Raw genomic sequence first — 72,089 nt, forward strand, 5'->3', positions numbered from 1 at the left:
AGAGAATTGTGCGCCTCGTTCATAATGACTTTCCTTAGATCACCTTTAGGAACCACAATCCGGTCCTCAAAGAATAAAGTGTCTCTGTCATCAATGCGATAGCACTTGTATTTGGAAAGACCCTTGTCGATACCACGTTTCACCTTCTTCACCGTGGTATCCAGGAGTTGTGCCTCATGAATTTGATCTTCCAAAGTAGGAGAGACTATGAGTTTGGCGAGAAAGGCTTGAGGAACAACTTAGAGATTCAGCTTGCGGAAAGCTTCACAAAGGTCCGGTTGGAATGGCTTGAGAATTAAGCTGTTGCAATAAGCCTTCCTGCTCAAAGCATCTGCAATGAAATTGGCCTTGCCTGGAGTATATTCAATACTCGGATTGTACTCTTGAATCATTTCGACCCATCGAGTCTGCCTGAGGTTGAGGTTTGGCTGAGTGAAGATGTACTTGAGACTCTTGTGATCGGTGAATATGTCCACTTTTCTTCCCAACAAGAGATGTCTCCATGTTATTAATGCATAGACAACTGCCGCCAACTCAAGATCGTGAGTGGGGTAGTTCTTTTCGTTGGGCTTCAACTGACGAGAGGTATAGGCCACAACTTTCTTCTCTTGCATTAACACAGCACCGAGACCTTGAAGAGAAGCATCACAAAAAACTTCGAATGGCTTGGATTCGTCAGGAGGAGTTAAGACAGGAGCTGTGACGAGTTTCTCTTTGAGAGTGTTGAAAGCAACGTCACACTCAGGAGTCCAGACATACTTCACATGCTTCTGGAGGAGGTTGGAAAGAGGCTTTGCAATCCTAGAGAAATTCTCAACGAATCTTCGGCAATAGCTTGCAAGACCAAGGAAACTGCGAAGCTGCTTGACATTCTGAGGAGGTTCCCAATTCACAATTGCAGACACCTTCTCGGGATTAACAGCGATGCCCTTGGCAGAGATGATATGACCAAGGTACAGAACTTCATCAAGCCAAAACTCACATTTGGAAAACTTCGCATAGAATTGATACTCTCTGAGCTTGTCGAGCACCAATCGCAAATGTTTGGCATGATCCTTCTTATTCTTGGAGAAGACCAAGATATCATCGAGATACACTAGGACGAATTCATTGGTATACGGGTTGAAGATGAAATTCATCATTCGAGAGAATGTTGGAGGAGCATTGACAAGGCCGAAAGACATGACAGTATATTCATAAGAACCAAAGCTTGTTCTGAATGCTGTCTTGGGAATATCTTCTTCACGAATGCGAATCTGATGATAACCCATTCGAAGGTCAAGCTTGGAGAAGACTTTAGCACCTTTAAGTTGCTCGAATAGCTCATTGATGTTGGGAAGTGGATACTTGTTCTTGATTGTCTTCTTTTTCAATGGACAGTAGTCGACACAAAGTCGGTCTGTGACATCCTTCTTCTGGACAAAAAGAACACCACAACCCCATGGAGATGAACTCGGTCTGATCAAACCCAGACACTCTTGTTCATCGAGCTGTTTCTTCAATTCTTTCAGCTCCTTGGGTCCAAGCTTGTAAGGACGCTTGCAAACGGGTTCCGTGTCGGGCTCAAGATCGATAACGAACTCAACTGGCCGGTGAGGAGGCATACCCGGAAGCTCTTCTGGAAAGACATCTTGATACTCACAAACAACTGGAATTTGAGAAATAGCATCCAACTCGCCCTTCTCATTGAGAGAAAACAACCGAATGGTTTCATCACGAGCGACATAGATGATAACATCCTCAGAAGAGTGTGTCAATTGAATTTCCCTGGCAGCACAATCAAGTTGAGCCTTGTGCTTAGAAAGCCAGTCCATCCCGAGAATTAGATCAATATCCGAGTCACCAAGGACAATTGGCTTAGACAGAAATTTATAGTCCCCCATCTTGATGGAAACATCTGGAACCATGTAGCTTGCGTTCATGCATTTGCCCGGGGAGACAACTGCTAACGTTCTAGGCAATTCTTGGAAATGCAACTCATGCTTAGATGCAAATGGTCTTGAGATGAAACTAAGCGATGCACCAGTGTCAAAAAGAACTTTTGCAGGAAAATCATTAACTGAGAGATTACCCATTATCACATCAGTAGATTCCTCCGCTTGAGCTGCGTTCATCATGTTGACCTTTGCAAACTTGGGATTATGCTTGACCACTGCATTGCTGGAAGATCTCACAGGAGGAGGAGGCGGAAGGCGCCTTTGGTTGAAGCACTTGTTAGCATAGTGACCTTTCTACTGACACTTGTTGCAAGTCACCTCTGAGAGTGGACGATGATAAGGAGCATTCGACTTTGGAGCTTGATTATGAGACTTGTTCTAATAGCCAGGGTTGGGTGGGTGGGAAGATCCATGGCCACCTTTGTTCTTCTGCTGGAAAGGCTGACGAAACGGAGGAGGAGGAGGCAACCAGAACTTCTGTTGCTTAGCAGCCACTAGTGAGGAAGAAGAAGACTGAACTGCGTCCCTGACTCTCTTCTTAGAAGCCTCACACTTGAGCTGAGCAGCCTCTTGCTTCAGAGCCATGTTGTAGAAATCATCATACTTGGTCGGCTCAAAGAGCACGAGAGGTAATTGCAGATCTTCTCTGAGGCCACCTCTGAATTGATAGATCATGCTCTTTTCACCAGGAACGTCTTGCTTAGCGAAGCGAGCGAGTTTCTGGAACTGGGTATTGTATTGATACACGGACATGCTGCCTTGCTTGATATTGCGGAACTCCTCACGCTTGCTCTCAACAACACTTTGTGGAATGTGGTGAGCTTTGAAGTCTCGGCGGAAATCATCCCAGGTAATCACAAGACCTCCTCTGGAATCTTTGTATTGTTGATACCACTCGGCAGCTTGATCCTTGAGTTGAAAAGAAGCGAACTTGACAAAGTCCTCAGGCCTGACATTGCTACATTCAAAATGCTTGTTGATGTCCACGAGCCAATCATCGGCGTCTGTGGCCTCGGCACAGTAGCTGAAAGACTTCGGCTGATTTGCGAGGAACTGGTTGAGGGTAGCGAAGTGAGGCTGATTGTTGCCTTGGCCTTGATTTCCTTGGTTGCCTTGCCCTTGGGTGCGCTCTTGCAAGAGTTGCAAAATCATCTGAGCATTGGCGTTGGTGGCTGCCATGATAGCTTGCCATGCTTCCGGAGGCGGAGGTGGTGGCGGAGGGTTCGCCTGACTCCCCTCATTGCGTTCCGGATTCTGACGCGTTGGCGGAGCCATCCTGAAGAGGGTGACATCCGTTAGCATCTTGATAGACAGATAGGCAAATTGAATCAACGGACAGAAATTGCAACATATAGTCTTCACCATAAACATTCGAACAAGGATGAACGAATGAATTCCATAGTAAATCATCACACTTCCAATAAGGTGAGAAGCCACTTGATAAAGGGTTGATGAATAAAATAACAAGGTACATCCGGGGTGTTACATCTTGCTCAGCGAGATCCCATTTAGGCGGGGCGACCTGGTAGCCACTTGGCCCCAGCCAATGGTGCCACTTCTTTTTCGCAGCGTTAATCTTGTTTATTCTCGACCGTTCATGAGCTGCTTCCGATTCCTTGAACTTCACGAAAGCGTCCCAGAGATCACTTGCCTTCTCCAGTGCTCCCCTGAATTCTGGAGTCTGCTTTCCTGCTTGGAGGTACCCGGCCCATATTTTTTTTCTTGTGGTTGTTGAATGCTATCGCCATCTTCTTAAGAGCACTCTTCTTGACTTTCTCCTGTTCTGCATCTGTCAAATGATCTGGTAGGGTGAAACATGACATGAGCGATTCCCAAAGCAGATCTTTTGCTCTTTCATCGACAAAAGTAACTCCTTGATCTCCCTTTGCTGGCCTATTCCATTCTTGAATGGAGATCGGGATTTGGTCCCTGACAATAACTCTGCATTGACGAGTAAACTTGTCTGCATTCTTCTTAGGTTCAAGTGGTTCGCCATTTGGTTTGATGGCATCGATGGTGTACATTACGCCAGCCTGCAACCTTTTGGTCGGGCCTCGTACTGCCCTGCATGTAGAAGATTTGCTCGATCCGGAGGGCTGAAAGAAGAAAGATTGATTCATTAATACACACACAGATCAATTAATACATGTAATGATCACCAGATGCCTTATATAAATATTAAATATACCTCACCGATCTTCGTCATTTGAAGAACGTTTCCTTCGTCATCATTGTTGTGGCCTTCATCTATTCGTTTGTCTTCATCAAATATCATACCCTCACCAGAATTGTTCAGATATTGCGAGCCGTCATCTTCAGGTTCATTCTCATCTGGGCTCGGGGAGCGTATGATGTCGAATGGGGTCTCTTCTCCGTCTCTGCCGGTATTGTCCACAGCTTCTATTACTAATATAGAAGAAAGATAAAACAATTTAGTATTCAAATTAGAATGCAATCAATAAGGAAAAACTGAATCATAGTAGATAATATGCTAAAAGTGCAACTAATCCCTGGGTGGTTTTGGTAATTCTTAACAACATATAGCTCATTGGACTAATATTCTTTCAAGATATTCGTTTCAGAAAGTTCAATGATTGGCATGGCATGGACTAGAGATGTGGACCCCTCAAAATGCGAAGGACAGATATTGGCAAAAGCTCAAGACCCTACATTTTCATTTTAGTGATCCAAGATCACATTGAGTCCATAGGAAAAGCGAATACTATTGAAAGGGGATGAGGTGTTGCTTAATGGCTTGCTTGCTCAAAATGCTTAGTGCTATGCTCCAAAAGCCCTCAACCACTTTATCATTTCCACATATGTCCCAAACCAAAAATCAAACTCGGCCCCACCGATTTGATCTATCCGGCGCCACCGAGTTCATTTGACATAGTAGCCATAGCCAGAAACCCTAATCAATTCAGTCTCACCGATAGGGATCTCGGTCTCACCGAGATGGGATTGTAAACTCTCTGTTTCCCTTCGTAATGTTTCGGTCTAATCGAAATGAGCGATCGGTCCCATCGAGTTTTCCTGACCAACTCTATGTTTGCCTATTACAGAAATCGGTCTCACCGAGTTCATGTGATCGGTCTCACCGAGATTACGTTATGCCCTAACCCTAACACAATCGGTCCCACCGAGTTGACATGTCGGTCCCACCGAAAAGCCTAATGTTCACATTTTGAACTAAATTGTCTGACCGAGTTTCCGTATTCGGTTCCACCGAGTTTGTTAAATTGTGTGTAACGGTTAGATTTTGCGTGGAGGCTATATATACCCCTCCACCCATCCTCCATTCGAGGAGAGAGCCATCAAAACGTGCCTACACTTCCAGCATTCATTTTCTGAGAGAGAACCACCTACTCATGTGTTGAGACCAAGATATTCCAATCCAAACCACAAGAATCTTGATCTCTATCCTTCCCCAAGTTGCTTTCCACTCAAATCAAGTTTCCACCAAATCCAAATCTGTGAAGAGAGTTGAGTGTTGGGGAGACTATGATTTGAAGCACAAGAGCAAGGACTTCATCATCAACACACCATCTATTACCTTTTGGAGAGTGGTGTCTCCTAGATTGGTTAGGTGTCACTTGGGAGCCTCCGTCAAGATTGTGGAGTTGAACCAAGGAGTTTGTACAGGCAAGGAGATCGCCTACTTCGTGAAGATCTACCCTAGTGAGGCAAGTCCTTCATGGGCAATGGCCATGGTGGGATAGACAAGGTTGCTTCTTCGTGGACCCTTCCTGGGTGGAGCCCTCCGTGGACTCATGCAACCGTTATCCTTCGTGGGTTGAAGTCTCCATCAACGTGGATGTACGATAGCACCACCTATCGGAACCACGGGAAAAATCTTCGTGTCTACATTGCGTTTGCTCCCTCCAAACTCCTCCCCTTTACGTCCATATATAATGATTTACATTCCCCTGTTATACTCTTAGATTTGCATGTGTAGGTTGATTGCTTGACTTGTGATAAGTTGCTAAAATATTCCAAGACTTAAAATTGGGAAAAGGCTGGATTTTTATTTGGTTAAGTAGTCTAATCACCCCCCCCCTCTAGATATACTTTCGATCCTACAAGTGGTATCGGAGCTTTGGTCTCCATTTGCCTTGATTTCCATAGCTTTGGTGATCATGGCCTTGGTTTCACAACCTAGGAGAGTATGGCGTCTAGCGATGGAAATTACCACCGTAGAGGTCCTTACTTTGATGGTACAAATTTTGCTAGTTGGAAGCATAAGATGAAAATGCATATTCTTGGACACAACCCTGCCGTTTGGGCTATTGTGTGTATTGGCTTGCAAGGTGAATTCTTCGATGGGAGAGAACCGAATCGTGAAGCTACCGTGGAAGAATTGAAGAAGCTGCAATACAATGGTGAAGCTTGCGATATCCTCTTCAACGGATTTTGCCCCGAAGAATTCAACAAAATCAGCCGTCTTGAGAATGCAAAGAAAATTTGGGATACTTTGATTGATATGCACGAAGGTACCGACTCGTCAAGGAATCCAAATTGGATGTGCTTCAAAGTCAGCTTGACAAGTTCAAAATGAAGGATGGTGAAGGTGTCGCTGAAATGTACTCTAGGCTTGCTCTCATCACAAATGAGATTGTCGGCTTAGGAAGTGAAGAGATGACCGGCAGATTCATCATCAAGAAGATCCTAAGAGCCTTGGATGGAAAATATGACACCGATTGCACATTGATCCAAATGATGCCCAATTACAAAGATCTCAAGCCAACCGAAGTCATTGGAAGAATTGTTGCTCATGAGATGTCACTCAAGGATAAAGAAGAGCTTCACAACAAGTCTAGTGGTGCTTACAAAGCCTCATGTGATGCTCCTACATCATCAAGTGAGAAACAAGCCTTCAATGAAGAATTGAGCCTAATGGTGAAGAACTTCAACAAGTTCTACAAGAGTAGAAGCAAAGAAAGAAGTTCCAAATCAAGGTCCTACAATGACAAAAGATCTTCTAGTCGTGAGCGTAATTGCTAAAATTGTGGAAGACCCAGACACTACTCCTGTAGCGATCCGACCTCAGACGGTCAAATCTTTGTGTTCAGTGTCATCCCTGGATCGGTAATGTGACACACACACAGTACTTGAAGGATTTATAACAGAGTAGAAATCACACACTTATTACATCGAATGTCTCAAAAGAGAACTTATTACAATTAATATTGCTTAAGGCCATCTAAATACGATAACAGCGGAAGGCTTGGAAGATAAAGTGGGTCCATCAACTCCAACAGCATAGCTGAGTGCATGACAAACGACCTAGCGCACCTTACTCCTCGTCTGAAAAGTCTGCAACATGATATGTTGCAGCCCGAAAACGGGTCAGCACATGGAATATGCTGGCAATATAACACAATAGAGCAATGAACAGATAAAAGCTATCACTACATGCATATATGGCTGGTGGAGGCTCTATGGTTATAATGTTTTTGCGAAAAGCCAATTTTTTCCTACATCAAAGGAATATATTTTACTTAACTATCATGGTGGTTGAAACATTGAGAATGGTACCCCCATCTCAATCCAATTAAAAGTAATCATTAACAACCCAACAAATTAATTTAGAGTGATGAGATCAAATCAATAATTCAAGTACCAGATACTTGAGATGTCCATAACCGGGGACACGGTTAACCATGATTAGTTTATACACTCTGCAGAGGTTTGCACACTTTTCCCCACAAGACTCGATCTCCTCCGTTGGATTTCTCGCACTACATGATGTTTGAGAAACGGATGACCGAGACACAGTCTTTCAGAAGCATTAACTCTAACCCCGGGTAGACAGTACCAACCTACATCCCCTACATCTGCTAGCCTACCACTTGAAGAGGTCATGCAACCTACTCAACTATGCTAGAGCCCATAATAGCTTGTGGCTGCACACGGAAGTTTCTAGCATAAATAATCTTATGATCCCTTTGAGCCTAGGTGGCGGACCATAGGAGGATCACACGGGGTACCCCGGGATCTCGTAGGACAACACTGGTATAACCCCAGGTGCCCAAACCAACAATCCACCTAGATGTGTATTAAAGTTGCCACCTTAAGTTGAACCATTAATTAACAATCTCACATCTGTCATGGATACACTCAAACCCAATCCACGTCTACGAGCATAGCATAGCAATATAAGCATAACGTAGAAGTAATTCCCAAGGGTTTGATAATAAAACAGGTAATAGGTTCTACCTCATCATCTACTTCCCAATACCCACAAGTTAATCAAATCCTAATCATGCAATGTTTGAGGATTGTAACTAATGCATAAAAACTGGGTATGAAAGGAGTATGATCAATGTGTTACTTGCCTTGCTGACGATCTGCAAAACCTAGTGACTCGTAGTAGCACGCTTCGCACTCCGGGAATTCTATCGCAAGCAAACAATAGCATACATAAGCAATCAAGCAAAGATGCACGGGTAAAACTCAAATAAGAAGATCTAACCAGAAAGTTCAACTGAAGAACTCCGGTTTGCAAAAAGAATCAAATCAAACGGAGCAACGAAACTCAAACTACAAAAGAAACAAGATCCGTTTACTAATCTGGACTGAAGTCAAATTTTACAGTACCAAAATCTTGTTCAAGTTGGTTCAACAGAAAGAGGACTTCGAGACAAAGATCTAGGCGCTTGTTTCACCTGATTTGGATAAACGAGCGAAAAGATAAACTAAAACGAAGATCAGGGCAGAAATCGCGATCGAAAATAATCGCGGAAAAACCCTGGAAAGGAAACGAGACGAACAGGCTAACGAACGAACGTTCGCTGTCTGCGGCTAACTGACGAACAGCGTTCGTTAAAACGAACGTACGGACGAACGTCCGCTAATTAAATAAACCGAATGAAAAACCGATCTAATAAAATAAACCACGAAACTAAAAAAACGGGTTAAACTAAAAAAATGACCGGTCAACGGCGGCAGAATCCGGCGACGGCGCGGCAACGGAGGTTGGCGGCGGCGCGGCGGCGGATAGGCTTCATTGCGGGGCGCGGGGTGGGCTGGGGCGGCCTCGCCTCGCCTTATAAAGGCCCGGGCGGCAGTGTCCTATTCGGACACGGCCCGTTAAGGCGGTTCGCGTTTTTTTTTCCTTTTTTTAAATCCTGGCGCGGAAAAACTAATAAAATAAATACTAAACGGAGTCCAAAAATTCTGAAATAAATTTTCACGGCCCTCTAATAATATTGCGGACAAAGTGAACATTTATTTGGGCCTCTAGTGCAATTTTGAAAAACGTATATTTTCCTAATTCGAATAAAATTGCAGTAAAATCCAAATAAAATTAATTATTTGATTTTAATATTTTCCCTCCAATATTTCATTTATTTTGGAGAAGTCATATTATCTCCTCTTGTATATTTTTCATATTAGAAATATCTGAAGAGAAAAATAATTAAAACCAAAATGATCCTTGTTTCGATATTTGAAAAAAATTCAAATATGAAAATCGTGAAATCCCCAACTCTCTCCGTGGGTCCTTGAGTTGCTTAGAATTTCTAGGATCGCAACACCAAATGCAATAAAATATGATATGCATGAATGACCTATGTATAACATTCCAAATTGAAAATTTGGGATGTTACAACTCCAATGAGTGTACGGCTCCCTACAAAAGAAGAGAAGACTCGCCTAAAAGGAGAAGCAAAAGAGAAGAATCACCTCCAAGAGAGAGAGGGAGTAGAGATGATCGTTATGAACGAAGAACCTCTCGCATAAGCAAGGATTCTGAAAGAAATGACAAGTCATCAAGGAGCTACACAAAATGAAGACATCAAGCTCATGTTGGTGAATGGGTTTCCGGCTCCGACTCCGACCACCACTCCGAGAGAAGTTATCACTCCGACTCCGAATATACTCAAGATGAAGGTGTTGCCGGTCTAGCACTTGTGTCAACCAACTCCTACGACATATTTTGACTCACCAAATGAAGGAATTGGAAGATGCTTCATGGCTAAAGGCCCAAAGGCATCACACCCCGAGTATGTTGATTTCAATAGTGATGAAGATGATTTGCTAGGTGATGATGATTTACTTGTTGACAACTCTAGTGATGAAAACTATGTTGAACTTGCTATTAATCATGCTAATCAAGATAAAATGAATGACGACGATAAGAAGGAGATTGAGCGTCTAACTAAAGAACTAAACACTCTTAAGTTAGGTCATGAAACTACCTTAGAAGATCATCGAGAGATTTTAAAGGCTCATGAGAAGTTACGCTTTGAAAATCTCAACCTAGAGCAAGAGCATGGGTTCTTTAAAGCAATCAATGATAATCTTCGTAAGAAAAGTTCTTCTTACGTTGCCAAGCATTTACTCTTGTCTACTTACATGCCACAAGTAAAATCTAGCAACAAGAACAAGAAAGATTCTTCATCTAGTAGTAACAATAATCATGCTAAATCCAATATTGTTGCTTCTAGTAGTTCTCTTGTTTCCACTAATGATTCTCTTAGCCAAGTTACACTTGATCAAGAAAATAGCTTATTGAAGGGAATTATAGAGAAAGGTGTTTACAAGAGCCTTGCTGGAAGTAAGCAATTTGAGGAAATTGTACGCAAGCAAGGAAGGCACTGGAAGAATCAAGGTGTTGGTTTTGAACGAAAGTTCGATGCCAATGGAGTTGAGTGGGAAGAAGATCAATACCCCAAGACGAAGTTTGTTCCTCAACAAGAGAAGTATGATCCTACTTCCTTTGAGGGGACACAAGCTCAAGATGATCTTCCACCACAAGACCACAAGCAAAAAGGCAAGGATAAGCTTCAAGAGGAGATTGATGCATTTGAAGAAGCTCCTAAGGCCTTGGTCAAGTGGGTTCCCAAGATTACATCAAGTACTACTACAACCCCAAGGATTCCCATCAAGATGATGTGGATCCCGAAGAAGAAGAACTAGAGAGTTCTTGAGGGTGACTCCGCCAACATACTTTACTCATATCATTTTCGCGGGAACAAGTGCAAACAACTTCCACATCTTGCACTAGTTCAAGGAGTCACAAACTCTCTTGTTGGTAAGACAAGGGACAAGGTAACCTAATGCTTTCATGGACATCATCTTGTGTGTACTTCACTCAATGTCTATGGATATTCTTGTTTGTTCCTTGTGGGACTAACCCATGTAGGTATTGAAAGTGCAACTCACTCAAATGGATTGCTCAAAATGATCTACATCAACATTGAGCATCCACATCTTCAACATCTACATGAAGTCATCATCGACAAAACCCAAGGTTAGTTCATCCCTCTTAGGGGGGATATCACATCTAGGGGGAGCTTTACTCTAAAAATTGAGCTAAAGCAACTCTAATGGTGTGAACACAACAATGCTTTATGTAAAAGTGGTAACCCCACTTGTGCTTAAACGATGAGTATGACCTATGATCAAATGTTCTTATTTGACTCCTAAGTCAACATACTCATATATAGATGACCTAGTCATCGCCAATTGCTTGATAGATGCTAGAGTGTTTGTGCATGCTTTGTCACATATTTCATTTGCTATCTTATTGTGTGAGCATGTTGATTGCATATTTTTCTCATTGGAGGACACCCATTTGTTGCTTTGATTGTTTGGCTTTCTTTTTCTGCCAAATGGATGGACAAGAATGCCTAAGAACTTCCTCTAGCTATCTATGATTTTCTCATCTCAAACTCTATTCATGCTACATCACAAAGTTTGATCAAGCCAGATTCGACCCTCTGGGTGAGGAGCACTCGGGGTCACCGATTCGTCATAGACTTAAACTTCCAAATCCTTTCTGTGTATTTCGGTCTGACCGATTCATCCCTTTCGGTCACACCGATTTCACTGAGTTGATCTAGGTTTTCCATCTCGGTGCAACCAATTAGAACCATTCGGTTACACCGAGTTGCAGTAGCCGCTTGCGATTCTCATCTCGGTGCCACCGAGTCATTCCACTCGGTCACACCGACAGGGTCAAGATATGTATACCCACGGGTCAAATTTAGGAAATTCCTCCGAAACCTTTTCACCCGCACGTGTCCTGCTCTGCCGACTCGGGTCTCCGGATCATCCTCTCATCGCCAGCGACCCCCTGCCACTGGTCTCCGCCACCGTCAACGGGAATCTTCACCGCCGTTGCCGCCGTAGCGATCTCATCACCAAGTTAGGGTATGAGTTCGACTCTTTGTGCAATCTTTACCTTCGATTCTTAGCACAAAGTCAATGCCATGATTCTTACCACATATGAGATCATCCTATCTAGCAAAAACTTCCTTTAGATTGTTTTTAATCGAAAATTTAGGGTTAGGTTTCCGCCGAACTCATCTCAGACCGACCGAGTAGTAGAAATCAGTCTCACCGATTTGGCTTAGGCCATTGCACTTGTAACTTCCAGTCTGACCGAAACTTGCAAATTGGTGTGACCGAGTTCAACTCTCAGTGAAACCCTAGCAATCTCGGACTCACCGAAATGTGTCTCAGTCTGACCGATCTCACTAGTTCAGACTCCAATATTGCTTCGGTGGCACCGAGTTTAACAAATCGGTAGCTCCGAAATGCTTTCTGTGGAAAACTAAAACTAAGTTTTTGACTCAATTGTTTTGCAAAATCTCTGCACTTTGTGATGCTCATCCACTCTATCTCATCTACATCTATCCACAGGGTCAGCTTTCAGTTTGCAGTGTCAGAAATGTCTGATCAGAGTGATAGCCAGAACAAGTCTGAGGAGCAAGTTAACCTGAGTGAGGGCACTAGTCCCTTGGGCAGCTATGATGAGGGTAGCAGAAGCACCCCAAGCAACTTGCCCAAGGCAGCAACAAGGACAAGGAGAAAGATAAACTCAGACTCTTAAGATGAAGACTATGTTGCTGTTGAGGATGAGGTCAGCTCAAAGAAGAAGGTTGTCAAGAAGGAATTTGGCACAGCTGCTTCAACAAAGCCTGGTCTGAACAAGAAGGCTCCTGCCAAGAGAGTGCCCATGTCGAAGGCCAGAGCCTCAACTCTTGAAGCCTCCAAATCAGTTGTTGGAGAGGCTGCTGGTGAGGGCAAGAAAAAGAAAGAAAGGAAGAGAGGGAAATGGTGCAAGAAAGTAGATCCCATGGCAGAATTTGAGAAGCACTCTTCTGATGAGGAAGAAGATGAAGAAGAGGATGCTGCACCAGCACCTAAAGCACAAAAGCTGATGGGGGATGCCATCAAGTCTGGGGCTGCTCCTTCAAAGCCCAACACTGCCCCCAAAGCTACTACTCCATCCCCCAAAACTGTAGCAAAGAGAAGCACCAGGAACATACCAGCTGCTGAGAAGAACAAGGCCCCAGTGCCTGAAGTGGAAGAAGAAGAGGAAGCCCAAGTGCTCAAAAAGTTGAAGCCCAAGATCCCTGACCATGATGATACACATCTAGTGGTTGAAAACATGAAAATCAAGAAGGATGCAGGTCTCAGACTGTGGAGACAGTCAGATCCTTATGCCTCAAGAAGGAGAACTGCTGTAGATTACAGGTTTCATACCAAGGAACAATAGGACTTCTATGATACTGTGCTCCTGGACAAGAAGCCCATTGTATGTGACATGAAGTGGGTAGATTGGAAGTATATTGACAACAATGAAGATCACTTTCCTGGAGTACATGAGAGCTTCAGGATGAATGGAGTTGATGTCTTTGTGGACCAGAAATTGACCAAGTGGAATGATGAGCTCATTAGGCAATTCTATTCAACAACTCACTTCTACCCAGATGGAAGAATAGTATGGATGTCTGAGGGTACAAGGTACCAGTCAACCATTGCTGAGTGGGCCAAGCTAATTAATACCCCTGAAGAGCATGAGGATGACACTGATGTGTATGCAAAGCCTAGGAAAGGACATAACTCCATGGCACATATGTACAAAGAGATTCCAGATGCAGACTTAGAGCATCACAAGTTTGGCTCTGTCTATTATCTCCTGTCAGGTCTGCCTACTATCAATACTATCCTAACGCACACTTTGTTGCCCAAGTCTGGAGATCACAGGATGATAAGAGGACATTCCATCAATTTGCTGCATATGTTTGATGTGCCAAAAAAATTCAAAGTGATGACACTGATTGTAGAGACAATCAAGAGGACAGCTGCTGATCAGAAGAGATCATGTGGGTATGATCCACACATCCAGATGCTCATCAACTCCAAGATGGGCACAGGCACATACTTGTTGGACAAAGAGCACCTTCCCCTGAGGCCAGACTTTGAGGACAACACAGTTGTCATGGATGCTATAGAACCTACTTCACTAGAGGCTCAGGAGAAGAGGGAGAAGGCAAAAGCTGAGAAGGCAGCCAAGATCCCAAGTGCAGAAGAGGCTTCACAAGTTTTCCTCAAGTCAAAACAAGATCAACTTGGACATCTTATTCAAGCCACTCTGAGGATTGAGAAAGGATTGGCCACCCTGACTCAGAATCAAGAGAGCCTTGAGAGGATCATTGAAACAAAGTTCTATGATCTAGACTTGAAGGTCACAGAGATGCAAACAACTGTTGAGCAGCTCCAGGATGAAGCTGAAGAGAGGAAAGGGAAAGCTACCACTGCAGCTTTTCAGAGAGTGCTTAGGGCACAGAGATCTGCAGCAGTGCCACTGACAGACACCAGAGCAACAACTTCAGCACCTGCAGCCACAGCCTCAGTTGCTCCTTCAGTTTCCACTCCACCAGCTCATACAACCTCATCAGATGCATTTGTTGCAGGACTCCTCTCCACGCCACCTCCCGAAGACCAAGCTTAGAGAGCCGCATAGCACTATGCATTTTGAAGCTTTTTGGTAACTTGTTGTCAAAGGGGGAGAAAGTGTATAGATGATAGGCTTCGAGAGAGAGCTTTGCTTCTTTTTGCTATCTTACTTGCTACCTTATTTGTGTGCTTGCTTGGGTGATACTTTATGTGTGTGTGAGATACTTGTATGGTCATGTGTTTAATCATATCATACGTTAATGTTTGTGCTTGGATGATGATATTATTTATCTCTCTTGTATTATCATTCACATCTTGCCTAGGTGATGAGTGCATATTTTATTTACTATCATTTTGAGCGCTCCACCAAGATGTATGTGACATGGAAGAGTAACCCATGATCCTACTAATCGATTATGCATTTGCATTCAAAAGCAAATTTCAATGCACAAATTTAGGGGGAGCTCTTGCTTATCACATACTTCTCGAAGCGAAGATATATTTCATTCTTATTATCATTTGTCGAAGCTTTGATCTATATGTTGTCATCAATTACCAAAAAGGGGGAAATTGAAAGTGCAACTAATCCCTGGGTGGTTTTGGTAATTCTTAACAACATATAGCTCATTGGACTAATATTCTTTCAAGATATTCATTTCAGAAAGTTCAATGATTGGCATGGCATGGACTAGAGATGTGGACCCCTCAAAATGCGAAGGACAGATATTGGCAAAAGCTCAAGACCCTACATTTTCATTTTAGTGATCCAAGATCACATTGAGTCCATAGGAAAAGCGAATACTATTAAAAGGGGATGAGGTGTTGCTTAATGGCTTGCTTGCTCAAAATGCTTAGTGCTATGCTCCAAAAGCCCTCAACCACTTTATCATTTCCACATATGTCCCAAACCAAAAGTCAAACTCAGCCCCACCGATTTGATCTATCCGGCGCCACCGAGTTCATTTGACATAGTAGCCATAGCCAGAAACCCTAATCAATTCGGTCTCACCGATAGGGATCTCGGTCTTACCGAGATGGGATTGCAAACTCCTGTTTCCCTTCGTAATGTTTCGGTCTAATCTAAATGAGCGATCGGTCCCATCGAGATTGCCTGACCAACTCTCTGTTTGCCTATTACAGAAATCGGTCTCACCGAGTTCATGTGATCGGTCTCACCGAGATTACGTTATGCCCTAACCCTAACACAATCGGTCCCACCGAAAAGCCTAATGTTCACATTTTGAACTAAATCGTCTGACCGAGTTTCCGTATTCGGTTCCACCGAGTTTGGTAAATTGTGTGTAACGGTTAGATTTTGCGTGGAGGCTATATATACCCCTCCACCCATCCTCCATTCGAGGAGAGAGCCATCAGAACGTGCCTACACTTCCAGCATTCATTTTCTGAGAGAGAACCACCTACTCATGTGTTGAGACCAAGATATTCCAATCCAACCACAAGAATCTTGATCTCTAGCCTTCCCCAAGTTGCTTTCCACTCAAATCAAGTTTCCACCAAATCCAAATCTGTGAGAGAGAGTTGAGTGTTGGGGAGACTATCATTTGAAGCACAAGAGCAAGGACTTCATCATCAACACACCATCTATTACCTTTTGGAGAGTGGTGTCTCCTAGATTGGTTAGGTGTCACTTGGGAGCCTCCGTCAAGATTGTGGAGTTGAACCAAGGAGTTTGTACAGGCAAGGAGATCGCCTACTTCGTGAAGATCTACCCTAGTGAGGCAAGTCCTTCGTGGGCAAGGTGGGATAGACAAGGTTGCTTCTTCGTGGACCCTTCCTGGGTGGAGCCCTCCGTGGACTCATGCAACCGTTATCCTTCATGGGTTGAAGTCTCCATCAACGTGGATGTACGATAGCACCACCTATCGGAACCACGGGAAAAATCTTCGTGTCTACATTGCGTTTGCTCCCTCCAAACTCCTCCCCTTTACCTCCATATGCAATGATTTACATTCCGCTGCTATACTCTTAGATTTGCATGTGTAGGTTGATTGTTGACTTGTGATAAGTTGCTAAAATCTGCCAAGACTTAAAATTGGGAAAAGGCTAGATTTTTATTTGGTCAAGTAGTCTAATCACCCCCTCTAGACATACTTTCAATCCTACATATGCATCTCGAATAATATCACTAATACATCTCGAATAATCCAGATAATATGCATCATCGAATATAATCTTGAATACATCGTCTCGAATATTATCGAATAATATAATCTCGAATACATCGTTTCAAATATTATCGAATATAATCTCGAATACATCTCGAGTATTATCATATATATAACATCACTAGCTAATACAGATCGAATATTATCGAAGAATCTAGTTCACTCGTGGTTCCTGAGGCGCGGGCGGTGGACACCCAAAGAGAAGGAACCATCACAGGATCATAGCTCGGGTGATATTCCTAAAGAGCCTGCCAGGTATTCGAGAACCTGACGTCCAACGCAACCATGTAGCGACGGATGTGCTCGTCCTTCTCCCTGACACGGCGATGTACCACCTCCGCAGGGGCCGGCTGCCTCCGCACCGAAGTGGCCCACGCGACCGCCACCAAAGAAGCTCCGGGTCGGTGATGGGAGCCGGGTTCCTCACCAAGTTGTGCGCCCCTGAAGGTAGCACCTCCCGGTGCCAGCCTGGCGGAGCCCAGTCCCGGACATGGCGCCTCTCAAGCAGGTTCTCGCCACCGAGTCGATGACGAGGATGCGGGCCAAGCATCGTAGACGTCGAGAACAAATTCTATGCAAATTTAACATTTTTCAAATGCTTGAATGTGATTTTTGTAATTCTTTTTCACTTGATTTTGCAAATACAGGACAAACTTTTGCAAATCCAACATTAAGATATATATTAACATTAAAATATCATTAACACATTGTCAACTTTTTCTATGCAACTCTTTCCTATGCAACTTTTTTTCTATAAGTATAAAAAACTAAAAAACAGAAAATCTATGCAAATTTCACCGTTCATCTACATATACATATATACATACATTGTATAAAAAACTAGTGAAAAAAACTAAAACATACATACATATAGTGAAAAAATAATCATCTAAAACATCAAAACATACATACATATAGTGAAAAATAATCATCTAAAATATCTAAAATATCTAAAACATCAAAATATACATATATACATCTAAAACATCAAAACTTTCATACATATGTACATAGTGAAAAAATAATCATCTAAAACATCTAATTAAAACATATGAAAAAAATTCGCCGGAGAGGGCGGCGCGAGCTCACAGCGGGCGAGGTCGAGGCCGGCTATGGCGACGTCGAGGCCGGCGTCGGAGAGGAGCAGAGGGGCACGGGCGACGGCGTGGAGGAGAGGCGCGGGCGGCCGGCGTGGTCGAGGCGGCGCGGGCGGCCGGCCTGGAGGAGGCGTCCGGGGCGGCGATGGCGGGGTCGAGGCGAGGGCGATGATGGCAGCCTGGCGGCGTCGCGGGGAGGAGGCGCGGGCGACGGCGGCAGCCTGGCGGCGTCCTGTGGTTCGGCGTCGAGGGGGATGGAGAGAGTGGGATCGGAAATTTGCAAAGTGCCGCTTATATACGATCACCTTTAGTCCCGGTTGGTGGCTCCAACCAGGACTAAAGACCCCCCGTTTAGTCGCGGTTGGAGCCACCAACCGGGACTAAAGGTGAATTTCACTAGGCCAAGCGGCAGGAAGCCCAGGCCTTCGGACACGACACCCGCGTCAAGGCTCAAAGCTGGATGCAAAAGAGCTAATCAGGGGATCGGGTCGGGGAGAGGTACCAAAGTCGATGCTTCGGGATCCGTGGGCGTCCCAGGTAAGGTTGGGAAGCCAATGAAAATCATATCGCCCCGAGCATCGGCGACGTACTCTAAGTTACCAAACCTGATCTGGTGCTCAGGGGCGAAACCGTCCACCTGGTCAAGATGACCGGTCGAGTCGGCGTGCAGAACCATGCTCCCAAACACGAAAAGTTGTCCGGGGACGAAGATGGCCCCGGTGTTGATGCCATCTCCGATGATTAGGCGAGCCATCGATCCTTCAATGATCCAACAACGGAACTCTCAATGAAAGCACCAATGTCGGTGTCAAAACCGGCCGAGCTCGGTTAGGGGGTCCCGAGCTGTGGATCTTGGATCAACGGAGAGGGACGAAGGACACGATGTTTACCTAGGTTCGGACCCTCTTTAAGAGGTAAAACCCTATGTCCTGCTTGATTATATTGAAGCTTGTATGAGGATTACAGAGTCGATCTACCACGAGATCAGATGAACTAAACCCTAGGCTAGTAGGATGATGGTTGTTGTTCTAGCCTCTACGGACTAAACCCCTTGGTTTATATAGACACCAGGGGTACTAGGGTTACACATAGTCGGTTACTAAAAAGGAATAAACACGTCGAATCTTATTATCTTGACTTGGAGGACACACCAAGGCACCAAAAAGCTTCCTGTCCGGATACAGGGTCTCCTCATAGTCCGACCTCCTAGTATTGGCAACGCGGCCCTATAGTCCGACCCACAAGGGATAGGCCGGCAGGGCGAGGACCCCCTAATCGGACTCCCTCACATGGTTCCATCATTGGCCTGGATCGAGGTGGAGGAGGTGGAAGGCGAGGCAGAGGAGGTTGGGGCTGGATTGGGGTGCGGTGCCGGAGAGGAGAATGGCTAGCGGAGGAGGTCGCGATGCAGCGCCGACGGAAGGAGAGGGTGTGGCCCCCGCGAGAGGAGCGCAGTGCCCATCAGTCCGCTCCGTCGATGTCCATGGCTCTGCCTCCGCTCCTATCACCTAGATCGAGGGAGGAGAGATGTGGCCGAGGTTGCTGAGCTGCACGTCGATGGCTGTTCAGCGAAGAGATCCAGGGCAAGGAGAGGACGACGGGGTGCAAGCTGCGCATTAGAAGAGATAAGATTTTCCCCCGCCAACAATCCAGTCCACACCCCCAGCCATCGCAGGACCCACCCATCGACACGACCAAGTCAAAATAGACAAATTGACTCCTCAATTGATTCTCAACGCTCTCACCCCTAGGGGCTTAGTGATTTAGTAGATGATACCCAAGCCTCTCATTTCTTATTTAATTGATAATTGATTGATCAGCCTTACTCTCCAGCGGTCCTACGTACACTTCTTTCTGGTAGTGTATATTCTAAGAGCATCTTCAGCCGTTGGCCCTGCCATGGGCTTGAAAAATCGCCGCCTGGGGGCGAGCCGGCGTTAAAATCGCCTTAGGGGTGATTGGGTTCCCAGCCACCGCCCCCAGGCGCCGATATCGGCCCATTTTGGCCCAAATTTGCCCGCTTTTCAGCCGACTTTCGGCGCAAAATCAGCCCGCTTTCAGTGCAAATCGGCCCATATTCACCGTGCTTCGGCGCAAATTGAATAGAAGTTATTTTTATCACATAGTTCATCACAAAAAATCAATAGAAATCAAATAGTTCAACAAATAGTTCAATGCAAATTATATAGTTCAACAAATAAAAACTCATATTTCATCACACGTCGAGCTAGTCATTGCCCTTGAGCCTCCATAGGTGCTCCACCAGATCCTGCTGCAGTTGTTGATGCACCTGTGGGTCTCAGATCTTCTGACGCGTATTGAGGAAGACAGTCCAGGTTGCCGGTAGCTGGTGATCAACTTGGGCAAGAGGATCCTGCCTGTAATATGGTTCAGTGTCAAACACTGGCTCTTCCTGCTCGCTCTCAATCATGTTGTGCAAGATGACACAGCAAGTCATGATCTCCCACATTTGATCTTTCGACCAGGTCTGGGCGGGGTACCGGACAACAGCAAATCGAGATTGGAGCACACCAAATGCCCGCTCGACATTCTTCCCACCAGCCTCCTGAACCTTGGCAAAGTCGGAGTTTTTGCCTCCTGGCACAGGGCTCGAGATAGTCTTCACAAATGTGGACCATCTCGGATAGATGCCATCTGCTAGGTAGTATCCCTTGTTGTAGTGCCGTCCATTGACCTCGAAGTTCACCGGAGGAGAATGGCCTTCAACAAGATTGGCAATGTCAAGGGAGCACTGCAGCACGTTGATGTCATTGTGAGTTCCTGGCATAACAAAGGAGTGCCAAATCCAAAGGTCCTCTCTGGCCACTGCCTCAAGTACCACACTTCAACCGCCTTTGGCGCCTTTGTACATCCCCTGCCAAGCAAATGGACAATTTTTCCATTTTCAATGCATGCAGTCGATGTTTTCAAGCATCCCAGGAAATCCTCCTGCTGCATTCAGCATTGGGTGATCGCAAGTATTGCGGTCCAAACACTGCCACCACTGCCCTACGGAACTTGCAGAAACACTCAATGGTCATGGACCCGACCATGCGCCCATAGTCGTCGAGTGAATCACCGGGAGCTTCGTATGCAAGCATCCTCATAGCTGTCGTGCACTTCCAGATTGAGGTGAATCCAAGTTTGCCGGTGTAATCCTTTTTGCACTTGAAGTAGCTGTTGAACTCCCGGATGGAATTCACAATCTTGAGGAAAAGCTTTCGGCTCATCCGATAACGGCGCCGAAATACTTTGTCGTCGTGTAGTGGAGCGTCGGCAAAGTAGTCGGAGTAGAGCATGCAATAGCCTTCCAGTCGATGCCGGTTCTTTTGCTTTCAGACGCCCCGGTGCCAAGCAACCTCGCCGCGGCTTTGCATTGCTCGCGAGCAGGCCGGCCAGGGCGGCGAGGACCATGAGATGCTCTTCGTCCTGGGCGTCGGCATCAGCTTCCTCCTCCAGCAGCGCCGCGAGAGCCTCCTCGTCTTCGGAGTCCATCGCCGAGCAGACAAAATGCCGAACACCTGGCGGGCATGGTGTGCGCACAACCTCCGGTATCCCGCCCTGCGAGGCCAGAGCGCCAGAAAACTCGCCCAGGAAGGTGGTGGAGAGGTTGCCGCGGCGAAACCCTCTCTCTTTTCCGGCGGAGATAGGCCTACTAGCGGTAGCGGGCGATGGGCGGCGCCGGGATCGGCAAGGTGGCGAGAGGGCCCTGAGGAGGGGGCAAATCTGACCGTTTGTCTTACTTTTCGCCTGACAGGGTGGTCCAGGCGTGGTTTTCCCTTCCGCCGAAGCCCCCGAGCGCCTCCAATGCGTTGGGTTTGGCCTGGGATCGCCGGGCCCAAAACCGTACCGAGCCGATGGATTTCGGTGTTCTGGGAGCGTGACTGGTTTTTTTTCGACGTCGACGAAAAAAAGTCGTGCTGAGGGCATGTTGGGGACGCGGCTCGAGTTGCTCTAAACCCCGAGCTAATATGCCATTGCGGTCGCGGAGCCGAGCCCTAGGCACCAACTCCAACTCCCCTCACACGCAACTGCCTCTCTCTTTCCCCCTTCTCCTCGTCGTCGTCCTCTCCCGACGCCCCCGCAATCCCCAATCCGTCCTCGTTCTCCTCCGCGGTTTGATCGGAAAGGTTCGTCTGTAGTAGGGTTTGCGCCGGATAGAGAAGGGGAAAGGTGAAGCGTGGAGGCGGGTGAAGGGACCCATGGCGAGCGACGTGCCCATGACCCCGGAGCTCGAGCAGATCGACGGAGAGATCCAGGACATCTTCCGCGCACTCCAGTGAGTCCCCCTGTATACCTCACCCTCGAGTTACTGTCTCAGTTTCCTTTCTCGCCAAAAAAGAAGAGTTTAATGTTTCAGTTACCCCAAATACTCCCTCCGTTTCTAAATATAAGAATACGGACAATAAACGGATGTATATAGACGTATTTTAGAGTGTAGATTCACTTATTTTGCTCTGTATGTTGTCCGTTTTGAAATCTCTAAAAAGTCTTATATTTAGGAACGGAGGGAGTACTTGCTACCTCGGAGCGGTGCTATCCGCTTACGCGTTAAGGGAAAGACGTGTTTCGGTGGTGGAACTGGAGCTCTGAAAGCTCGTGCAATTGTGACCTCTTTACCTGTTTTGGTTGTTACTACTTCAGTTACTCGCCCATGTGTTATACTGGTATAGCAAAGGAGAAAAATAAGTTAGCGTGGGGAGTTTTGTGATGGAATGATGGATGTAATTTAGTGAGGATTTGATGGCTTACTGCACAATTGTCTAGCTCATGTTGAGCTGTCAACCTGTCTGGGAGTCGCTCATGTGAAATTTGCAGCTGCTGTCATAATTTAGACTTACTGTAGAGATCATCAGTACGGGAGAAACATACTCCCTCCGCTCCATAATAACTGTCGTGGTTTTAGTTCTAACTAAAACCACGGCTCTTATTATGGAACGGAGGGAGTAATAGATAAGGTATTTGAGCAGAAACCTGAAGTTCTGTATTGGCGACATCAGCATAGTCTCCTTGCTTGTCACCATTTACTATCGATAACTTCATTGTGAACTATGTACAGCTTGCTGGAACAATTCAGACAGGTGTGGTTACCTTGATCACATATCAGAAGTCGGAAATACTTAATTCAGATTTTCATCACAGAGTTGATCATTATCAATGAAGCAATGATTCAATTCACCGTTCTTATATTATCTTGATGATTAAAATGAATAGAGATAAATACCATTTTTCACATGCAAATTTTGATATATAATGGTCCAACGCATGTGCATTGGATGTTTGAACTTTGGGCAACCTGAGTACCTCTCAAGCCTTTGTTTTTTGGCGTCAATGTTACAATATAGTATCGGCCATTGAAACCTATAAGCACAATTTCAATAAATGTGGACGGGGCAGGGTTATCGTGATTTTTGCATTCACAAAGTCCTAATTCTAGCTAAGTTTAGTTCCAGCAAAACCATAATCGGGAATTCTGCCTTTCTAGCTTGAATCCTGAATGACATGCTGCAACTACCAGTGTGCTTATCTTATTTCGATAACTAAATGTAGCAATGTACAAGCTCTCTTGAGGTTAATCTGAGTCTCCTCGATGGTGGAATACAAACGCCTATGTAAATTATCAAACTCATGTTCTAAAGCTTTATTGATTTTATGAAATACTCAAATTAATTTACCTGCCTAGTTAAGTCGTTTATTCACGTGCCCTTTTCTGTATGTGCAGAAATGGGTTCCAAAAGATGGACAAGATTAAAGATTCTAATAGGCAAGCTAAACAATTGGAGGATCTTACAGGGAAAATGAAGGAGTGCAAGCGGTATGCCAGGCTGACAGCATTCTTCAGTCTTACATATGCTACTGTAAAGTCTTTCTTTTTTACTTTCATCTTGACAGTCTTACACTGGTGCTAATTTCTCATATATTCATCCTTCAGTTCTTTTATTCTTAGCTTGAAACTTTGGCAGTTAACTGGCTGCGTGGTGCAATACTATCTGATTTGTGTCATTTGATGACAATTTTCCCTTTGCTGGATACAATCATGGATGTGCCATGCTCTATGTAATGCGTAAAGTTCATATTTGTCTTTGCAGCTTGATCAAAGAGTTTGATCGTATTCTGAAAGACGAGGAGTCAAAGAACCCTCCTGAAGTCAACAAGCAGCTAAATGACAGAAAACAGTATATGGTCAGTACATCATTTCAGTAGGCTCTTTGCTGTATGCCATTTGCACCCTTCTGTAATCAGTTCTTATTCACTATACAGATCAAAGAGTTGAACTCCTATGTCACCTTGAGGAAGACGTAAGTATACATTTTGTTTTGTGAAATAAGTTGCTGATATGCTCCACGTAATCTTAAGGAGTATTAGTATTATTTATTGAATCCCATCATTGTAACTGTTATGGATGCAACTTGATTGCATTGCGAGGCCCAAGGGGCATATATATATTACACAAGACTTGGGGTACAAGGAAAGGAAACATAGCCTAATAGGACTCCTACAATTAATACTAATGCTCCTTAACAGTAACATCTGGAATTTCAATTTGAAAGACTCGCGTTTTCAAGTTTTATGCCTCGTGCAGTGTTCTACTGTTAGTTCTTCTGCTAACTAACTAAAGATCTCTTGCAGATACCAAAGTAGCCTTGGTAACAACAAGCGGGTTGAACTCTTTGATATGGGTGCTACAAGTAGTGAGCCTGCCGCAGATGACAATATTCAAATGGCATCAGGTTAAATTAACTGAGGGCTTTTAAGCTGTGATTAGTCTCTTGCGAATAATATCGCTAAGTCTATGATTATCATATGCCTTGCTGAACGAGTTTTCTCTGCCATGATGCCAGCAACATTCGAAAGTATAAAGTTACAATGGGATTAGTTGATTTCCTGACTTTTGCCAGTATAACTACAGTAGTTCTGACTTTATATTGGTAGGATATGTTCTTTGCTATGTGATATATGGAAGTATGGATGTGTGACATTGTGAACTCATGGTTTATTAGAGTTTCTCATAATTTCTGCTGAATATAAACACACGGAATGTCGATAAGGTATCATTTATCTGTTGTGCTCCATTTTATAAGCGAAATTTATCTTAATTTGGTTCACGTCTCCAGTGAAAAAAAAAACCTTTTTGCATGAGAATGGGAATCTAGACCTTTTATCTTAATTGGCTCCAGATTCGGTATTATAGTGAAACAAAGATAGTGCTTGAAGTAGAATATTTTCCCAAGACCAAAATGCTTATCACAAGATTTTACCATTTCATATTATTTTCATCATATATAAAAAGAAGTGTCAGTTTCCAAGCCATATATTTATGTTGGTTCTTATGAAAGGACCTGGCTATGCAGCTATGACGAATCAACAACTCATTGATTCTGGAAGAAACCAAATGGATCAAACAGATGAAGCTATTGCACGTTCAAAAATGGTTGCTTTCTAAACTATATATACTCTTGAACGATTTTCTTTATGGCAATTTTAAAGTTTTTTCTTGTCTAGGTTGTTGCGCAAACTGTCGAAGTTGGATCTCAAACTGCTACAACATTAACACAGCAGGCAAGATTTTCTGGAGTCTAAACAGCAATTTTTTTCCCTTCCACACTCATTTCTTGTGGCGTAAATGTGTGTTTAGTAGTTGCATAGCACAATTGTTTTTTCATACCTATTCAGTACTTCGGTATTAAAGCAGATTTTAAAAATCTGTTCTCCACTACAAAAAGCTTGTATGTTTTTATTAAAAGAATCAGAGGTAAACATAAATGTATTTGTTATTGCATTATACCCATCCATGATTTATATGAGAAAGCACAGCTTTTTTGGAGTGAAATATACAAAGTTTGATTGTAGTGCAAACACACCCAGTGGACATCAGAATTCTTGAATTAGGTAGACATAATGTTGTGCTGCTATTAACTGACTGTTTATTCAAGTCTTATATTTCATTGTAAGGGCTACCTTATGTCAATTATCTGGAGGTGTTACGAAGATTCAGCATATAATTTAACTCCCTTGGTGGTATTGAGTGCTTCAACATCTTGTGCCACTGCACAAGAATAATATAGATGTGCATCAGACATCCTAGATATTCCGAAACTTTATCTTATCTACTCTTTATGTTGCCCCGTCCCCCCAAAAACACTACCCTACATTGCATCTAGGTTGTGATTGACTGATTCATATCTCTCACTGCATTCCAGTATCCATAACTTTTCTTGTTTTCCTCATCAGATAAATTTCTAGCATGCATGCACATGCACATGATATTGATTTTTGTTTTTGTTTTTGTCCAGAAACATGATAATAATTCTGACAGCACATATTATCCTATACTTTTGCAGACGGAACAAATGAAGAGAATTGGCAATGAGCTCGATTCGGTTCACTTTTCATTGAAGAAAGCTAGCCAGCTTGTGAAAGAGATTGGCCGGCAGGTTTGTCCCACCTCTCTCTGTGTGCCCATTCGCGCTTGTGCAGCGGTACCTGTACCTGATATTTGGAAACTCTCATTGTCGCAGGTAGCAACAGACAAATGCATCATGGGGTTGCTTGCTCTGATAGTTTTTGGCGTTATTGCAATTATCATTGTTAAGGTAAAATTTCTGCTATTTCTGTTTGACTATTGTATACAGAGGACATGAAAGATTGCCAGCTGATGACCAAATGCACATGCATTCAACTACTCCGCCTGTAAACTAATATAGGACGTTTTAGAGACATGACACAAAACATCCTATATTAGTTCACAGAGGGAATATTTGTAAAGAATGAGAACATAGGGGAAAGAAGTCCCCTGTTTTATTCTTCTGAAGACGAGTCCTTGAACCTGGGTCGGTGACAGCTCACCTTGGAGCTGTCTACACTAGACCAAGGGAGAGTTTTTGCATTCAACTACTCCCTCCGTCCGGAACTACTTGTCGCAGAAATGTATGTATCTAGATGTATTTTTAGTTCTAGATACACCCATTTCTGTGACAAGTAATTTGGGACGGAGGGAGTATTTGTTAATATAGTAATGATAAAGGCTTGCATCACTCGACCACACTAGGGAGCGAAACAAGGTTCATTGGAACTTTTGAGCACACATAGTGATGGTGAGCATTGATGCTACTATTTTTTTTGTTGCTGTTATATCTTGTTGCTCTGTTTTTCTAATCCATATAAACCGAACTGTGAAAGATATTTATTTTTGCCATCCTTCAAGTCATTTTCTGTTAAAAAAAATTGCCCACTGAGACTTTCCATACCATCTACTGTTTTTCCTGTGCATAAATTGGAATTGAGTCGGAAGATTTCACCATGTTTGTCCTACCAGATCGTCAACCCGCATAACAAGAACATCCCAGATATCCCAGGAATGGCTCCACCTGCTCAAAATTTTCAGACTAACAGGAGATTGTTGTCAGCAAAAGCTTTCAGAAGTCTTTGATGATTGCATGCGGTGGTTTCATGCTGCAGTCCTTTTGTAACAAAGCTGCTGGCAGTGCGCCATGAGATACGTTGTAACAATTCTTCTGCTCATGTATATTATTTTCTGTTGTGTGTATATGCACTATGCAACAGAGATGAGGTCTCTTCTACGAGTATGTAGGAATACCCCATAGCACTTTATGAAATTTCAAATGGTAGAAACATAATCAGACGTTTTAGATCAAAGTAGTGATCTAAAACGTCTTATATTAGTTTATAGAGTACCACAAAACATGACGAGTTCGCACCGCTGGCAGCTGTATTTAATTGAGGCAACAAGTGTGACTAGGGCTGCCAGCTAGTCGCTTCTGTCTGCAGTGCAAAAACCTCCCAAGGCTTCAGCGTCAGTGTACGAGAAAAGAAAACACTATAGTGGCGTTTTGGCTCTGGCGTCCAGATGATCTTGGTATACTGGACGTCCAGCTGCTTCTCTAGATCTGAGCAAGGAGCAATTATTGATGATATAAGTTGGCTTAGAAAATCAGGGAAAGCAATTAATGATGCAATTAATGATTATATACGGTGGCTAGACTAGCCACAATGAGGAGTAACTTATATAGAGTAGTAATATCTATATGTTACTACTCTATATTACTACCTCTACAATGGGGAGTAACATATGTGTGGTGTCATGCAACATTTTATTTATTAAGTTGTAGATTCATCTTGTATTGGTACGTGTGATGTTATTCATATTACTAGTAACTAGCTGTTACCACATTACTCTTTTTTTTCATTAATTATTTGCCACATCATCTATTTTGTCTAAATATGTGTGATGTTGCCACCTATGTTACTTCTATTATGGATAGTCTTAGAAAATCAGGGAAAGCGGCATGTATGTACCCGTAGCAGCTCCCTGTGAGACCTGGTTAGGGCCCGCGACGACAGTTTGGCTATGTCGCGATGTGCCATGGTGCAGAATTACTGTGCCGACTGTACCATGGTACATATTTTTTTGTGGTACCCGTTTGTAGTACAAATGAAGTGAATGCGGATTGATACTTGTTGTGCCCCTTTTTGTTTTGGAGATTATTGTCAGAAACAACAAAATTGACTTGTTTGTAAGTGCATATAGAGAGAAATAGTTCCCTAACGTACCAAGAATAATGCTGTATTCTTCCATGAAGTTCGAAGAACTTCACCGAGGAATGACTTGATTGTCGAAGACTTCACCAAGCAAAGTCTTAAGCAATCAAGAGTAATTGTGATTTGTAAGAACCCTGTCAGAGGATTAGAGATCACCGATAAACATCTACCCAGTTGAAGTCTGATCAACTTCAGGTCGAAGGAGAATATGACGAGAGAGGTTTGCTCCTGTGTTCAATCACAAGTCCTTCCAACCACACGTTGTTCTTTTGCAGAAGAGTGAACTGGTCTATCAAATCATCTGTCGCCATCGAGCACCATTGGTTCACTCTACTCTATTACAATACTCTCAGTAGTTCATCTTTAGTGCTCTTTCGGTAAGTGGAAAAAGAGGACTTTTGTGTTGATGCTGATTTTGTGCCCAGGGTATGGGAGCATGGGGATGATCCAGGAGGCGACAAGGGACATGACAGGGGTGACATAGTGGGCGGGGGCGAGGGGGGGGATGATACAAGTAAAAGGCCCAAACCCACTTCGTCTTCCAAGGAGCCTTCAGTTGCCCCCACCTCTGGTGGCATGATGCCCATGCAGTTGTCCATGTCTCCGTCCATTTCGGGGGGATCTTCTCCACCGGACAAGACTTTCTCCATCGCCGTCACACCGCCAAACCCACTTCGACGTTCGCCTATTAAGGTCGTATCTACGCCACCTGAGGGGTCTTCTCCATGAGCCATGACAGCATCGTCTTCTAGGACCTTGGCGCCGCCAGCTTCTACGACGACTATGGCACGACAGACTTCGACGACGCCGGCTGCATCACCACTGGCAGCGCTGCCTCGCCTAGACGACGGGTCCCAGGTGTGGCCTAGGCTTCAGGAGAAGGCATCTGTTGCGGCCTCTTCATCGCCGACCCTACCTCTGTCACCCACGCCGGCATCATCAGCTCAGTGGGGAGTGATTTTCTCATCGTCGGTTTGGGCTGACCGTGACTCAGCGATGGCAGAGCTGCGAGGATTGTCTTCTACGCTTTCGACACCTCCAAGGGCGACGACGCCCAGGGCTTCGACGCCACCCACGTTGTCACCACCGTTTGAGGGCTCGGGGGCTGAGGTGCAGCCCTCTTGGTCTTCTCCAGCTTCGTCGGGCCCTTCTACCCCACCACTCGGGGGCGAGGTGACAGCGGCTGCATCTAACTTCACACCCTCACCGCTGAGGCACAACGGTCGTCACTCTGTTGGTGTTGATGGTTTAGCAGCTACTGAAGAGGACTCTCCGACCAAGGCCATGCGTAGGAGGGCATCCCGCAACCTCGACTTCAAAGGTACTCCTTCTCGTAAATCCTTTTTGTCCTTTGATAATTCTAGAGTTTCTTCAAATATTACTGGCCTTGGAGTTTCATTGGGACGTAATGAGAAAGATGTAGAATTTTCTGTTAGGGCTTTTAAACAAATGGAGTTCGACCGGCTTATGGTTGCTCCTAAGTTGTCGACTTATTCTGACCCTCTCATGTCGGATGAGGAGGATGAGGATGCTGATGCCAATCATGACGGCAAGCTTCTCTCCCATCTCGTTAAAGACACGACTGAAGTAGACTTTGGATGATACAGTACACGACACTATGCTTTGTGAGCTTGTTGCGTCTGTACGAAAAAACAAGTCTACTTCATCGAAGAAAAGAGGGCGCTCGTCTAAACATAAAAATGGTTCATCATGAGAGGCATGTTTTGGAATAGCAGAGGTCTTGGTGACTTGGCTAAACACAAACATATTGCCGACTGTGTAAGGGATCATGTGTTGGACTTTGTGGTCATCACTGAGTCAGGTAAACGTGACTTCTAGACACGTGAGCTTGACCACTTTTCATGTGGTTATGATTATGTATGGCACGTCTTACCCCCATCTGAAAGGACAGGTGGAATCTTGCTTGGCATCCACTCGACATACCTGGAACTTTTGTCCACGTCGAAGGGTGAATATCACAGCAAATTTCACCTTCGCAACAAGTTCGATAACTTCCTTTGGAGCCTGGTAGCTGTATATGGTGCCGCTCAAGAGGAGTTTAAGTCCGCTTTTCATAAGGAACTCGTTAATACCTGTCGGGACAATCCTCACCCCATATTAATAGGAGGAGATTTTAATATCCTTCGATATCGGCAGGAAAAAAACAATGATCAGTTTGACAGTAGATGGCCTTTCCTCTTTAATGCTGTTATTGACAGCTTGGACCTACGAGAGCTCACTATGTCTGGTCGTCTGTACACCTGGGCCAATAACCGATCTATTCCAACTTATGAAAAACTTGACCGGGTACTAGTAATACCGACTGGGAATATAAATATCCCCTTGCTTCGGTACGGGCGCTATAAAGAATTGAGGCCTTATCGGATCATGCTCCATTGCTAACCAATTTTGGGCAAACAACTCCAAGCTCTAACGCTCCATAGTTTAAATTCGAACTGGGATGGCTCACTAGGGAGGGATTCCACGACCTGGTTAAGAAGGTGTGGGCGTGTCAAGCTCGGGGTAACACGCCCATTCTGATGGAAATATGCCCTAGAGGCAATAATAAATTATTATTATTATATTTCCTTAATCATGATAAAGGTTTATTATTCATGCTAGAATTGTATTGATTGGAAACTTAAATACATGTGTGGATACATAAACAAATACCGTGTCCCTAATAAGCCTCTACTAGACTAGCTCGTTGATCAAAGATAGTTAAGGTTTCCTAACTAGGACATGTGTTGTCACTTCATAACGGGATCACATCATTAGGAGAATGATGTGATGGACAAGACCCATCCGTTAGCTTAGCATATGATAGTCCAGTTTATTGCTACTGCTTTCTTAATGTCAAATACATATTCCCTTCGACTATGAGATCATGCAACTCCCGGATACCGGAGGAATACTTTGTGTGTTATCAAACGTCACAACGAAATTGGGTGATCATAAAGATGCTCTACAGGTATCTCTGAAGGTGTCTGTTGAGTTGGCATGGATCGAGATTGGGATTTGTCACTCCGTGTATCGGAGAGGTATCTCTGGGCCCTCTCGGCAATACACATCACAAGAAGCTTGCAAGCAATGCGACTAAGGAGTTAGTTACGAGATGATGTATTACTGAACGCGTGAAGAGACTTGTCGGCAACGAGATTGAACTAGATATGAAGATACCGACGATCGAATCTCGGGCAAGTAACATAACGATAGACAAAGGGAATTACGTATGTTGTCATAAGGTTCGACCGATAAAGATCTTCATAGAATATGTAGGAACCAATATGGCATCCTGGTTCCGCTATTGGTTATTGACCGGAGAGGCGTCTCGGTAATGTCTACATCATTCTCGAACCCGTAGGGTCCGCACGCTTAATGTTCATTGACGATATACTATTATATGAGTTATGTGAGTTGATGACCGAATATTGTTTGGAGTGCCGGATGAGATCACAGACATGACGAGGAGCTCCGGGATGGTCCGGAGGTAAATATTGATACATAGGACGATGCTATTTGGTCACCGGAATGATTTCAGAAGAACCGGGTATTTATCGGAGTGTCGGAAGGGGTTCTGGGAGGCCACCGGTAAGCGGTGGGCCTTATGGGCCAAGGGGGGTGGACACCAGCCAACAAGGGGGCTGGCACACCCTCCACCCTTGCCCATGCACCAAGGAGGGAGGGAAGAAAGGGGGAGGCGCCCCTAGGGCAGCCACCCCCTTTCCTTCCCCTCTTGTCCATATATGGAAAGTGGGGAGGGAGGGGGGTAGGTAGGCGCCTAGGGCTGCCGCCAGCCACTTGGAGGCACCCTAGGGATGCCTCCTCTCCCCCTCCACCTATATATATGAGAGGAGGGAGAGGGGCAACGGGGACTACAATCCAGCCGTGTGCGGCGCCCCTCTCCCTCGAGTTCATCCTCGGTCATATTTTTGTAGTGCTCGGCGAAGCCCTGCGGAGATAGTTGCATCATCACCATCACCACGCCGTCCATCTTGCTGGATTAATAAGGCGAGGACATCATTGTAACGCCCAATATGCGACTATACTCCACATGTGTCGAGGCACGACTTGGGGCATAAGCACATATTGGCATGGTCGCAAGAGTTGTTGTACCTTTGCGCATCTCATGTACTGAATAGATAGAGTACGAGCTTTGGCTTACAATCGCCACAATGTCACACAAATAGCATCAAGATAATACAATCATTCAAGATGAACACAGAGTCCGGCACGGACGAAATCGAACGAATAAAAGACAACCACCCAAGCTAAGTCCCGATCGACCCTACTGGGCACCACTATTGATCGTCCGGAAAGGAAACATAGTAACGGCCACGGTCTTCGTCGAACTCCCACTTGAGCTCAGTGGCATCACCAGCATCAGACTCATCGGTACCTGCAACTGTGTTTGTAGTATTCTGTGAGCCACAGGGACTCAGCAATCATATCACCCACAGTATCATGACTAACAAAGCTTAAAAAGGGGTATGGCATGGTTAAGTGGTGGAGTTGCAGCAAGCACTAAGCATTTGTATGGTGGCTAACTTACGAATATCAGAACAAGGTGAGAAGCTACGCAAACGGTCGCAATCTAGTAATGATCAAGAAGTGATCCTGAACTACTTACGTTCAAACATAACCCCACCGTGTTCTCTTCCCGAACCTCGTCGAAAATAGACCATCGCGGTTACGCACGCGGTTGGTGGGTTTTAATGAGATTAGCTTCAAGTTCACTACAACCGGATATTAAAAACTCCCATCTGCCGACTGCCAACTGAGGAGGGACGCCTTTCCCTACTCGAGCTCCCGGCTGCCGACCCCGTGGAGAAGAAAGCCAAGGCCAAGGACGTGAAGCGCAAGGGAGTAGCCGTGCTCGCGGCGGAGCCAGACACGAAGCGCGGCCGAGACCACCCCGAGTCGTCCAAGAGCAGCCGACCATTCTGCGCCTTCCACAACGTACACATCCACAACACCAATGACTGTCAAGAGCTCAGGGCCATTCGAGATGGATGCCTCGGTCGACGCCCCAAGCGCAACGACCGAGGCTATGGCCGATGAGGAGGACGTGGCGGAGGACGCTGGGACGATCGTGGCCCCCGCCAGGAGTGGCGTGACCGGCCTCGCGAGGACCGCTGGCAGGACCAGCCATGTGAGGGCGCATGGAGGGACCAGCCTCGCGAGGACCGCCCTCAGGGCAACGCTGGCCTTCCTCCGCTGCCGCCACCACCAAGAAGGAACGACGGCCACCATCAGGACGAGGGGGCTGGGGGCTTCCAGGAATCGCGCACCATCGCCTGCATCTTGGGCGGAGCTCAAGCCCCAGCCTCTCAGCGTATCTTCAAGCAGTTTGCTCACGAGGTGAACGCAGCCCTTCCCAGGCTCGAGGCCACGCGCCCGCTCAGGTGGTCCAAGTGCGCCATCACTTTCAGCTCAGCGGACCAGCTCAAGTGCGCGGCCACCGCTGGCGCCCTCCCGATGCTCTGCTCGCCCGTCATCAGCAATGTACAAGTCACCAAGACCCTCATCGACGGCGGCGCAGGGCTTAACGTCCTGTCCGTCGAGACGTCCGACAGCCTCCAAGTGCCATACGATCAGCTTCAGGCTACCAAGCCCTTCTCAGGAGTGACCGACGGCTTCACCACGCCGATAGGGCAGGTCCGCCTCCCTGTCACCTTCGGACAACGCAACAACTACCGCACCGAGCTCATCGACTTTGACGTTGCTCACATCCGTCTGCCGTACAATGCCATCCTCGGGTATCCGGCCCTAGCCAAGTTCATGGCGGTGACCCACCACGGCTACAACGTCCTTAAGATGCCAGGAAGCGGCAGGATCATCACCGTCCCCTGCGAAGAAATAGATGCGGTGTGCTCCCTCGAGCGCGCCTTCCAAGCTGCATCAATCGAAGACCCCGACAGCAATGCAGCGCAGTACCCTCCTGAGGCCGCCCCCAAGAAGAAGAAGCAGCTACTCCACACAGGGCCTCAGGGGAGCGGCGCAACATCAGGATCGGCGCCCGCGCCTGGGGCGCCTCCCTCCCTCGCATAGGAAGGCACGCCTGGCGCCCTCCTCGGGCAGGGCTCTGGGGCTCTCTTCTGGAGGGCCTCAGACCTAGCCAACATCACGAGGGAGGCGCTCTGGCACCATGTGGAGGCGTGCTTTGCGGCACGTTTCCCTCAGGAGGATACCGGGCGAGGAGCGCCCGACGCTCAGGAGTGAATCACCAAGGCCACTCAGGAGCTGTAGGATGCAAGAGCCATGCGCGCCGACCGCCGCCCACTTGGCGCAGCTCCTCATCCAGGCGAGGATGGCGGGCTGCGCGTCTGCGTCGACATCCCAGGGCTCAACAGGGCCGCATCTCAGGAGCTCTTCTGGCCTTCGCGCGTGGGCGCTGCGAGGGCCCACCTCACAGCTATGTTCGCATGCCATTCGGCCTGCCGAGCATGGCAACCGCCTTCCAGCGGAACCTACGGAGCGTCCTGGCGGCTCGGGAGGCAGGCATCACGCAGTCCTGACGGAGATGGAGACGCTCCTCAAGGAACTACCCGGACCCCCAGAGCCTCCCGAGGCTCAGGGCCCCGGTGGCTCATGAGGACCATCCCCTTCGCCACGCATCTTCAGCTGCCCCAACATCCCTTCGACAACGGAACCAGGTGACATTTTCCAAGTTTATTTAGCTGGGAGCACCCCTCGGGCTGCATCATTCCCAGGCCGCGTGGGTCTGTCCCTGCGACATGTATCCTTTTACGTCTTTAGCATTACTTTGCTGGGGGCGCCCTTCGGGCTGCATCATCCCCAGGCCGCTCGGGTCCGACCCACTGGCGTGCATCGTTCTTGCATTTACCCAAGCTAATTCGCCTTCCATGCTTAATCTATCTATGGTTATCACCTGCTTGATTTTCACCCACCACGGGAGCTACGCATGCTGGCACGACGCTTGTGCTTGGGTCCGTCCCTGCAACATCGACAAATCTGAGCGGTCGAACTCTGGCTCGCGGCACACCTCACGCACGCCACCTCACCAGGCCCTCAGTGCCTTCATCTTCTTGCAGAGCGACCTGCGGCAGACCAACAATCATCATGGCAATCTGTGTCCCTCCTCGCGCTAACCTGCAGGAACCTCCTGAGGACAACAGCAGGCGGTACCACGGGCTCCTTCTTCTCCCATGCGATTCGCTTGCGCGTTAAAAGGGGGCTCCTGAGCATCGCGACTCAGGAGCTCTTACTGGCTCTCCAGCCCTCACCCCTGGCCTTGACCATAGCATCACGACCTGGCATACCAGCGGCGGCTAAGCTCGCTCGAGGGCCGGGACCTGAGGATGCAGAGCACACAGAAGAGCGTGGAGAAGAGGGGGAGGCTCGCACGGGCCTAACCTAGCTGCCATACAGTAGCCGACGCTCAAGTCTGGTGCAACACAAGGAACCAGCTCTGGACCGCCAAGATAAGTTTCGCGCCTGGATCGACCCAACACTATAGCATAGGATCCTCACCTGTGGCAGCCTTGTTACGGCAACGTCCCCACCCTTTCCTGCCTCTCGGTGGTTGCTTGAGCGCTAATATGTAGAGTAAAAAAGAGATGCAACAAGTGTACAACCTCTTTGGCGAAGCCATGTCGATCTCAGCATGATTGGGTTGGTTGGTGAGGATGCTCCGGCTGATTTGGTTGTCGGAGGAGGGGAAGAAGATCTTAGGCGTCTAGAGATGGAGCCCGTGGTACTGCTCCCTTTGATGGAGGGTTTCGTGGTTGGAGCAGCTTCGGTGAGTTGTACGACGGCGAGGCTGAAGTAGGACAAGAGAGAGAATGTTAACCTAAGTGGAATTCTAATAGCATCTCAAATACATGATGTAAAATACATAACCACAAAGTGCTACATGTAAAATACATCAGCTGTTGTCGGGGGGATGAACCCCAGGCAGGTGGAACCCGGATCCTTTTCAAAAATTACGTGGCCAGCAACGCCCCTCAAGCCGGCTCACGCTTGGCCAGGTTGCTCAACCCGGCCAAGCCCCTCGACCCGGCCGAATTCCTCAACCCGGCTCCAACGGCCGGCGCAAGGCAGCCGAACACAGCACGCCAAGACTTCTCCAACAAGCCAGCTCCCCTTTGGCGTGTTCCCCAACCCGGCCGCGGGTCAGCTCCCGTCGCATCCCGGCCGTACGATGGGACGAGTCTTCATTCAGAGATGAGTAAGGCAACAGTGCCCCTCACATGCCTCTGGTCAGCCGGGGCGTGGCTACAGTGCACCCGTCATCACTACTGACGCCAGCAAGCGGCGACCTGACGGAGCGCCACTGCAGCGGACTCAACCCGGCCACTCCCTGACGATTGACAAGACGGTGAATAGTGCCCCTAGGCACGCAGGTCCCGTGCTCGGAGAACCTAGCGAGCCTTGACACCCGGCGGGTCCCAGCACCTACTTCTCGGACGATGACAACCTGGCCCTACGGCCTTGTAAAATTAACATTGTACCCCTGGGGGGTTGACCTATAAAACCCCCCAGGAGGCCTCCATGCACGGGGGTGAAGACATCCAACCAGTGGACCACACAAACGCATCCAAGGAGAAGGAGCAGCCTAAGCCTTGGCCAGCCTTCCTTCTTCTTCCATACAACTCTAGGAGTAACTCTGTACTACTACATATAAACCACACTCGGCAGGACTAGGGGTGTTATCTCTCCGGAGAGACCCGAACCTGGGTATATCTTGCGTCCCGCGCTCGCTCATGCCGACCTCGCCTCTGGAGCCCACCAGTGCCCTCGAGCCTCCTCCTCTCTTTAGCCATCCCTTGGCTTCTACCGTGCGCCCACCACGACAGTTGGCGCCCACCGTGGGGCAGCTCGAGGTCCTTGCCGGAAGCATGCTCCAGACAGGGCTCCCCTCCGACTCTGACGAGCCCGTCACGCGCGGACGACGTCATCGATGCGCTCGCCGCCTCCTTCCCCGCGCAGCACATCTCCGATGCGGCCACGCCCGACGAGTACCCCAGCGAGGTACTTGACTTCTCTGACTCCCCCCTCTCCCTCGGCGGCAGCATTCCCGCCAGAGGAATGGACTTCTGCGTGGAGGTCTTCGTCACCGACACCGGCGCCTCTTCCTCATCCAGCGCGGCGAGGAAGTCCGCCGAAGCCAGGGCCACATATGATCGGGCCGGCTCGCCCAACCCATTGCGCGCCACGATGCAGGGCCTTTGTGTCCCCATCGCCACCGACGTCGACGCCTCCAACATCGCTGAGGCCCGGACTCGGCTCGAGGAGGACCGCCAGCGCCTACTGGACCTGCCCGAGATGCTCACCGCCATGCAGCGTCACCTGGACTCCGCTCAGCTGGAGTGCAATGCCGCCTACGGCTTCATGCCTGCCGCACCCGAGCCAAGCCGGGTCGCCGACGTGCGAGCCCGGGGCGGCGCGATCGGCCGCGCCTTCGGCGCCATCCCCCTTCTACGAGACCCCCAAGAAGAACATGCGTGCCGCCCAGGCGGCCGCGGTCGGCTTGGATCAGCTCGCGGGCGAGGAGCTGAAGGATCGCCTCAAGCGGGTGAACGACCTCCTCGACGCGGCCAACGCGCAACAGGACCACCTCAACCAACTCGCCAAGCCGGCGGGATCCGGCTCCCTCCGCGCCAGCGGCCCCGAGGACCAGCAGAATACGACGTCTTTGCCACCCAGCGAGGCGCACTCGGGCCGCACCTGGACCCGGCGCAACCCCGCCCCGACGGCTACCGGCGACTTGGGTGACGAGCCGGCCTTGGAAGACCAATGCCAACCCAACCCTCCTTTCCAACCCGGCCGACGTTCGGCTTCGGTCGACCCGGCTACCCATGGCGCGGTCGCCAGCCGGCTGGGCCCCCACGCCATCGACGACACCGACGCCCGCCACCGCCTCGCCCTCTCCTAGGAGCTGGAGGAAAGCGGCCCTGTCGGGCCGGCGTGCTTCGGTCCGCACATCCGGGACGAGCCCTTTACGAAAGGGTTCACGCTCCCCCTCAACACCCCTATGTACAATAGCACCGTGAAGCCGGAGGAATGGCTCACCGACTACACCACCGCCATCGGCATCGTCGGCGCCAACCACCGTCTTGCCGTACGTTACGCACCGCTCATGCTCCAGGGGTCGGCCCGCACGTGGTTGAACAGCCTGCCGGTGGGCAGCATCAACACGTGGGTCGATTTCAAGCAAGCCTTCGTCTACGTGGCCGACATCGTGGTGAAGACCAAGCAGCACCTCACGCTCCTCGACAACCTGAAGGAGACATTTGCCAACCTGCGCGAATTCCAAGTCAATATCAACCCAGAGAAATGCGTTTTCGGCGTCTCGGCCGGAAAGCTACCCGGCTTCCTCGTCTCGGAGCGCGACATTGAGGCAAACCCGAAGAAGATCAAGGCCATCAAGCGCATGCGCAAGCCGGCTCGGCTGTGCGATGTCCAGAAGTTCACCGGCTGCTTGGCCTCGGTCAGCCGGTTTCTCAGCTGGCTGGGCGAGAGGGCCTTGCCCCTATATCAACTGATGAAGAAGACTCCGTTCGAATGGAACGACCAGGCGGATGAAGCTTTCAGGGACCTCAAGTGCATGCTCTCCACCGCACCCGTCCTGGCCGCGCCAGCCGAGAAGGAGCCGTTGTTGCTCTACATTGTCGCAACCTCGCGTTCGGTCAGGACAGTGATGGTGGTCGACCGACTAGAGATGGGCAAGATCCAAGCCGTCCAGCGCCTAGTCTACTACCTGAGCAAGGTGCTCTCCGCCTCCATGCAAAACTACCCGCACTACCAGAAGATGTGTTATGGCGTGTACTTCACCGCCAAGAAATTGAAGCAGTACTTCCAAGAGCATGTTGTTACTGTGGTCAGCACGGCCCCCCTCGGCGAGATCATCGGGTGCCGGGACGCTTCTGGCCGGTTCGCCAAGTGGGCGCTCGAGCTTGCTAGCCACACCATCCTCTACGAGCCTCGCACTACGATCAAGTCCCAAGCTTTGGCCGACTTCCTCGTCGACCGAACCGAGACCCAGTACCTGCCGCCGCCGCCGGACTCGACGCACTGGCGCAATCACTTCGACGGCTCCAAGATGCGACTCGGCCTGGGGGCCGGCATCGTGCTGTCCTCCCCAAAGGGCGACCGGCTTCGGTACACGCTCCAGATCCACTTCACCGCCTCCAACAATGTCGCCGAGTACAAAGCCCTTGTGCATGGCCTCCAGCTTGCCAAGGAACTCGGCATCCGGCGCATCCTATGCTACGGCGACTCGGATTTGGTGGTGCAGGAGTGCTCGAGCGAGTGGGATGCCCGCGACTCCAACATGGCGAGCTACCGCTTCCTCATCCAAAAATTGTCTAGTTTCTTCGTGGGCTGCGAGTTCCTCCACGTCCCGCGTGTGGAAAATGAGGCCGCCGACACGCTCGCCAAGATCGCCTCGTCCCGACAATCCATCCCGTCCGGCGTCTCCCTCGAGCACCTGCACAAGCCGTCCGTCAAGCCGTATCCGGACTCCGAGTCCATCTATGTTCTGGACAACCCGGCCGCGCCTCAACCCGGCCCGGGGACTGCCGAACCCAGCTCGGGGACTGCCGAACCCGGCCCGGGGACTGTCGAACCTGGCCCGGGGGCTGCAGCCGTCGACCCGGCCGCTGTCGTCATCGACCTGGCCGCCGCCGTACCTAACCCGGGGGCTGCTGACCCCGGCTCGGGGGCTGCCGCCCCAGAACCCGCCTTGGTGCCCGTCTACGCCGTAGTAACGGCTCCATCGTGGGCCCTGCCCATACCAAAGTTTCTGGAGAACCGGGTTCTCCCCATGGACGAGACCGAAGCCCGGCAAGTGCAGCGCCGGGCGTCCGCCTACAACATCATCAACAACAAGCTCGTCAAGCGTAGCTCCACCGGCGTGTTCCAGCGCTGCGTCGAGCAGGACCAGGGCATTGAGATCCTCCTCGACATACACCAAGGCGAGTGCGGGCACCATGCCGCCTCACGGTCCCTGGTGGCCAAGACTTTTCGCCATGGTTTCTACTAGCCCACGGCCCTCCAAGACGCCGAGTCGATCGTCCTCAAGTGTGAGGGATGCCAGCGCTTCAGCAAGCGAGCCACCAGCCGAGCTCAGCACTCCGGACCATCCCGATTGCCTGGCCTTTCGCGGTCTGGGGACTCGACATGGTGGGCCCTTCAAGACCGCCCGCGGCAGCATGATGCATTTGCTGGCGGCGGTGGACAAGTTCACCAAATGGATCAAAGCACGGCTAATCTAGAAGCTGGACGGACCGACAGCCGTCCGGTTCGTCAAAGACATCGCGGTACGTTATGGCATGGCAAACAGCATCATCACGGACAACGACACCAACTAAGCCAAGGGCGCGCTCGCGTAATACTGCTTCGTCTCTAGCATCCGCCTCGACCTGGCTTCTGTGGCACACCCACAGTCCAACGGCCAGGTCGAGCGGGCCAACGGCCTAATCCTATCCGGCATCAAGCCGCGGCTTGTCGAGCCGCTCATCCGCTCACCCGGCAGCTGGCTCGACGAGTTGCCAACCGTTCTCTGGAGCCTCCGCACCATGCCAAACCGGTTGACTGGGTTCACCCCATTCTTCCTCATCTACGGAGCTGAAGCCGTCATCCCGACCGACGTCGAGTTCGACTCGCCGCACGTCGTGATGTACACTGAAGCCGATGCAAAAGAAGCCCGCGAAGACGGCGTCGACCAACTCGAAGAAGCACGCCTCTTGGCACTCAGCCGGTCAGCCATCTACCAGCAAGGCCTGAGGCACTACCACAACAAGAAGATCAAGCCCCTCGCGTTCCGCGAAGGAGACCTCGTCCTCCGACTCGTCCAGCAGCAAGCCGGCTAGCACAAGGTGTCTCCCCCATGGGAAGGCCCCTTCATCGTCAGCAAGGCCTTGTGCGACCGAAACGCCTACTACCTCATCGACGCCCGCAAGTCAAACAAGCGCAAGAGAGACACCGCCGGCGAAGAAACAACTCGGTCGTGGAACACATAACTCCTCCCCCCATTTTACAATTAGTTGTGTGCACGTATGTATCACTGCCTTTTGTACTCATATGAAAACTATGGAGTCCCCGAACGACGCTCGGGGGCTGCCCTTTACGACCAAGCTATTGTGTCTCCCGCATTTATGCATTCTTTCTCTCTCAAATCAACCGCACCACCGGTTCGACTTGCTCGACCTGGGGGCTAGGGGGCTGGCCGGCTTGGCCACCACCTGCTGCCTTCCTTAGTAATTCCTGACACGTTGAGGTCGCCACGGCCCTCCACTTCACCCTAGGTCACAGAACCGGCTTCGGCTGTCGGCTGGCAAGCACAACGGGCCAAAGCACCAGCGCGCCACGAATACTATGTCAAAGGACCGCCGGATTGCCCAACCTGGCCCTGACACTTTTGAATTGCCGCACGACCGGCTGCTCGCCAACCGGCTTCGCCGGATTGCCGCCAGCCGGCCCAGTGGGTGTTTCGCTCGCGCTCAACATTTTGAAAGCCTAAGTATTGCGTGTTCCTCCCAAGGGCCGAACTCCTTGTCACGGACCGGAGCCTCGGCCGTCAGACTCGCGGGGGGGAGGCCCAAGAGGGGAAGGTCGCAAGAAAACGGCTCAAAGAACGAAAGGCAAAAGCGCAAGCATCCATGAAATAAATACATCATGAATTTAAAAGACAGGCCCAAGGCCAGAGTTCATTACACCCAAGCACCCCCAGTGGGTGGGATGGACCTTCTACCTAACAGAAATTTTTACTAAGTTAAGCAGGGCAGCCTCAGGCATCTCCAGCGCCGGGTTGTGCAGCTGCCGGCTCCCTCTCGGTGGCCTCTGGGTCCGCCGAGGTGCCGGTGTCTTCCTCCTCGGCATCCACATCGCCGTAGATGCCTGTCTCATCGGATCTGCCCTCCGGGTCATTCAGAAGAAGGCGGTAGTCATAGCAGGCACGACTCCGCCATCTTCCGTCCGCTCCGGCTGGAACTCGTCGTGAATGGCGAACCCGGCAATGTAGCTGGCCCGGGCCGTGATCCGTCCGGCCTCCGCCCGCAGCTGGTTCTCCGCGCCGGCTCGCTGGCCCATCAGCGTGTCTAGCGACAGATCCAGATGCCAGGACATCGCAAACCTGAGCGCCATCTCAGCACCGGCACGGGCGGCAGAAACGCGCCACTCGTGGAGCCGGTCCGGACCCGACTCCAACCACCGCGCCAGCCGCGTGAAGCTGTTCGGCGCGACGGAGCTCGGCCAAAGGGCCACCGTCATAGACGCGCCGGCCTCGAAGAGCCGCACCATCTGCTCGCCCAAGACTCGCAACGAGCTTCGGCGGCGGTCACAATCTCCGGGAAGGTCCGAGCCACCCGCGGGTCGGTCCCGGAGCCCAGAACTCCTTGTGGTTCTCGCTGAAATCGGATGGCCTCCTCCTCCAGCTGGCACGTCTCTTGGAAGGCCCCTGTCAAAAAGAAGAGCAAGTCAGATCAATAACCAAGGGAAAGAAGCCGGCATTCCACCCCGACAGAACCCAAGAAAAGCACTTACTGGAGAAGGACTCTTCCAGGTGCTGCGCTCCAAGCAAAGTACTGCGCCGCTCCCTGGCAATGGTGCGGTCACGCTTGGAGCGTCTTCTCTAGGTCAGCGACCTTGGCAAGAGCCACCTTCAGCTCGGCGTGCTTGTCCTCGGCCGCCTTCTTGGACTCCTCGCGGCGACGAGTTTCCCCCTGACGGGTCTCCTCCGCCGCTCCACCTCGGGCTGGAGCTGGCCCTTATCGTCGGCCATCTTGCCGCGTTGCTGATCAGACTCGGCGGCCCGCTGTGCCTCCACGACCTTGGTGGCCTCCGCCTTGAGGCACTCCACCTCGGCCTCAAGACGGCTCTTGTCACCCGCCAGCCGCTCCTGCAGCCGGCTGGCTTCGTCAAGCGCCCGCCGGGCTCTTGTCGCCTCCGCCTTCGCCTCCGCCACCTCGGCCCCAAGCCGACCTGTCAAATCCCTAGATCTGGTTTGCACTAGGCTAGCCCTTCATGTGTGCATCATGTCTAATTTTTTTATTAAACTTGAAATGGGGACTAACAAACCCCAACACCCCCTTTGAAATACTAGGTTCCAACAATTGGAATTTCAATGAACCCAAAATGCCCTTCATAAATGTTGACCATCTTTGGTCCTGGCTAAACCCTCTGCCAAAATTGGTTTCATATTTTTGGAGGCTATTCTGGATTTTTGCACCAAGCCATAAGTATTTGCATTTGGGCAATTTAAATCCTATAAATATTTTAAAATGCCCAAATAATCTTGAAGGTATTTTTAGGCTGTTGAGAACATTTTCAAATGTGCCTCTGAATATTTTCAGGCTTTTCCTAAATGGAATAGAATTTCTACTATTTCAAAACACAAAACAGAAACAAATAAAAAGAAAAATAGAAAACAGAGAAGAGAGAGAGAGAGATTTACCTGGGCTTACCTGGCCGGCCCACTGGCCTGGTGCCAGTCATCCCTATCCTCTGCCAGTAGGCAGAGGCGGGACAGCGCACGCGCGCGCGCGAGGCGCCACGCCTCCTCCTGCTTGCCGCCGAGCCTCTGGACGCGTGGGTGAACGCCCCAGCGTTGTCCCGAACCACTCGACCCCTTTCACTCTCCCCCTGCTCTCTCCCTCGTTGATCCCCACCTCACCGAGCGCAGCCGACGCTGCCGTTCGCCGTAGCTGAAGCCATCGCCTCCCCCTCGCTTCTCTGACCGGCCCAGAGGCTCCGCCTCGAACCCTCTTCATCTCCACCGAGCCGCGCCCCGCCGGAAGCCCTGCAACGTCGTCCCCGACATCGTCTTCAACCTCTGGCCGCCGGCGAACTCTTCGGGGATTCGCGAGCTCCAGTCCCTCCCTGGCCTCGCCGTTGCCTCTACTGGATTCGCCGTGAGCCCCTGCCTCTTTCCCCTCTCTCCCCGTGCTCGTCCGCGCCTTCTAGCCACCATGGCCATCGGAGCCGACAGCTCCTCGCCGTCGGTCATGTCGCCACTGCGACTACTGCCGTGCAAGCACGCGTCCGAGCCCACCGCTGCACTCAGAGCACTCCCAGGGTCCGAGCACACCCACCAGATCTTCACGCCGTGCTCCGTAGCCCCGGTTCGGTGCACGCCCGAACTCCGGCGGCCGCAAAAGAGCTCACCGCCGTTGACTCCGTCCACCCCCACTCGAACCACGACCACCCACAGATGCGCCTCGCTTCCCTCTTTCAAACGCGCCCTGCCGCGCGTCAAACGGTGGCCTGTAGGCGAAATCCGAGTCACTCCAGTGCGCCTCCGCCGCGTTTTGGTTGCCGCCGGCGTAACTCCGGCGAGGGTGACGTGGCAGATTAGTTAGGGCTAATGACGCACTTAGTCAACACCTAGTGACACTGACAGCAGGGCCCCACTGACTAATTAAACTTAGATTAGTTTCTATTTAGTTTTAACTAATCACAGTGGCCCCATGCGTCAGCGTTGACCATGCTGACGTGGCCATTGACTGGGTCCACATGTCAGTGACCCTAACTAGCACTGTGACACTGACCAGTGGGACCCACTAGTCAGGTTTGACCTGGACCAGCCGCTGTTGACTTGCTGACGTCATCCTGACGTAGTGCTGACGCAGTAATTTAATTACTGGAATTATTCTTATACAGGAAATTCCAGAAAATGCCCAAAACTTCTAAAATTCATAGAAAATTATCTGTAACTCCAAATAAGATAAATTATATATGAAATATGATCAAAAAAATCCAAAGAATCTGTTTATGGCATTATCATGCATGTTTGAACAACTTAAAGCTGTTGTATACAACAATTTGAATTAATGGCATTTGAAATGTCATATATGGAGTTTGAATTTTAATCTTAGATTCAAACCAACTCCATCTAAATTGCTGCTAGTTGCATTAGCTCAAACCACAACATATTGTCATGACATGATCATGCATCATATTGTGCATTGCATTGATTGTGTTTCCTTCTCTGTTGCCGGTAATTGTCCCCTCTCGATAGCCGTGATTCCGACGATGAGTTCGATGACACCGATGAAGAACTATAATATCTTCAGAAGTGCCAGGCAAGCAAACCCCCTTGTTCATTCCGATACAATCCCACTCTCTCGCTCCTGCTCTCTTTACTGCATTAGGACAACAACGACTCATCTGTTACTTGTTGCGGTAGTTGAACCCCTTATCCTCTGCATGACCTGTCATTGCCACAGTAAATAGATGAAACCCACTAGCATGAGTAGGAGTTGTTTGAGCCCTGATGTGCCTACTCATTCATGCTTGTTTGTCATGCCTGCTACTGCTTAGAGTTGAGTCGGGTCTGATTCGTCGGGGATGAATTGGAATGGTGATGAACATGTCCGACTGTGTGTGAGCTAAGTGTGTGAACACGATTTGGTAAAGGTAGCGGTGAGAGGCCATGTAGGAGTACATGGTGGGTTGTCTCATTGAAGCCGTCCTCAGGAACTGAGTTCTGTGTTTGTGATCCATGATACAGTTACTACCACGCATTGGGCCCGAAACCAATGGACCCTCTCGGCTTCTTAATCACCCTTGTCCTCTGTCCAGGAGTTGCACGTAGTTTCTGGTGTTTGTAGTAAGCTGGAGGCCGTGGACAGCGCTGACCCGAGGGGTGGGCTGTGATGCAGTAGGCTCGTGGCCCGGTGTACCGAGTCGCCCGTTTGGTGTCTCGGGAACCCTGCACACATCGTTCGGGGCCGTATGTGGAAACCTCGGCCGGACTCCCTGCGGATGGAACCTGAATAGGCGATAAACCTGGACTAGAGACTTGAGTGTTTAGGTAGGCTGTGGCCGACACCCTCGCTGGGCCTCCGCTTGAAGGTTGCCGAGTACATGCTGTGTAAACGGCGGTAAGTGGTGAGAGCGTGTGTGACGAAGAGCACCCGTGCAGGGTTAATATGATCTATTCGAATAGCCGTGTCCGCGGTAAAGGACTTCTAGGTTGCCTATAACAGTTCATAGACAAGTGAAAGTTGATACTCTAAAATGCGCAAGATAAGCGTGAGTGCTATGGATGGCGTTCTCGTAGGGAGACGGGAGCGAATCCATAGTGGTGTATTGATATGGTGAATATGTGGACTCGTGTGCGCCACCTCAAAAGAGTTACTTGCAGTCGTAGTTCAGGATAGCCACCGAGTCAAAGCTGGCTTGCTGCAGTTAAACTCCACCACCCCCTTTGTTGATACCGATGCATATGTAGATAGTTTTGATGTAAGTCTTGCTGGGTACATTTGTACTCACGTTTGCTTATTCTATGTTTTGCAGAGAGACGTCAATCTCGCTAGTAGTTCCGTGTGGACTTCGACGTTTAGCTTGTTACCTCAGCTACGATCTTGTGCCCTCGGCAGGATCTAGTAGATAGTCAGGCTTCTCAGCCTTTTTCATTTATAGTTGTCTGTACTCAGACATGTTAAGCTTCCGCATGTGTTTGACTTGTATGCTCTGAATGCTGGGTCGAGAGACCCATGTTTGTAATATCTGGCTCTTCGGAGCCTCATGAATAAGTACTTGAGTCGTAGAGTTATGTTGTGATGCCATGTTGTATTTACACATATCGAGCATATTGCGTGTATGATTGAAATGCTTGGTATGTGTGGGATCCGACAATCTAGTTGTTTATCCTTGGCAGCCTCTCTTATGGGGAAATGTAGTCTAGTGCCTCCTTGAGCCATAGTAGTCCGCTACAGCCCGGTTCACCGGAGTCCTGCTAGCCCAGCACTACTGCTCTGGACACTTGACTGTCCGGCATGTGTTTCACGTCGTTTCTGTGTCTGTCCCTTCGCGGAAATGTCACGCGGTGACATCCGGAGTCCTGCCTAGCCTGCTATAGCCCGGGTTCCCGGAGTCCTGTTAGCCCAGTGCTACAGCCCGGATTCACACGCTGCTGACCGACACGTTCGATGTTGATTCATGTATGCCTGTGCCCATACGTTAGTGCCGCTTTGGGTTCACGACTAGCCATGTCGGCCCGGGTTCTTTGTCATATGGATGCTAGCGACACTATCATATACGTGAGCCAAAAGGCGCAAACGGTCCCGGGCCATGGTAAGGCGACACCCATGGGAATACCGTGCGTGAGGCCGCAAAGTGATATGAGGTGTTACAGGCTAGATCGGTGTGACTTAGAATCGGGGTCCTGACACGACCGGTGTCGGCCACAAGCTGGTCATAATGGAAGACGACCCGAATCAGCCGGGTCCTCCAAGACAGCACCTCGGCCGCAGAAGAAAGATTCAGAAACAAAGTACCAGTTTAAGATTCGACCCAACTGCAACGGAGTTGGCCCGAATCTCGGGGGCTACAGCCAGTAGGTGCGCTAGCGCGCCCCCACTAAAAAAAGCACGCAAGAAAAATACCTGCGGCGACGCGGAGCTCCTCCTCCTTGGCGGCAAGCTGCTCCTTGAGCTGCCGGTGATTCTCCAGAAGCCGGTCGAAGACGCTGACCCAGAAGGAGTCCAGTTGCTGCAAGGAGCAACGATCAGCACGGGACAACAGTTTAAGATTCGACCCAACTACTACATAGTTGCCCCGAATCTCGAGGGCTACACCTAGTTGGTGCGCTAGCGCGCACCCACCTAGAAGAAGCAGCAAAAAGAAAAAACATAAGACAAGTGAGAACTTACGAACACGGCGCGCTCCAGCTCCCGCGTCTGCTCCACCTCGGCCTGGCCGAAGGCTTGGATCCGGTCCGTCCTTCCCCGCAGGCGCCGGCTCATGGCGGCCATCGCCCCCTCCTCCTGGGTCAGGGGCCCGAAGAAGACCTCGCTGGTTCCGCCTCGAGCCGGCTGCGACCCGGCGGCCCAGCGCACCCCTGGCCTGGGCACCAGGGCGTACTCCCCGCTGACCACGTCTTCCGCGGCCGGCGCCCTCTCCAGCGCCCCCTCCGGCGCCTTCGGCGGCGCCCCCTCCGGCGGCATCTCCTGCGGCGCCACCATCGGCGGCGCGTCGCTCTCCGACGCCCTCTCCGGCCTGACGGCCGGAATGGCCCGTGGCGCCTCCTCCAAGACGGCGTCGCCGCCGCCTCCCGAAACCCCTGGCCGCTCGACCTCGTCGACCCGCGGCGGGGTGTCATCCCCGACCACCACGACCTTGTTGGAAATATGCCCTAGAGGCAATAATAAATGGTTATTATTATATTTCTTTGTTCATGGTAATTGTCTATTGTTCATGCTATAATTGTATTGTCCGGAAATCGTAATACATGTGTGAATACATAGACCACAACGTGTCCCTAGTAAGCCTCTAGTTGACTAGCTCGTTGATCAACCGATAGTCATGGTTTCCTGACTATGGACATTGGATGTCATTGATAACGGGATCACATCATTAGGAGAATGATGTGATGGACAAGACCCAATCCTAAGCATAGCATTAAAGATCGTGTAGTTTCATTTGCTAGAGCTTTTCCAATGTCAAGTATCTTTTCCTTAGACCATGAGATCGTGCAACTCCCGGATACCGTAGGAGTGCTTTGGGTGTGCCAAACGTCACAACGTAACTGGGTGACTATAAAGGTGCACTACGGGTATCTCCGAAAGTGTCTGTTGGGTTGGCACGGATCGAGACTGGGATTTGTCACTCCGTGTGACGGAGAGGTATCTCTGGGCCCACTCGGTAATGCATCATCATAATGAGCTCAATGTGACTAAGGCGTTAGTCACGGGATCATGCATTGCGGTACGAGTAAAGAGACTTGCCGGTGACGAGATTGAACAAGGTATTGGGATACCGACGATCGAATCTCGGGCAAGTAACATACCGATTGACAAAGGGAATTGCATACGGGATTGATTGAATCCTCGACACCGTGGTTCATCCGATGAGATCATCGTGGAACATGCGGGAGCCAACATGGTTATCCAGATCCCGCTGTTGGTTATTGACCGGAGAGGCGTCTCGGTCATGTCTGCATGTCTCCCGAACCCGTAGGGTCTACACTAAGGTTCGGTGACGCTAGGGTTGTAGAGATATATGTATGCGGAAACCCGAAAGTTGTTCGGAGTCCCGGATGAGATCCCGGATGTCACGAGAGGTTTCGGAATGGTCCGGAGGTGAAGAATTATATATAGGAAGTCAAGTTTCGGCCACCGGGAAAGTTTCGGGGGTTACCGGTATTGTACCGGGACCACCGGAAGGGTCCCGGGGGTCCACCGGGTGGGGCCACCTGTCCCGGAGGGCCCCATGGGATGAAAGTGGAAGGGAACCAGCCCCTAGTGGGCTGGGCGCCCCCCATGGGCCTCCCCCCATGCGCATAGGGTTGCAAACCCTAGGGTGGGGGGGGGCTTCCCCCTTGCCTTGGGGGGCAAGGCAACCCCTTCCCCCCCTTTGGCCGCCGCCCCCCCTTGAGATCCCATCTCTAGGGCCGGCGCCCCCCCAGGGGGCCTATATAAAGGGGGGGAGGGAGGGCAGAAACCTACAGCCTTGGGCGCCTCCCTCCTCCCCTGCTACACCTCTCCGTCTCGCAGAAGCTCGGCGAAGCCCTGCCGAGACCCGCTACATCCACCACCATGCCGTCGTGCTGCTGGATCTCCATCAACCTCTCCTCCCCCCTTGCTGGATCAAGAAAGAGGAGACGTCGCTGCACCGTACGTGTGTTGAACGCGGAGGTGCCGTCCGTTCGGCACTCGGTCATCGGTGATTTGGATCACGGCGAGTACGACTCCGTCTTCCACGTTCATTGGAACGCTTCCGCTCACGATCTACAAGGGTATGTAGATGCACTCCTTTCCCCTCGTTGCTAGTATACTCCATAGATGCATCTTGGTGAGCGTAGGAAAATTTTAAAATTATGCTACGATTCCCAACAGTGGCATCATGAGCCAGGCCTATGCGTAGTTACTATGCACGAGTAGAACACAAAGCAGTTGTGGGCGTTGAGTTTGCCAATTCTTCTTGCCGCTGCTAGTCTTTTCTTGTTTCGGCGGCATTGTAGGATGAAGCGGCCCGGACTGACCTTACACGTACGCTTACGTGAGACAGGTTCCACCGACTGACATGCACTAGTTGCATAAGGTGGCTAGCGGGTGTCTGTCTCTCCTACTTTAGTCGGAACGGATTCGATGAAAAGGGTCCTTATGAAGGGTAAATAGAAATTGGTAAATCACGTTGTGGTCATACGTAGGTAAGAAAACGTTCTTGCTAGAAACCTACAAACCACGTAAAAAACTTGCAACAATAATTAGAGGACGTCTAACTTGTTTTTGCAGCATGTGTTATGTGATGTGATATGGCCAGAAGATGTGATGAATGATATATGTGATGTATGAGATTGATCATATTCTTGTAATAGGAATCACGACTTGCATGTCGATGAGTATGACAACCGGCAGGAGCCATAGGAGTTGTCTTTATTATTTTGGATGACCCGCGTGTCATTGAATAACGCCATGTAATTTACTTTACTTTGTTGCTAAACGCTTTAGCCATAGAAGTAGAAGTAATCGTTGGCGTGACGACTTCATGAAGACACAATGATGGAGATCATGATGATGGAGATCATGGTGTCATGCCGGTGACGAAGATGATCATGGTGCCCCGAAGATGGAGATCAAAGGAGCATGATGATATTGGCCATATCATGTCACTATTTGATTGCATGTGATGTTTATCATGTTTATGCATCTTATTTGCTTAGAACGACAGTAGTAAGTAAGATGATCCCTTATAATAATTTCAAGAAAGTGTTCACCCTAACTGTGCACCGTTGCAAAGGTTCGTTGTTTCGAAGCACCACGTGATGATCGGGTGTGATAGATTCTAACGTTCGAATACAACGGGTGTTGACGAGCCTAGCATGTACAGACATGGCCTCGGAACACAGGCAATACACTTAGGTTGACTTGACGAGCCTAGCATGTACAGACATGGCCTCGGAACACGGAGGACCGAAAGGTCGAGCATGAGTCGTATAGAAGATACGATCAACATGGAGATGTTCACCGATCTTGACTAGTCCGTCTCACGTGATGATCAGACACGGCCTAGTTAACTCGGATCATGTTTCACTTAGATGACTAGAGGGATGTCTATCTGAGTGGGAGTTCATTAAATAATTTGATTATATGAACTTAATTATCATGAACTTAGTCTAAAATCTTTACACTATGTCTTGTAGATCTAATGGCCAACGTTGTCCTCAATTTCAACGCGTTCCTAGAGAAAACCAAGCTGAAAGATGATGGCAGCAACTATACGGACTGGGTCCGGAACCTGAGGCTCATCCTCATAGTAGCCAAGAAATATTATGTCTTAGAAGCACCGCTAGGTGATGCACCAATCCCAGAGAACCAAGACGTTATGAACGCTTGGCAGCAGCGTGCTGATGATTACTCCCTCGTTCAGTGCGGCATGCTTTACAGCTTAGAACCGGGTCTCCAAAAGCGTTTTGAGAAACATGGAGCATATGAGATGTTCGAGGAGCTGAAATTGGTTTTCCAAGCTCATGCCCGGGTCGAGAGATATGATGTCTCCGACAAGTTCTTCAGCTGTAAAATGGAGGAAAATAGTTCTGTAAGTGAGCACATACTCAGAATGTCTGGGTTATACAACCGCTTGACTCAGCTGGGAGTTAATCTCCCGGATGACGCGGTCATTGACAGAATCCTTCAGTCGCTTCCACCAAGCTTCAAGAGCTTTGTGATGAACTACAATATGCAGGGGATGGAAAAGACCATTCCTGAGGTATATTCGATGCTGAAATCAGCGGAGGTGGAAATCAGAAAAGAACATCAAGTGTTGATGGTGAATAAAACCACTAAGTTCAAGAAGGGCAAGGGTAAGAAGAACTTCAAGAAGGACGGCAAGGGAGTTGCCGCGCCCGGTAAACCAGTTACTGGGAAGAAGTCAAAGAATGGACCCAAGCCCGAGACTGAGTGCTTTTATTGCAAGGGAAGTGGTCACTGGAAGCGGAACTGCCCCAAATACTTAGCGGACAAGAAGAAGGCCGGCAACACCAAAGGTATATGTGATATACATGTAATTGATGTGTACCTTACCAGTACTCGTAGTAGCTCCTGGGTATTTGATACCGGTGCGGTTGCTCATATTTGTAACTCAAAACAGGAACTACGGAATAAACGGAGACTGGCGAAGGACGAGGTGACGATGCGCGTCGGGAATGGTTCCAAGGTCGATGTGATCGCCGTCGGCACGCTACCTCTGCATCTACCCACGGGATTAGTTTTAAACCTCAATAATTGTTATTTAGTGCCAGCTTTGAGCATGAACATTGTATCTGGATCTCGTTTAATTCGAGATGGCTACTCATTTAAATCCGAGAATAATGGTTGTTCTATTTATTTGAGAGATATGTTTTATGGTCATGCCCCGCTGGTCAATGGTTTATTTTTGATGAATCTCGAACGTGATGTTACACATGTTCATAGTGTGAATACCAAAAGATGTAAAGTTGATAACGATAGTCCCACATACTTGTGGCACTGCCGCCTTGGTCACATTGGTGTCAAGCGCATGAAGAAGCTCCATGCAGATGGACTTTTGGAGTCTCTTGATTACGAATCATTTGACACGTGCGAACCATGCCTCATGGGTAAGATGACCAAGACTCCGTTCTCCGGAACAATGGAGCGAGCAACCAACTTATTGGAAATCATACATACCGATGTGTGCGGTCCAATGAGTGTTGAGGCTCGCGGAGGATATCGTTATGTTCTCACTCTCACTGATGATTTAAGTAGATATGGGTATGTCTACCTAATGAAACACAAGTCTGAAACCTTTGAAAAGTTCAAGGAATTTCAGAGTGAAGTTGAGAATCAACGTGACAGGAAAATAAAATTCTTACGATCAGATCGTGGTGGAGAATATTTAAGTCACGAATTTGGTACACACTTAAGGAAATGTGGAATAGTTTCACAACTCACGCCGCCTGGAACACCTCAGAGAAATGGTGTGTCCGAACGTCGTAATCGCACTCTATTGGATATGGTGCGATCTATGATGTCTCTTACCGATTTACCGCTCTCATTTTGGGGCTATGCTTTAGAGACTGCCGCATTCACTTTAAATAGGGCTCCGTCGAAATCCGTTGAGACGACACCGTATGAATTATGGTTTGGGAAGAAACCTAAGCTGTCGTTTCTAAAAGTTTGGGGATGCGATGCTTATGTCAAGAAACTACAACCTGAAAAGCTCGAACCCAAATCGGAAAAATGCGTCTTCATAGGATACCCTAAGGAAACCATTGGGTATACCTTCTACCTCAGATCCGAAGGCAAGATCTTCGTTGCCAAGAACGGGTCCTTTCTGGAGAAGGAGTTTCTCTCGAAAGAATTGAGTGGGAGGAAAGTGGAACTTGATGAGGTGATAGTCACCCCTTCCGAACCGGAAAGTAGCGCAGCGCGGGAAGATGTTCCTGTGGTGCCTACACCGACTGGGGAGGAAGTTAATGATGATGATCATGAAGCTTCGGATCAAGTTACTACTGAACTTCGTAGGTCCACAAGGACACGTTCCGCACCAGAGTGGTACGGCAACCCTGTCCTGGAAATCATGTTGTTAGACAACGGTGAACCTTCGAACTATGAAGAAGCGATGGCGGGCCCGGATTCCGACAAATGGCTAGAAGCCATGAAATCCGAGATAGGATCCATGTATGAAAACAAAGTATGGACTTTGACTGACTTGCCCGATGATCGGCGAGCCATAGAAAACAAATGGATCTTTAAGAAGAAGACGGACGCGGATGGTAATGTGACCATCTATAAGGCTCGACTTGTCACTAAGGGTTATCGACAAGTTCAAGGGGTTGACTACGATGAGACTTTCTCACCCGTAGCGAAGCTGAAGTCCGTCCGAATCATGTTAGCAATTGCCGCATACTATGATTATGAGATATGGCAGATGGACGTCAAAACGGCATTCCTTAACGGCTTCCTTAAGGAAGAGTTGTATATGATGCAGCCGGAAGGTTTTGTCGATCCTAAGAATGCTAAAAAAGTATGCAAGCTCCAGCGCTCAATCTATGTGCTGGTGCAAGCATCTCGGAGTTGGAACATTCGCTTTGATGAGATGATCAAAGCGTTTGGGTTTACACAGACTTATGGAGAAGCCTGTGTTTACAAGAAAGTGAGTGGGAGCTCTGTAGCATTTCTCATATTATATGTGGATGACATATTATTGATGGGAAATGATATAGAATTCTTGGAAAGTATAAAGGCCTATTTGAATAAGTGTTTTTCAATGAAGGACCTTGGAGAAGCTGCTTATATATTAGGCATCAAGATCTATAGAGATAGATCAAGACACCTCATTGGTCTTTCACAGAGTACATACCTTGACAAGATATTGAAGAAGTTCAATATGGATCAGTCCAAGAAGGGGTTCTTGCCTGTATTGCAAGGTGTGCAATTGAGCACGGCTCAATGCCCGACCACGGCAGAAGATATAGAAAAGATGAGTGTCATCCCCTATGCCTCGGCCATAGGGTCTATTATGTATGCCATGCTGTGTACCAGACCTGATGTAAACCTTGCCGTAAGTTTGGTAGGAAGGTACCAAAGTAATCCCGGCATGGAACACTGGACAGCGGTCAAGAATATCCTAAAGTACCTGAAGAGGACTAAGGATATGTTTCTCGTTTATGGAGGTGACGAAGAGCTCGTCGTAAAGGGTTACGTCGACGCTAGCTTCGACACAGATCTGGATGACTCGAAGTCACAAACCGGATACGTGTATATTTTGAATGGAGGAGCAGTAAGCTGGTGCAGTTGCAAGCAAAGCGTCGTGGCGGGATCTACATGTGAAGCGGAGTACATGGCAGCCTCGGAGGCAGCACAGGAAGCAGTCTGGATGAAGGAGTTCATTACCGACCTAGGGGTGATTCCCAATGCGTCGGGCTCGATGACTCTCTTCTGTGACAACACTGGAGCTATTGCCCTTGCCAAGGAGCCCAGGTTTCACAGGAAGACCAGGCATATCAAGCGTCGCTTCAACTCCATTCGTGAAAGTGTTCAAAATGGAGACATAGATATTTGTAAAGTACATACAGACCTGAATGTAGCAGATCCGTTGACTAAACCTCTCCCTAGAGCAAAACTTGATCAACACCAGGACGCAATGGGTGTTCGATTCATCACAATGTAACTAGATTATTGACTCTAGTGCAAGTGGGAGACTGTTGGAAATATGCCCTAGAGGCAATAATAAATGGTTATTATTATATTTCTTTGTTCATGGTAATTGTCTATTGTTCATGCTACAATTGTATTGTCCGGAAATCGTAATACATGTGTGAATACATAGTCCACAACGTGTCCCTAGTAAGCCTCTAGTTGACTAGCTCGTTGATCAACCGATAGTCATGGTTTCCTGACTATGGACATTGGATGTCATTGATAACGGGATCACATCATTAGGAGAATGATGTGATGGACAAGACCCAATCCTAAGCATAGCATTAAAGATCGTGTAGTTTCGTTTGCTAGAGCTTTTCCAATGTCAAGTATCTTTTCCTTAGACCATGAGATCGTGCAACTCCCGGATACCGTAGGAGTGCTTTGGGTGTGCCAAACATCACAACGTAACTGGGTGACTATAAAGGTGCACTACGGGTATCTCCGAAAGTGTCTGTTGGGTTGGCACGGATCGAGACTGGGATTTGTCACTCCGTGTGACGGAGAGGTATCTCTGGGCCCACTCGGTAATGCATCATCATAATGAGCTCAATGTGACTAAGGCGTTAGTCACGGGATCATGCATTGCGGTACGAGTAAAGAGACTTGCCGGTAACGAGATTGAACAAGGTATTGGGATACCGACGATCGAATCTCGGGCAAGTAACATACCGATTGACAAAGGGAATTGCATACGGGATTGATTGAATCCTCGACACCGTGGTTCATCCGATGAGATCATCGTGGAACATGTGGGAGCCAACATGGGTATCTAGATCCCGCTGTTGGTTATTGACCGGAGAGGCGTCTCGGTCATGTCTGCATGCCTCCCGAACCCGTAGGGTCTACACACTTAAGGTTCGGTGACGCTAGGGTTGTAGAGATATATGTATGCGGAAACCCGAAAGTTGTTCGGAGTCCCGAATGAGATCCCGGACGTCACGAGAGGTTCCGGAATGGTCCGGAGGTGAAGAATTATATATAGGAAGTCAAGTTTCGGCCACCGGAAAAGTTTCGGGGGTTACCGGTATTGTACCGGGACCACCGGAAGGGTCCCGGGGGTCCACCGTGTGGGGCCACCTGTCCCGGAGGGCCCCATGGGCTGAAAGTGGAAGTGAACCAGCCCCTAGTGGGCTGGGCGCCCCCCATGGGCCTCCCCCCATGCGCCTAGGGTTGCAAACCCTAGGGTGGGGGGGGGGCTTCCCCCTTGCCTTGGGGGGCAAGGCAACCCCTCCCCCCCGCTTTGGCCACCGCCCCCCTTGAGATCCCATCTCTAGGGTCGGCGCCCCCCCAGGGGGCCTATATAAAGGGGGGGGGAGGGAGGGCAGAAACCTACAGCCTTGGGCGCCTCCCTCCTCCCCTGCTACACCTCTCCGTCTCGCAGAAGCTCGGCGAAGCCCTGCCGAGACCCGCTACATCCACCACCACGCCGTCGTGCTGCTGGATCTCCATCAACCTCTCCTTCCCCCCTTGCTGGATCAAGAAAGAGGAGACGTCGCTGCACCGTACGTGTGTTGAACGCGGAGGTGCCGTCCGTTCGGCACTCGGTCATCGGTGATTTGGATGACGGCGAGTACGACTCCGTCATCCACGTTCATTGGAACGCTTCCGCTCGCGATCTACAAGGGTATGTAGATGCACTCATTTCCCCTCGTTGCTAGTATACTCCATAGATGCATCTTGGTGAGCGTAGGAAAATTTTAAAATTATGCTACGATTCCCAACAGACCTTCCGGTCGAGGTCCATCACGTCAGCACGACCACGTTGGCGGTGCCCCCTCCGACGATGGCACAAAGACCATCGCCGCCGGCTCCATCCCTGACGGCATCTCGGGCCACGCTGGCTCCTCGCCGACCTGCGCCCACGCCGTCGCGGTGTTGACCCAGACCTGGGCCAACGCCGCCTCCAGCTCCTCCTCGGCCCGGTTCCGGTCCCGCTAGGCCAGGCCTTCAGTGTCGGCCGGGTCTAGGCCGAGGTCCGGATCCGCCACCTCCTCGTCCTGATCGTCGGCGCTGGTCCGGGTCCTCCAGAACGCGGCATCCTCGGTGGACGCGGCGTCCGCCGCCGCCAGCGCCAGTGAAATCGGCGACCTGAAGCTCAAAGAAGTAAACACACAAGAACCAAGAAGAACCGCTCGGCCATTCAAATCCAACAAAAAGGAAACTTACCCAGGCACCACCAGGACGGTGGGTCCGCTGGCCTCACCTACGGGGCACCGCGCCTCCTCTTGGCGGGCGGCTTCGCGCTAGCGACCGGGTTCGCCGCGCGTTTCACGTCCGGGGCTCGGGGCACGACGTTGTCCTTCCTGTGCGGCCAGTTCGCCGCCGTCGCCCCCCGGGACGACCCGGCGCCAACCGTGCCGCCTCCTCCACCCGGCGCCACTACATCAACAATTCACGTCAGCGTTCCCCTCGCCGCCTCACGCCCGGCAACTCAAGAAATACGGAAGACAAACTTACCCGGACGGCGCCCTGCGCCTACGTCGACGGTCGGCTCCTCCTCCCCCTCACCGTGGGCCGCGGGCTCCTCCGAGCCGGCCCGCACCACCCGCGTCGGCGCTCGGTCATATGGATGCCGGATGGCGTTCAGGAGCACCTCCCGTGTCGCGTCAGGATGAACAAGAAGATGGGCAGCAGCAAAGTACAGGGACCAGGGGCTCACCACGAGTGCCGGTTTCGCCTGGGTGCACGGAGGCTTGCCGAACTCCCAATTCTCCCGCAGCCCGGCCTTGGAGATGTCATTGACCGGGTGGGCGACCTGGTCCACCCCTAGGCGCAAGTTCGACATGCGGTTGGGATCCTGGAGTCCGGCCATCTGACCAATGAGGTGGCTGCGCTGCTGCAGCGGCAACACCCGGCACCTGATGAAGGCAATGATGAGGCCGGTGCCGGTGAGCCCCTCCCGCTCCCTCATCTCCGACACCCGCTGGCACAGGTTGAGCACCTCCTGCGATGGGTGTTTGGGGTAGTAACCCCAATTCTGCTTCTGTCAAGACCCTAATTCCAAGTCACATCGATCTAGCCGGTAACACCTCATATCACTTTGCGGCCTCACGCACGGTATTCCCACGGGTGTCGCCTTCCATGGCCCGGGACCGCTTGCGCCTTTTGGCTCACGTATATGATAGTGTCGCTAGCATCCATATGACAGAGAACCCGGGCCGACATGACTAGTCATGAACCCAAAGTGGCACTAACTTACGGGGACAGGCATACATGAATCAACACCGAGCATGTCGGTCAGCAGCGTGCGAATCCGGGCTGTAGCACTGGGCTAACAGGACTCCGGTGAACTAGGCTGTAGCAGGCTAGGCAGGACTCCGGATGTCACCGCGTGACATTTCCCGGAAGGGACAGACACAGGAACAAAGTGAATCACATGCCGGCCAATCAAGTGTTCCGGAGCAGTAGTGCTGGGCTAGCAGGACTCCGGTGAACCGGGCTGTAGCGGACTACTATGGCTCATGGAAGCCCAAGACTATATTTCCCCATAAGAGAGGCTAACAAGGATAAACAACTAAGTTGTCGGATCCCACACATACCAAGCATTTCAATCATACACACAATATGCTCGATATGTGTAAATACAACATGGCATCACAACATAACTCTACGACTCAAGTATTTATTCATTAGGCTCGGAGGAGCCAAGATATTACAAACATGGGTCTCATGACCCAACATTGAGAGCATACAAGTCAAAGCACATGCGGAAGCTTAACATGTCTGAGTACAGACATCTACAAATGAAAAAGGCTGAGAAGCCTGCCTATCTACCAGATCCTGCCGAGGGCACAAGATCGTAGCTGAGGTATCAAGCTAAACGTCGAAGTCCACATGGAACTACTAGCGAGATTGACGTCTCTCTGCAAAACATAAAATAGGCAAACGTGAGTACAAATGTACCCAGCAAGACTTACATCAGAACTAGCTACATATGCATCAGTATCAACAAAGGGGGTGGTGGAGTTTGACTACAGCAAGCCAGCTTTGACTCAGTTGCTATCCTAAACTATGACTGCAAGTAGCTCTTTTGAGGTGGCGCACACGAGTCGACATATTCACCATATCAATACACCACTATGGATCCACTCCCGTCTCCCTACGAGAAGGCCATCCATAGCACTCACGCTTATCTTGCGAGTTTTAGAGTATCCACTTTCACTTGTCTATGAACTGTATGGGCAACAAAGTAGTCCTTTACAGCGGACGCGGCTATTCGAATAGATGATGTTAACCCTGCAGGGGTGTACTTCTTCACACACGCTCTCACCACTTATCGCCGTTTACACGACATGTACTCGGCAACCTTCAAGCGGAAGCCCAGCGAGGGTGTCGGCCATGACCTACCTAAACACTCAAGCATCTAGTCCAGGTTTATCGCCCATTCAGGTTCCATCCGCAGGGAGTCCGGCCGAGGTTTCCACATACGGTCCCGAACGATGTGTACAGGGTTCCGAGAAACCAAATGGGCGCCCGACATGCCCGGCCACGTGCCTACCGCATCACAGCCCACCCCTCGGGTGAGCGCTGCGCACGGCCTCCAGCATACTAGAAACACCAGAAACTACTTGCAACTCCTAGACAGAGGACAAGGGTGGATAAGAAGCTGAGAGGGTCCATTGGTTTCGGGCCCAATGCATGGTAGTAGCTGAATCTTAAATCACACATACAGATCTCAGCGCTTAAGGACGGTTCCAATGAAACAACCCACCATGTACTCCTACATGGCCTCTCATCGATACCTTTACCAAATCGTGTTCACACACTTAGCTCACACCCAGTAGGACATGCTCATCACCATTCCAATTCATCCCCGATGAATCAAACCTGACTCAACTCTAAGCAGTAGCAGGCATGACAAACAAGCATGAATGAGTAGGCACATCAGGGCTCAAACAACTCCTACTCATGCTAGTGGGTTTCATCTATTTACTATGGCAATGACAGGTCATGTAGAGGAAAAGGGGTTCAGCTACCGCAGCATGTAACAGTTGAATCGATGTTGTCCTAATGCAGTAAAAGAGAGCAGGAGCGAGAGAGTGGGATTGTATCGGAATGAACAAGGGGGTTTTGCTTGCCTGGCAATTCTGAAGATGATATAGCTTGTAACGCCCCGAGACCGACGCTCCAGACGCCTTCCATGTTTTTTCGTTATCGTCGCGTGTATTTATTTGTTTGTTGCATCTCATCTCATAGCATCATGCGCTTTGCATTTGCATGTTTTCATTAAACTTGTAGTTGCTCGTAGTTGCCGCGTTCCCCTTACCTTCGTTGACCGTTTCGAGACCAACCAGATTTTGTTTCCCTCTTGTCTGGCTTCCTAACCTCTTTGCACATCCCGCAAACCCCTCGCGTGCGCGTCCGAAACTTCTTCGAACCCGACCCGGGCAGTCATGACCGATGGGTCCGGATCATCCTCCAACATCTATAAAACATCTCCGTTTTTCTTAATTGGTCTTCCTAACCTATTTATCCGAGACCGTCCGATTAAAATCGGAGGGACTAGATCACCCCTAATCTAACCCACCCGCATATATATATATATTAACATATCCCGAGACCGAATCCCTAATTTCTAATTTCTAGGGATCCTCCTAGCCGCCGCCACCCCTGACCATTCTCTACTTCCTCGGGATATTCACCGATCCAAAATTCCCACCAACCAGAGCCCTCCCATGGCTCCCCTCGACTCCTCCCGAGGCCAGCCACCGAACCAGCAGCTGCTCCAGGCCGTCGCCCCAGTCATCCTCGACCTCCACGGCGTCCTCCCCGTCCCGTTCGTGTGCACCGCTGGCGTCACGCCAAGGCCGGCGCCCCTCTGCTCAGCTCGCCTTGGACCAGCAGCAGGTCCATGCCGCCCTACCTCAGCATCTCCTCCTTTTCTCCGCTCGCCGGACCGACTGACCCTGCCGTCACCGCCGTTTTGTGCAGGTCTGGACGACCTCAAGCAGGCAGGGCCACCCGAGAGGCCTAGCCCCGAGGAGACCCCATGTCGCCTTCGTCCTTGCCATCTCTGGCCAGATCCGGAGGTTCGCCGCCCATCTCCGTCCCCGCAGTCCCGCGTCGCCGCCGCCTTGCTCCGTCCCCGCCGTTTCCCGCCGATGGCCTCCTCTCAAGCCCGGCACCGCCAAGCTGCTTCCCCGCTGGATCTCGCCGTCCCGCGATGAACCCGTCCAGCCAGGTCGCCCCGTCGCTTCCCCCCTCCTTCCTTGGTTCTCCTTTCTCATCCCTGTGCCTCATCTCTCTCATTTGCGGGTTTCTGCAGGAGCAGCAGCAACCACCATGGACGCCGCGCCCATGCCTTCCTCCCCGCCTGGATCTGACGTGGATTCGTCGTTTCCCGCTACTCCGGCCTCCCTCGCCTTTTCCTGCATCATCGGTGCCCCGCGTCGCCTCCCTGGAACGAACGTCGTCGCTGCGGTCTCATGTGTCCAGCCCTCGGTGACCTCTAGCGAACGCCAAGTCCACGACGTCGCCGGCCTCCGTTTCCCCTGCTCCAGATCAAGCGCCTCGCTCGCGTTGACCGTGTCGCTGCCCAGCCGGCCACTCCAGCGCCAAGGCCCGGCCTTCTCCAACCTGCCCCGCGCCCCTCTTGGGCTTCCTCCACCGAACCGGGCCGAAGCCCATGGGTGAGCTTCCCACAGCCCCGCCTCTCTGTTCAGCCCAACAGTGCACCAGATTCGGCCCATGTCTTTTTTTTCCGTTCTGCGATTTTGTCCAATTATCCAGAGAGTGCAGTTTTACAGAAAAACCCTCTTTGTTCATGCATTTAATAACTTCACAACCATGCATCGGATTAAAAGGTTTTAAACATGTAAAATGCCTAGAATTTGATCTAGTTTCATAATATGCCACTTTCATCCATGTTAAAAATGTTTGAATGTGCTGTTTGATTTAATTTGCTTAAATGCCATGTTAAAATGATTTAATTCATAACTAATTAACCGTAACTCGGATTTAAATAAACTATATATGTAACTTGCTTGGAAAAATGTCTAGTTTAACATGGTGGCATTACTTTGCATGTTTAACAACTCTAAAATATGGTTTAGGGCAGAACAGTAGCAAATTCAAAATATGCACATGAGGATTTTCCGGAATTGTTGTTTATTATTTCCGGCCTCATTTAAACTTGCCTAAATAGTTAGTTTAATTATGCTTCACCTCTTGCCATGTTTAACAACATTTAATATTGTTGGGTACAAAAAGGAGAGTGAACTAAATGTTTGAAATGTGGTGTTTCGTCAATATGCAACTCGTTGCATATTGTGCTCCACTTAACTTGTAGTATTGTTTGTGCACTTTGCCATGCCATGCCTCTTTAAGCCGGACATGCATCATACTTGGTTGCGCATCATGCCTTGTTTATGTGATGGTTGTTTACTATGTTGTTTGCTTCTTTCCGGTTTGCTTCTCTCGTTACCTTCGGTTTCGTTTCGGAGTTGTGAGGATTCGTTCGACTACGCCCGTTCGTCTTCTTCTTGGACTCGTTCTTTTTCCTTGCGGGATCTCAGGCAAGATGACCATACCCTCAAAATCACTTCTATCTTTGCTTGCTAGTTGTTCGCTCTATTGCTATGTCGCGCTACCTACCACTTGCTATATCATGCCCCCCATATTGCCATGTCAAGCCTCTAACCATCCTTTCCTAGCAAACCGTTGTTTGGCTAAGTTACCGCTTTTGCTCAGCCCTTCTTATAGCGTTGCTAGTTGCAGGTGAAGCTGAAGTTTGTTCCATGTTGGAACATGGATATGTTGGGATATCACAATATCTCTTATTTTAATTAATGCATCTATATACTTGGTAAAGGGTGGAAGGCTCGGCCTTATGCCTGGTGTTTTGTTCCACTCTTGCCGCCCTAGTTTCTGTCATATCGGTGTTATGTTCCTTGATTTTGCGTTCCTTACGCGGTTGGGTGTTATGGGGACCCCTTGACAGTTCGCTTTGAATAAAACTCCTCCAGCAAGGCCCAACCTTGGTTTTAACATTTGCCTAACAACCTATTACCCTTCCCTTGGGTCGGCCAACCCGAGGGTCATCTTTATTTTAAGCCCCCAGGCCAATGCTTCTCTAAGTGTTGGTCCGAACTAGAGCCACTTGCAGCGCCCCCTCGGGGAAACTTGAGGTCTGGTTTTAGTTGTACGTAGTGCTCATCCGGTGTTGCCCAGAGAACGAGATATGTGCAGCTCCTATCGGGATTGTCGGCACATCGGGCGGTCTTGCTGGTCTTGTTTTACCATTGCCGAAATGTCTTGTAAACCGGGATTTCGAGACTGATCGGGTCGTCCCGGGAGAAGGAATATCCTTCGTTGACCGTGAGAGCTTATAATGGGCTAAGTTGGGACACCCCTGCAGGGTATAAACTTTCGAGAGCCGTGCCCGCGGTTATGTGGCAGATGGGAATTTGTTAATGTCCGGTTGTAGAGAACTTGACACATGAATTAATTAAAACGCATCAACCGCGTGTGTAGCCGTGATGGTCTCTTTTCGGTGGAGTCCGGGAAGTGAACGCGGTTTTGGGTTATGTTTGGACGTAAGTAGTTTCAGGATCACTTCTAGCTTCTCGACCGTTGCGTTGCTCCTCTTCTCGCTCTTATTTGCGTATGTTAGCCACCATATTTGCTTAGTGCTTGCTGCAGCTCCACCTCATTACCCCATCCTTCCTATAAGCTTAAATAGTCTTGATCTCGCGGGTGTGAGATTGCTGAGTCCTCGTGACTCACAGATTCTACCAAAACAGTTGCATGTGCCGACGATACCAGTGCAGGTGATGCAACCAAGCTCAAGTGGGAGTTCGACGAGGACCTTGGTCATTCCTATGTTTTCTTTTCATGTTGATTAGTAGTGGAGCCCAGTTGGGACGATCGGGGATCTAGCAGTTGGGTTATCTTCTTTTCTTTTGGCTTTGACCGTAGTCGGTCTATGTGTGTACTCTGATTGATGTATGATTTATTTAAGTATTGTGTGAAGTGGCGATTGTAAGCCAACTCTCTTTATTCCATTCTTGTTCATTACATGGGATTTTGTGAAGATGACCCTTCTTGCGACAAAACCTACAATGCGGTTATGCCTCTAAGTCGTGCCTTGACACGTGGGAGATATAGCCGCATCGTGGGTGTTACATAGCTCTTCATCAGTGTCATCGAACTCATCATGGGAACATACGTCTACCGAGGGGGAACAACCACCAGCAAACACAGAAAGAACACAATCAATGCAATGCACAATATGATGCATGATCATGACATGTCAATATGCTGTGATTTGAGCTAATGCAGCTAAGAACAGAAGGGTTTGAGTTGATTTGAACAAAAGGTTCAAATTCAAATTCAAACTAAGAACTTATAAAGTGCATTATCATGTTTTGATCTAAACAGCAAGGTTAAGTTGTTTAAACATGCATGAAACCAGTACAGATGGATAGATTGGATTTTTTGATCATTTTTCATATATAAATCTTTTCATTTGGAGTTACAGATTAATTGCTATGATTTTTTGAAGTTTATAGCATTTTCTGGAATTTCCTGAATAAACTTAAATCCAGAAAATGCTTTACTGCGTCAGCATTGCGCAAAGCTGATGTCAGCAGGTCAACTGGGACGGTCCAGGTCAAACCTGACCAGTGGGTCCCGCACGTCAGTGTAATAGGGCAGGGACAGAGGCTGACCAGTGGGTCCGGGTCAACGTTGACGTGGCATGGTCAAAATGACATGTGGGGCCGGCTATATTAACCTAAACTAAACAGGGAATAAATCCCGGGGTTAATTTAGGCGTGGGGCCCATAGTCAGTGAGAGAGAGGGTTAGTTAGCTGGATCATTAGTGGCTAATGACAGCGCCACGTCAGCGTCACCGGAGTTATGCCGGCGGCGACCAAAAACGCAGCGGAGGCACACTGGAGAGGCTCGGGTTTCGCCTACCGTGCACCGTTTGGTGCGCCCTTTGGCCCTACGGAGAGCTGACGCGATGGCGCGTCGGATGGTGGTGGTCTTCGGGCCTGGGGTGGCTGGAGTAAACGGAGGCGAGCTCGGTTGCGGCCGCCGGAGTTCGGGCGCGAGCGGGGACGCGGTTACGGTGGCCGTAGCGATGTGCGTTTAGCACCTATGGCGTCTACGTGGTGCGGTGAGTTCGATGGGCGCATGCCCGGGACCAAATGGTCACCGGAGCATCACCAAAGACGAGCGCGGGCGGCGGCGCATTCGATTGCAGGCGAGGCGGCGGCTACGGCGCATGAGGGGAAAAACGGAGAGGGGGAGCAGGAGCAGGGGCTCACGGTGGGTGCGACGAGCTGCTCAGCGGGCTCGGGGGAGGTCAGAAGCGAGCGGGGCGGCGGAGGCGATCTCGTCGTCAGGAGGTCGAAGACGAGCTCGGTGAAGACGTTTGGGGGCCTCCGGCGGGGCGTGGCTGGGTGAGGCGGTCGAGGAAGAAGTGGCGGAGCTTCTGGGCGCGTCGGCGAGGCGTGGGGGAGGCGGTGGCCGCGGTGGTGGCGAGCGGCGGCGACGAACCCGTTCGGGTAGGTGAGAGAGAGAGAGAGGTCTAGGGGAGGGGATGAGCACGGGGGAGAACGGGAGGGGGTCGAGGGGAGCGCGTGGCGTCTCCGGGGACGTCTAGGGAGAAGCGACAAGCAGGAGGTGGCCGGGGCGCATGGTCGCGCGCGTCGGGCATGCGCCCAGCGTCCTCCTGGCGCGGTGGAGACGACGACTGGCAGCGCCAGTCAGCTGGGCCGGTGCAGATGGGTCGCCAGGTAAGTGGCCTAGGTAGGTTCTCTCTCTCTCTCTCTCTCTGGTTTTTCTATTTATTAATGTTTTCTATTTGCTCCAATTGGTTTTGATTTGATTTAAAACATCAAATCATTTTTTGAACTTTCTGTAAATTGTTATGTGAGCTCAGGAACTAGTCCAAGGTCACAGGCAACTTACAAAGATATTTGAACTTTATTTCTTATATAACAGAAATAAATTCAACTCAAATATGTCATTGATTTAAGTCAAAGGCCCAAAATAAATATTTCTGTGATTCCAAAAATATTGGTTTGAATTTTACCTCTTACCAATATTTTCACAGAGTAACAGGAACATTTCTTTGGAGTCATTTGATGGGAATTAAATGTTGATTATTTTTAAAAGGTTTCTAAGGCTTTGAAAATTCCCTCAATTCAAATTTTCAGAATTTAGACATGATGAACATGCAAGGACAAGCACAGGCTAAACTAGGGTTGTGACAACTCACCCCCACTAAACAAGAATCTGTCCCGAGATTCAAGACATGAGGTAAGAAGACAGAGGGCGCACAAGACCAACACAATCTTCGCGATCCAGGTTGCACCTCATAAGGTTGTTGATTCGTTGCATACGTTGATCTTGACATCCTCGCTTTTGAGATCTTCATCCACGCGATGACAACGGTAAGAAAGTCTACTAGGATTGATCTTCTCGAAGATCGAGCTATACAAGATCAACTAGCGGAATGAGATGTTGAAACATCTCGAGTTGAGACACAAAACACATCGAGAGGGATGGAAGAACAAACGACGAGGTTTGATTTGGTGGGCAACAATTCCACGCTTAGAGAGATGGTGGATGGTGTCAAGGTGGCGAGGAAATAATTGCCATGATCCCATAACGAGGCACCTTGTGGGAGGTTACTCGTAGAGTTATTCCCTTAAATGGCAAATAGAATTACTTTTGATATCTAGATCATTGAAACTCTTTATACCAGCCTAAGGCAATCACAATCGATCGTTTGGCAGAGTTCAAAGGAATGGCATATCCGGATTCGAATGGATGATGTGGACTACCTTGTTGAAGACAACGCGATGGATGATTTTGCTTATCGTCGGGAATGGATGGGACCCATGGTAGGACCACTTTTGAAGATGATCCTAAACAACAATTACCGAGAGGGCAGTCCATGGGAATTGGCACAATGGCGGTGCAAGCTGGGAACCAAAGGTAGATGTTGGGAATGTTCCAACCATCATATCTGCCTGAGATTCAGATCTGGTTGGTGTTAGGATATTCCAGACTTATCCAGTCTATAGAGAAAAATGAAAGATTGCAACACAAATCGACGAGATGGCGTTGCGAGATTCTCGGGAGATGAACTACAATAGCAAGCTCCAAAACATGAGCTGGTTCTGCTACATACATGTGAACACGTTGTCCAAGACAAGCATGACCACATAGTAGTCTTACAACGCAACACTACCGAATTCCGATTGGGAACCATCATTGCGGAGAGCGAAGTCCTGCGCATGTACCTTTGGGTCCTTAAGGATTAGCACTTAAAAACTTCTTTTCCTTGAACAAATCAATCAGTGGCTTGGTGTGCTAGGGATTACATATGGAATGAAGATGATCAGTCTATCAGACCATAGAATACTTCGCACGGGCATGACTGACTTGGGATGATTCCAAAGGAAGCAAAAACAAACTTTCTCGAATTCACGGCGGCAACTTACATCTAATGCACATGAATCAAAGGAAGTCACTCCTTTCATCCAAACATAGGCTTCATGAACGGAACATGAAGATAATGCTTACAAAAGGTTCCAATACTAGCTTGATGTTCAACATGAATCATGGAGGAGACAAAATGCCGCTGATGGGCTCAATAGCAACTCATCGGAATTTCCATATCACCGAACTTCCACCATCATGTGAACACGGTGATAGCATTGGTCAGATCAAAAGATTTAATGGTGTATGCTCGAGGGATCAACCACGAGTAAGACAACATTACGAACATCGTTGGTTCTGATTTGATTGACGATAGCCCATACTCAAGTCAAAGTTTTGACAAGGCAATAGATCCAACAACTGATCACGAGGACCAATCGATGGAGATATCATCTTTCTTCAACACACACACACACACAAAAAGATATCCCTTAACATGAGCTAAGTCAGACAAGCTTTTATCTTCCAACTCTCCAAGTTGTTGTTTGGCTTAACCAACTAGCTCAGGGGTATCCAACACAGATTCTTGGAGAATGGGTGGTTTGGAGGAAAACCAACATGATCACGAACTCAACATAACAGTCAGGGGACAACCTGGTGATACTTCCGAGAAGATATTCGGAAGATCACGAACCACCAAAATGTTATTAAGCTCGGGAGCAATCTTGCTTTCAAGGCAAGATGATATGATCAAAAGAGTGAGGGATTGACACCATCCTAACTCATTGATCGAAGAGTGCACCGGAAATAAGGACTAGGTAGCACGATCAATCTTAGGATGATGATTCAATAACCAACACGCTAAGAATGAGAATATTGTCCATTAACTACCAAGCAACGAGGTTGCTAGGAGTATCGATTTCACACATCACAGTTCACTTGTCGGCATTCCGGTTACAACAACACGGGACCGAGGAATGAATAATGATAGCGAGAAGTATCACTGCGTCAAGAATTCATAAGAGGTGGTGCAATTCTCATGACATTCTTGACATAAAGATGGTAACACTCCAAGGTAGAACAGAGCAAAAGCTGGATTGGCATTTTGATCCACGGAATACAACTACTTTGACCCAATCCTGGATATGGATGAGGTACTGGAGTTTGTTTCTCCTAGTCATTCCGGAATAGAACGACTTGACGGCCACAAGAGCAATAGGCATCAATGAACGAATGCACACATACTCTTGACTATCAATTGATAGACGAGGGCCAGGAAATAACTAAAGAGGGACAACCCAAAAGAACATATGATTTTCTGAGTTGTGGATGCATGGTTTAGCATGTCGAACGAAGTTCAACAGGTTTCTTCCGGATAACCCATGCAGAAAGGTAGGACTGGCAGATTCACAATTCTTGAATGGAGAACCCATTAAGAGCACTCTTATTGTGATCTTTTGGTTCAAAGGCTTTTGCCATATTGGTTCATGGTATTGGAAGAAGGATATACCACGGACCTCGAGGACTATCGCAAAGGTTACTAATATCTTAAGGGAACTAGCAAATACTAACAACATGAAGTAGGGTGAATCTCGGGTTCAAGAACCCAGGAATAGAATACCTACTAAATAATAACATCACGGGATGCTTTCGAGAATGATGGCCAGAATCATCACACAGGGAACACAAAACAGGGTAGATTACTAGGTGATCCTGACACCTAGGGTCATAATAATAGCTCCAACATATATGTCGAGGCAACAGAGTACCTCAACTCACCGATTAGTGTGATTAATCTGGCCCAAATGGTCATCAGGAACATGGAGGAATGATTGCAAGTGCATCAGACTATCTAGGAACCTGGGATGACTCGGGCAGCATAACAGCTATAAATGCTCAAAAAGATTTGAGACATCCTGAAAAATAGTGGCATGACCACTCAGCATCACAATATCAAGGTTCTGAGGCCAGCTATGAACATACGGAAATAGTAGAAACTGAACTGAGACTTGAATCCATCAATCCTATAAGTCTATGGATTAGTAACACGTCATCCTGATAGATAGATGAGAAGGCCTAGTTCTTAATCCCCGTAGAAGAGAAGAGGCTGACTTAGATCAGAAGGGCATAAGGTATAAGGAGTAAAAAGAGCCTTACGTTCCCTTCCCCAATCAATTCCCTTACATAACTAAAGCATTTCTAGACACAACTTCGACCAGTTTGGCTTGGTAATCCTACAGGCAGTCAGGCTCTGATACCAACGCTGTCAGGACCCCGATTCCAAGTCACATCGATCTAGCCGGTAACACCTCATATCACTTTGCGGCCTCACGCATGGTATTCCCACGGGTGTCGCCTTACCATGGCCCGGGACCGTTTGCGCCTTTTGGCTCACGTATATGATAGTGTCACTAGCATCCATATGATAGAGAACCCGAGCCGACATGACTAGTCGTGAACCCAAAGTGGCACTAACTTACGGGGACATGCATACATGAATCAACATCGAGCATGTCGGTCAGCAGCGTGCGAATCCGGGCTGTAGCACTGGGCTAACAGGACTCCGGTGACCATGGAAGCACAAGACTACATTTCCCCATAAGAGAGGCTACCAAGGATAAACAACTAGGTTGTCGGATCCCACACATACCAAGAATTTCAATCATACACACAATATGCTTGATATGTGTAAATACAACATGGCATCACAACATAACTCTATGACTCATGTATTTATTCATTAGGCTCCGAGGAGCCAAGATATTACAAACATGGGTCTCATGACCCAACATTCAGAGCATACAAGTCAAAGCACATGCAGAGGCTTAACATGTCTGAGTACAGACATCTACAAATGAAAAAGGCTGAGAAGCCTGCCTATCTACCAGATCCTGCCGAGGGCACAAGATCGTAGCTGAGGTATCAAGCTAAACGTCAAAGTCCACACGGAACTACTAGCGAGACTGACGTCTCTCTGCAAAACATAAAATAGGCAAACGTGAGTACAAATGTACCCAGCAAGACTTACATCAGAACTAGCTACATATGCATCAGTATCAACAAAGGGGGTGGTGGAGTTTGACTGCAGCAAGCCAGCTTTGACTCAGTGGCTATCCTAAACTATGACTGCAAGTAACTCTTTTGAGGTGGCGCACACGAGTCCACATATTCACCATATCAATACACCACTATGGATCCGCTCCCGTCTCCCTACGAGAAGGCCATCCATAGCACTCACGCTTATCTTGCGAGTTTTAGTGTATCCACTTTCACTTGTCTAAGAACTGTATAGGCAACCAAGTAGTCCTTTACCGCGGACGCGGCTATTCGAATAGATGATGTTAACCCTGCAGGGGTGTACTTCTTCACACACGCTCTCACCACTTATCGCCGTTTACACGACATGTACTCGGCAACCTTCAAGCGGAAGCCCAGCGAGGGTGTCGGCCACGGCCTACCTAAACACTCAAGCCTCTAGTCCAGGTTTATCGCCTATTCAGGTTCCATCCGCAGGGAGTCCGGCCGAGGTTTCCACATACGGCCCCGAATGATGTGTACAGGGTTCCGAGACACCAAACGGACGCCCGGCATGCCCGGCCACGTGCCTACCGCATCACAGCCCACCCCTCGGGTCAGTGCTGCGCACGGCCTCCAGCATATTACAAACACCATAAACTACTTGCAACTCCTGGACAAAGGACAAGGGTGGATAAGAAGCCGAGAGGGTCCATTGGTTTCGGGCCCAATGCATGGTAGTAGCTGAATCTTAAATCACACATACAGATCTCAGTGCTTAAGGACGGTTCCAATGAAACAACCCACCATGTACTCCTACATGGCCTCTCATCGATACCTTTACCAAATCATGTTCACACACTTAGCTCACACCCAGTAGGACATGTTCATCACCATTCCAATTCATCCCCGATGAATCAGACCTGACTCAACTCTAAGCAGTAGCAGGCATGACAAACAAGCATGAATGAGTAGGCACATCAGGGCTCAAACAACTCCTACTCATGCTAGTGGGTTTCATCTATTTACTATGGCAATGACAGGTCATGTAGAGGAAAAGGGGTTCAGCTACCGCA

The 72,089-nt window shown here is 49.1% G+C and overlaps 1 protein-coding gene across 1 annotated transcript; it reads left to right on the forward strand.

The window, feature by feature from the left end:
* Positions 1-21,882: 21,882 nt before the first annotated feature.
* Positions 21,883-28,136, forward strand: LOC123097389 (novel plant SNARE 13). Its single transcript, XM_044519100.1, has 10 exons — positions 21,883-22,189; positions 23,633-23,725; positions 24,000-24,093; positions 24,172-24,209; positions 24,541-24,641; positions 25,263-25,342; positions 25,414-25,470; positions 26,253-26,345; positions 26,430-26,504; positions 27,227-28,136. Exons 1-10 carry the CDS (start codon positions 22,113-22,115, stop codon positions 27,338-27,340), a joined length of 822 nt encoding a protein of 273 aa, XP_044375035.1. The 5' UTR covers positions 21,883-22,112; the 3' UTR covers positions 27,341-28,136.
* Positions 28,137-72,089: the final 43,953 nt, after the last annotated feature.

The sequence above is a fragment of the Triticum aestivum genome, chromosome 4D (assembly GCF_018294505.1).
Source record: "Triticum aestivum cultivar Chinese Spring chromosome 4D, IWGSC CS RefSeq v2.1, whole genome shotgun sequence".
Classification (NCBI taxonomy): domain Eukaryota; kingdom Viridiplantae; phylum Streptophyta; class Magnoliopsida; order Poales; family Poaceae; genus Triticum; species Triticum aestivum.

Bases quoted from the DNA above. Each gene is read 5' to 3' on its own strand.
- LOC123097389 (XM_044519100.1), top strand. From the start codon at position 22,113: ATGGCGAGCGACGTGCCCATGACCCCGGAGCTCGAGCAGATCGACGGA. The intron at 23,726-23,999 runs GTATGCCAGGCT...TTGTCTTTGCAG, and splicing joins AAAATGAAGGAGTGCAAGCG to CTTGATCAAAGAGTTTGATC. The intron at 24,210-24,540 runs GTAAGTATACAT...GATCTCTTGCAG, and splicing joins TATGTCACCTTGAGGAAGAC to ATACCAAAGTAGCCTTGGTA.